General features: G+C 39.7%; 2 protein-coding genes across 2 annotated transcripts in view; both read right to left on the reverse strand.

Annotated features, from left to right (window-relative positions):
• Positions 1-13095: 13095 nt before the first annotated feature.
• COX16 (cytochrome c oxidase assembly factor COX16) lies at positions 13096-45336 on the reverse strand. The gene is given in 5 exon segments (XM_017882753.1): positions 13096-13178; positions 13181-13211; positions 16893-16955; positions 30800-30871; positions 44836-45336. Coding segments are annotated over 5 exon segments (318 nt in total). The 5' UTR covers positions 44905-45336.
• Positions 45337-56479: 11143 nt separating this feature from the next.
• Positions 56480-72089, reverse strand: part of SYNJ2BP (synaptojanin 2 binding protein) — a 46383-nt gene continuing 30773 nt past the window's right edge. Inside the window, exons 3-4 of the mRNA XM_017882751.1 lie at positions 61314-61409; positions 56480-58770 (exon numbers count right to left, since the gene is read on the reverse strand). Coding sequence (XP_017738240.1) covers positions 58630-58770; positions 61314-61409 — 237 coding nt within the window. The 3' untranslated portion in view covers positions 56480-58629. The remainder of the gene's footprint in view (positions 58771-61313; positions 61410-72089) is intronic.

The raw sequence follows: 72089 nt of genomic DNA on the forward strand, positions 1-72089 counted from the left end.
TGGCTAACACAGTGAAACCCCTTCTCTACCAAAAAAAAAATACCAAAAATTAGCTGGGCGTGGTGGCGGGCGCCTGTAGTCCCAGCTACTCGGGAGGCTGAGGCAGGAGAATGGGGTGAACCCAGGAGGCGGAGCTTGCAGTGAGCTGAGATTGTGCCACTGCACTCCAGCCTGGGCGATAGAGCAAGACTCCATTCAACAAAAAGGAAAACTGGAGAGAAAAATTATGTTTCAAAACCTATAGTACACTTAATATGGTTTGGCTGTGTCCCCATCCAAATCTCATTTTGAATTGTAGCTCCCATAATTCCCACATGTTGTGGGCGGGACCTGGTGGGAGATAATTGAATCATGGTGGGGGGGGCAGTTTCCCCCATACTGTTCTCGTGGTAGTGAATAAGTCTCATGAGATCTGATCGTTTTATAAGAGGAAACCCCTTTTGTTTGGTTCTCATTTTCCCTTGTCTGCTGCCATGTAGGACGTGCCTTTTGCCTTCTGCCATGATTGTGAGGCTTCCCCAGCCGTGTGAAACTGTGAGTTCATTAAACCTCTTTTTCTTTATAAATTACCCAGTCTTGGGTATGTTTTTATCAGCAGCATGAAAATTGACGAATACAGCACCTGTTTTAGGTTCTAGTCTTGCCTAATGTTTTTTCAGTTTTATTATTTTCTACAGTTTGGACTGAATTCTAATTTTCTTGGCTATAAGCCTGCAAAATAATGTTTTCAATTTTTTTCCTTCTTTTTTTCTCCCATTTTCCTAATTTGGAACCACCAAAACTAAGTTGTGCTTTTGTAAAGCCCTGTGAACTGAAGCTAGACAACTAAATTTCAGAAGAAAATAACAGCAACCTGTTTACATACCTAAGCCACTTTCATACCTGCCTACTGATATGTGGACTTCATAGTAATGTGGCCTATATTGATTTCTCAGGATTGTCCTTTAGTCTGATGTTGTTTTTCTCCCTTCCTCCCGCTATTTTCTCTTCATAGGATATGAGACTTCACAACCTGCTGAAAATGAGCTTTCCTAATAACTCGGGACCTACGTGTCTAGGAATAAACCATCCTAAACATGAAAGATCAGACAAAATGTGAGACCAGAGACTCATTTTCTTCTAAAATGCTTTCTCCAAAAGATTTTTTTTAAAAAGGGGGAAATGTAAAAGGAAAATAAATATTGGGGCCCCCAAATCACTAAGCTAAAGGGAAAAGTCAAGCTGGGAACTGCTTAGGGCCAACCTGCCTCCCGTTCTATTCAAAGTCACCCCTCTGCTCACTGAGATAAATGTATATCTGGTTGCCTTCTTTAGAGAGGCTAATCAGAAAATCAAAAGAATGCAACCATTTGTCTCTTATCTGCCTATGACCTGGAAGTCCCCTCCCCACTTCGGGTCCTCCTGCCTTTGCTTTGAGTTGTTCCACCTTTCCAGACCGAGCCAGTGTTCATCTTGCATGTGTTGATTGATATCTCATGTCTCCCTAGAATTTATAAAACCAAACTGTGCTCTTTCCACCTTTGACAAATGTCTTCAGGACCTCCTGAGGCTGTGTCATGGGCACGCATCCTCAACCTTGGCAAAATAAACTTCCTAATTAGCTGAGACCTATCTCAGATTTTTGGGGTTCACAAGCATGTTATCCGTTAAGTGATAAGATCATAGAGAACTTAAGTTAACCCATTCTGCATACAAAATTCAGTGCATATTACGGCAGTGTGGGAGTATCTGACCTTGTAGTTCATCTGGTTTTTATTTTTCAAAGGTAAGACTTTAGCACCAGTTAATTCCCATGTCTAGAGAAACACAGTATAATTTGGCTCAGCACCTGAGATGCTTTCCAGCCATGATGGTAGAAATTCCTCATTGTAGGCATTATGGACCCAGGCCAAGCCTGCTCCTTGATACTGAAAGTAGCAGAATCTGCCCAGCAATCCTTAGGGTACCTGTCAAGTGTCTGGAACCTAATACCCAAAAGAGAGGGGCCATTTTATGCTGGCCCTCCTCTTCTAGTCCATTCCCTCTGCCTTTTATCTATCTGATGCAGCAGCGCTGGAGCTTTGCGGCAGATGTATTCCTAAGTGGTGGTGGGTGGTCCAGGGAGGGAAGTATGAAATGCAATTTAAGTAACCAGCTTCTTTGGCAGAGACTGGGGAGACATTTTCTATAGCAGATAAGAGAAGAATAAATTGTTACAGGATTTCAATACTTTGTTACCGGATATGGACTGGTATATGAAATGAAATAAATGGCCAGATAGGTGCTAAAAATTTAAATAGTTCACTTGTTATACCAAGATTGTTTCATAAGATACAAGCAATTCAAAACTGAATCCTGCATCTCCCTTCCAAGTTATCAGTCCAGAGAATGAACTCTTGTGAACAGAGGAAAGGGAGAAATGAAGCTTGGGATTGGGAGTAGATGTGTTAGAGGCTAAGAGGTGGAAATGCTGGCCTTCTATCCACTACGGGGACCTACTACCCAAAGAGCACACCATCGCAAGATAAGATGACTTTCCTATGAAATCCATTCCCTCCTTGAGGCCTGTGGCCTGACATAGATCTGGGACAATCTGGGAGATACACTCTAGTTACTTAATGTTAAGGAAGATTAGGAAATGGAGCCCAAGGAAGTTAAGTCCAATCCTGGGGTCACAGACTGGACTCAGCACACCTGATGCTTTCAGACATCACTTATAAATAGATACTCCCTTCCCTCACTCAGGCTTCATATCCAGTGGAAAAACATACTCCTAATATCTGTATGTCCCTGATTTGTCTGCTTTTGTTGAGTCTTGAGTCATGGGTAATATTAGGCATATATCCACTCCCTTTCTCTGTGTTCCCACAGGTCCATCCATTCATTCAATAAATATTTTCTTAGCATGTACCTGCCACCTGCCAAGCATTGGTAAATTCCAGAGATATTGTACCTCTTCTAGGGCCTCATATTCTCACCCACATTCACAAATAGAGACATGCAGACTTTATTGGAAAAAAATTAACTGGCTTCTACACAATGCTTTAAACTGAGGTGAACAGGACTGTCTTCACCTGGTAATCAGGGTAACTGGATTTCAGCCCAGAATCTTCCACCAACCAGCTGTGTGACCTCAGGCAAGTCACCTCTCTTTTCTGGCCTCATCTTTGCCTTCTGTAAAGTGAGACCCTTGGTCTAGGATGGATGATCTCTAAGTTTCTTTCTCAATTTCCCATTTTGTAATTCTCATTCTTTAATAAAAATAGGCCCTGTATCTGTTGTAGGAAAAGCTGAGATTATTATCTGGGGGAAATTGATAACCTAGATTTTTTTTTCCTAGCGAACTGTAGGGTCTAGTATATTTTCTGAGCCACATCAGGAACTGTGTCCTGAGCTCAAGGAATGGTATAGTACAGGCCTCTTGGACCTTCACATATCCGAACTTCAGAGAAAGCTCCCGTTAAAAGCAATTAATACAGCATAGCAAAGGGAGAGAAGAGAGGTGACAACTGTAGTGGTTTTTGCCTTGCCTTGATGAGATGGGAAGGGGAATCTAGCAGGTAGGGCAGACAAGGCTGCTCTTGGGGGAGTTTGTGCTTCACAGTGTTGTGAAGTCCAACTAAGAGGGTTTTGTCAAGATTCTTTTTTCTGTGTGTTTAAACAGAGTTATATAACAATTGAATTAGTCTGCTCGCCTAGACTCCCTGCCATGAAAATCATCAAACAAGCCTGGAAGAATCTTACTGCAGGGCCTTTGCCAGCAGAGTGCTAGGATTTCTGGAAGCTGGGCATCTTCTCACACACAGTGGACAGCGTTGGCTTTGGAGTTTCTTACCTTGTTTTCCCAGAACCTGAAGAGAACTTTGGCCCCAAAGAGACTGCCCAGGTCTGGGGCAATGCTATTTGACATTGTATCCTCGGTCATGGGAGTAAATATGCCCCTTTCAGGTGTGGCACAGACTTGAGACTTATGCTGAGGTCAGGCCTCACAGCTGCCTCCCAGGGCTGCTGTCCCAGGTGGCCCCTTCCCACGCACCGGCCACTGTGGAGGGATTAGCGCGCACGTGTGTGTGTGCGCGCGCATGTGTGTATATGTTTGTGTCTTTGTATCAGTATTTCTGTGAAGGAGGCAGTCCAAGGGACCAGCAGGAGGATTTGTAGCTGGTGTGTGTGTGTGTTTTGTATCAGTATGTCTGTGAAGCAGGCAGTCCAAGGGACCAGCAGGAGGATTTTATTATTACTGCCTAGAGACATCTGATGCAGGGGAGCCCTGGTTTCTTGTGGTTGATATACCTGGGTAAGGAAAAGGGAGCTGAGAAGGAATCGGAGAAAACTGAGCAAAAAGGATGAAGGCAGGAGGAAATAGCTGAAAGAAGACAGAAGAGCCCAGCTCAGACACAGGTGGTTAGCAGTTCCTCAGGGTTCCTGAGCAGTTCCTTTGGGGTCCAGGGTTTGTGAGGCTCTGCTGGACCACAGGCATCAGACACCGCTGAGGGAGGCAGCTCTGCACAAAGAGGATACAGTAGCTGGAGTAGCCAATTCAGCCAGCCAGGAATCTTCTGGCCTCACAGCATCTAAAGGGAAAATGCAGAGAGAACAAATCAGGATTCTTGATTGTGGGACTCCCTGCGGAGGACAAGGCCCTAGCGAAAGTTGGACATCACCTAAGAGTTCTGGCTTCAAAACTCAGTATTGTGTGGCCTTTGTGCACCCTCTTGTGGAGTGAGCAGTGACTCCTGAAGGCTTGCCCAGACCAGGATCATTTCCGTTGGGAGTATCATAGACCAAAGTCTATCCTCAAAATCTGGTCTCCACTCTCACAAAAGGAATGCATACAAATGTCGTCCACCTGAAAGTCCTATTTCAGAAGCCTTTTGTCCACTCTCCTTCTATTATTCTAGTAATGATTACAGTAGGCTAAACATTGTTTAAGTTTCAAAAGGCAGAAAACCAGAAATTTTTTTTTAAAAACTGTATTATATGAAGCAATGCTTATAGAACAATCTATCATCTATAAGCAGACTATTTTCCTTGTACTGATCAATAACTACTCCTTTAATAACTATCTTTTCTTTCCTGTCTCTTCGTTGAGTTCCATGCATACCTCACTCAGTCACGTAACTGTTGACACAGTCACAAAACTGCAGTTTGCAGATGAGGCAACTGGAACTCAAAGAGGTTAGGTAATTTGTGTAAGATTACACAGTTTGTAAGTGACAAAGTCCAGAGTCCAATTCAGGGCTACCAGTTTGCATGGTTTTCCACTGAACTTCACTGTTGGCAGAAAAGAGATGTATAAAAATATTATTTAGATTGCTCCTTCCACCCACACAGAATTTATTGCTACTAATTGAATAGGCTACTGAGTAATGTTATTAAAATATTATTTTAGGTGTGACATTTTGATAAGAACTTTTTTTTTTTTTTTTTTTTTTTTTGAGACAGAGTCTTGCGCTGTCACCCAGCCTGGAGTGCAGTGGGGCAATCTTGGCTTGCTTACCACAGCCTCCGCCTCCCAGGTTCAAGCGATTCTCCTGCCTCAGCCTCTGTGGTACCCACCACCAAACCTGACTATGGTTTTGTTTTGTTTTGTTTTCTGAGACAAAGTCTCGCTCTTGTCGCCCAAGCTGGAGTGCAGTGGTATCATCTTGGCTTACTGCAACCTCCACCTCCCAGGTTCAAGCGATTCTCCTGCCTTAGCCTCCCAAGTAGCTGGGATTACAGGCACCCGGCTACCACCACGCCCAGTCAATTTTTACACTTTTAGTAGAGACAGGGTTTCACCACGTTAGCCAGGTTGGTCTTGAACTCCTGACCACAGGCGATCTGCCAGCCTCGGCCTCCCAAAGTGTTGGGATTATAGGCATGAGCGCTAATTTGTATTTTTAGTAGAGACAGGATTTCACTGTGTTGGCCAGGCTGGTCTTGAACTCCTGACCTCAAGTCATTCACCTGCTTCAGCCTCCCGAAGTGCTAGATTAGAGGTGTGAGCCACCACATTCAGTCAATAGGGGGATTTCTTGAGTTACTTCTTGTGTGGTACAGTATAAACCATCTCCTCTCTTCCCTATGAAATTATTAGTAAATGTTACATTGATTACTAATACTTTGTGTTGGAGTAAATTTTTTTACGGTGGGCAACTCAAAGACAGTGGTAGAAAACAACCAATTAACTGGATTGTAAATGTAAATGTTCTCATGGACTTTCAAAGCAAAAGAAATCCACATCTTACACTGAAAGGTTAATACATTACCAGAATCTTGGAAAGCCCAATAAAAATACCTTCCACATCAGGCCAGTTCAGCTTTGCTGTTGTGGTAGAGAGAGAGGAGAGGAGGAGAAATGAGGCAGAACATTTCAAAGAAACATTCCCTGCCCTTGTGCTTACAGTCTTACCATATCCTAATGCCACTCCTATAGGTGTTTACTACCCCACCTTCTATTGTACAGTTAAGAGAAAATGAAGTCCAGAAGAAGGCGACAATTTGACTACGTCTATACAAACTCCGTTTCCCAACTGCCCTGCTTTTTAGGCCCCATTGAATCAAATGATATGCCAACACTCAGTTCTACCCTTTATACTCCATGAAACACCCAGTTCTAAGCTGATGCCTCTTATGAAACTGACCAGTAGGGTTGGAGCACTATTTCTCATATCTCTACCTCTTTGCTGCAGTATGATTAGGACAGTCAAGTGGCAAATAAGGAAACTCCCAGTGTACTTTCACACTTATGAATGAGTGTTTTTTTGTTTGTTTGTTTGTTTGTTTGTCTTTTTGAGACGGCGTCTCGCTCTGTCGCCCAGGCTGGCGTGCAGTGGCACGATCTCAGCTCACTGCAACGTCTGCTACCTGGGTTCAAGCGATTTTTCTGCCTCAGCCTCCCGAGTAGCTGGGACTACAGGTGCCCGCCACCATATCCAGCTAATTTTTGTATTTTTGGTAGAGACAGGGTTTCACCATATTGGCCAGGCTGGAGTGACGTTTTTTCTTTTCTTTTTTTTTTTTTTTAAAGCCAAACATCTTTATGAAATTATCAAACTATCCTTTGCAGGCATTAAATTCTTCAGCTTTAGATTCTTCACCTTCCTTTTGCTTTGTCATATAATGACTTCACTTTCTCTTGACTCATATTAGTCTATAGGTATACCTTTCTTATAGCAACCCAGCACCCACATAAAAGCTGCATTTTCAAAATGAGATGAAAAGACAGTTTGCAAAAAGTGTAAGGTTTTCACATCTGCTGGCATAGCTGCAGTGATGACTTCACAAATTTTCTTTTCTTTTTTTCTTTTTCTTTTCTTTCTTTTTTACAAAGGCCCTTATGCTGGAGTCATGTCTGTTGAAATTGTGGGCAACTGCAGCTGCAGACCTCAATCTATGGTACATATCAAGCATTTCAACTTTTTATTATAATGTCATGACTTTTATCTGCTTCTTGGAGCACTTTGAACATCATTAGTGGCACTCTGCATGGGTCCCATGGTGTTATTCAAGGTTTATGGTATTGCAGTAAACATGATGAAAAAATATGTGAGAACTGTACAACATCACTTTTTACTGCAATGTAAATTTACTGGAGAGGAACTGCTCACGTGGAGATGATTAGTGGCGTATGTATTCATATTTGCAACATATCCTAAAGACTCTTCAATATTTGTTGTAATTTTGTCTTTATTTCTTATTTGATAGTTTTAAGAGTAATATATACATATTACTCATATATATGAGTATATATACTCTTAAAGTATATATATATACACTTTAAGTTCTGCAGAACGTGCAGGTTTGTTACATAGGTATACATGTGCCATGGTGGTTTGCTGCACCCATCAACCCGTCATCTACATTAGGTATTTGTCCTAATGCTATCCCTTCCCTAGCCCTCCACCTGCCAACAGGCCCCAGTGTGTGATGTTCCCCTCCCTGTGTCCATGTATTCTCATTGTTCAACTCCCACTTACGAGTGAGAATGTGATGGTTTTCTGTCTCTGTGTTAGTTTGCTGAGAATGATGGTTCCCAGCTTCATCCATGTCCCTGCAAAGGATATGAACTCATCCTTTTTTATGGCTGCATAGTATTCCATGGTGTATATGTGCCACATTTTCTTTATCCAGTCTATCACTGATGGGCATTTGGGTTGGTTCCAAGTCTACTGCTATTGTGAACAGTGCCGCAATAAACATATGTGTGCATATGGCTTCATAGTGGAATGATTTATAATCCTTTGGGTATATACCCAATAATAGGATTTACTGGCGTCAAATTGTATTTCTGGTTCTAGATCCTTGAGGATTCACCACGCTGTCTTCCACAATGGTTGAACTAATTTATACTCCCACCAAGAGTGTAAGTGTTTCCTATTTACTCCACATGCTCTCCACCATCTGTAGTTTCCTGACTTTTTAATGATTGCCATTCTAACTGGTGTGAGGATGGTTTTCATTGTGGTTTGATTTGCATTTCTCTAATGACCAGTGATGATTGAGCTTTTTTTCATGTTTGTCTGGATAAATGTCTTTTGAGAAGTGTCTGTTCATAACCTTCACCCACTTTTTGATGGAGTTGTTTTTTCCTTGTAAATTTACGTTTTTTGTAGATTCTGGATATTAGCCCTTTGTCAGATGGATAGATTGCAAAAATATTCTCCCATTCTGTAGGTTGCCTGTTCACTCTGATGATCGTTTCTTTTGTGGTGCAGAAGCTCTTTAGTTTGATTAGATCCCATTTGTCAATTTTGGCTTTTGTTGCCATTGCTTTTGGTATTTTAGACATGAAATCTTTGCCCATGCCTACACCTGAATGGTATTGCCTAGGTTTTCTTCTAGGGTTTGTATGGTTTTAGGTCTTATATTTAAGTCTTTAATCCATCCTAACTTAATTTTTGTATAAAGTGTAAGAAAGGGGTTTGTTTTCTGCACATGGCTAGCCAGTTTTCCCAGCACTATTTATTAAATAGGGAATCCTTTCCACATTGCTGGTTTTTATCAGGTTTGTTACATAGGTATACACATGCCATGGAGGTTTGCTGCACCTGTCAACCCATCATCTACTTTAGGTATTTCTCCTAATGCTATCCTTCCCCTAGCCCTCCACCCCCCAACAGGCTCTGGTGTGTGATGTTCCCAGCATCTGTAGTTTCCTGACTTTTTAATGATCGCCATTCTAACTGGCATGAGATGGTATCTCATTGTGGTTTTGATTTGCATTTCTGTAATGACCAGTGAGGATGAGCAGGAGGACTGCTTGAGCCAAGGAGTTTGAAACTACAGTGAGCTATGATTGTGGCATTGGACTCCAGCCTAGGTAACAGAGCAAGACCCTATCTCTAATGTATATATTCTTTTTTCTATTAAACACATTCAATTCTATAAACTTCCTTCAAAGCACCTCTTTTGCTGCATCCAACAGATTTGGTAAGGTTTATTTTCTATTTCATTTAGTGCAAAATATCTTTAATTTCTTTACATTTCATTACACATGTGTTATTTAGAAGAGTGTTGTTTAATCTACGAGTACTTTGGAATTTTCTAGCTATCCTTCTGTCATTGATTTCTAGTTTAATTCCGTAACAGTCTGAGGGCATACTTTGTATGATTTTTATTCTTTCAAATCTGTTGAGCTGTGTTATGTGGTTGTCTGTCTTGATGAATGTTTCTGAACTTAAGAAGAATGCCTATTCTGTTGTTGTGGAGTATGCTTTAGATGTCAATTAGATACAGCTGATTGATGGTGCGCTTCAACTATGTCCTCAATGATTTTCTGCCTACTTGATTTGTCAATTGCTGATAAGAGGATTGATTAAGTCTCTTTAAGTCTATTCATATATTTCTCATATATTTGCATCTCTACCAGTTTTTGCTCATGTATTTTGCTGCTTTGTTTGATGTATATACATTAAGAATTTTGTCTTCTTGGAGAGAATGGATCCCCTTTATCATTATGTAATGCCTGTCTTCTTCCATGATTTTCAGTGCTCTGAAGTCTGATTTGTCTGAGATCAATACAACTACTCAAACTTTCTTTTGATTAGTGTTAACATACTATATGTACTTTTCTCCCTCTTTCTTCAGTTCTGTCCACTCTGTTGATGACCTCATCAAAGGCACTGTTCACTTGTTAGGTTTTTAATGCAAGAATTTCCTTTTAATTCTCCACTTCTTTGCTTTTATTGCCCATTTGTTCTTGCACATTGTACACTTTTTCCTTCAGTGCTCTTAGCATATTAATCATATTTTAAATTCCCAGTGTGATCATTGCAATATCCCTGCCATGTCTGAATCTGATTCTTATGCTTGTTTTGTCTCTTCAAACTGTGCTTTTGTCTTTCATTTTGTTGAATGTTGGACATGATGTACTGGGTAAAACGAACTCGAGTGAATAGGCCTTCAGTGATGTGGTGGTAATATATGCGGTAGGGAGCATTCTGTAAGTCCTATGATTAGGCTTCTTAGTAAGCCTAGGTCCCCGGACTGAACATTCACAAGTGTTTTTCAGTCTCCTCACCCCCATTTAGTAAAACAGGAAGGTTGGAGGAGGCTGGAGTGGTTATTCCCCTTCCTCCAGTTGGCTAGGCACTGGTAAAACCCAATGTGATTAGGTTCTAGCAAGAGTTTACTTTGGGGCCAGGCTTACATTAAAGAAAACAGAATTCTCTGGGCATATTTCAGAATAGTTACTTTCACCTACACCTGCTAGGAGCACAAGGTGATTTTTCTCTGATATTCATTATGAAAATCAGGTGGGACTCTTAGAGGTAAAACTCACAAGTGTCCCTTCTCCAATCCACACACGGCTTGGCCTTCTCTTAAGAGATTTTTCTCTCAATTAGTCCACGATCAGCCTCCGGGAAGTATTCAATTACCTTTAGGTATTCCTACCCAATGCTGGCTCCAGTGGTGGTTTCTGGGCAGGTGCTCCTCCAGGTAAACTATGATTTTCTGCACCTGCCTGTGTCTCCAGTTTTCAGGGTGGTGGTTTGTTCTGTGACTTCAACTCAAAGTAAGAGTTTAGTTGTTCAGCTTTTTTCTTTGCTATGATGGGAATTAAATTTTTCAAACTTTTTACATGTCAAACTGGAAACCAGAATTCCCTTATGCTTTTAAAGAAACTGCCAATTTTCTAGACGAGTTGTACCATATTACATGATACCACCAATGTATTAGAGATTTCATTTCTCCACATCCTTGCCAGCATTTCATACTGTCACTAATTTTTTTTTTTAGGTATTCTAATAGATGTGTAGTGATCTCAGTGTAGTCTAAAACTGCATTTCCTTCATAGTGATGTCAAACATTCTTTTCAGAGCTAATTTGCCATCAGTGTATCCTCTGCAGTGAAATGTCTCTATGTTTTTTGCCCATTTTCCAATTGGATTTTTTTTAACTGAGCTTACAGAGTTATTTATTCCAGATATGAGTCTTTTGCCAGATATGTGGTTTACATGTATTTTCTCTCAGTCTCTACATTTTTCATCCTTTTAACAGGGCCTTTGGCAAACAAAAGTTTGTAACATTGATGTGTCAATTTGTCAAGTTTTTCTTTTATGAATATTCTTTGGTAAGAGCTATTCAGTAAGTTGAAGCCTTTCTCCTGTGTTTTTTCCTAAAAGTTTTATACTTATTTTACGTTTACATCAATGATCCTTTTATGAGTGACTTGTTTAATGAGTGAATAATAAGCAGAGACTCTTTTTTCTCCTATGAAATCCAATTGCTCCCCCAGATAACTATCTTATGAATCATGTCTATCACAAATTATTATCACTAGATAATCAACTTAATTTACTTTTTGTTAAAACCAACTTGCTGAAAAGAATACAAATTTTGACTAGGAGGAGAAAGGTGGAGTGGATTTATGATTTTATGGCAATTATAAGGGGAGTGTTTCAACGGAGACTTTAGGCAACTAGAACTCAGCATGAAACCAGAAGGTAGAAGCTGATAAAGACAGGGGTAAAAAGGAGAAAATGAGTTCAAAACAACTTAACTTTCAGCCAGGCGCGGTGGCTTATGCCTGTAATCCCAGCACTTTGGGAGGCCGAGGTGGGCGGATCACGAGGGCAAGAGATGGAGACCATCCTGGCTAACATGGTGAAACCCCATCTCTACTAAAAATACAAAAAATTAGCCGAATGTGACGGCATGTGCCTGTAGTCCCAGCTACTCGGGAGGCTAAGGCAGGAGAATGGCGTGAACCTGGGAGGTGGAGCTTGCAGTGAGCTCATATCGCGCCACCGCACTCTAGCCTGGGTGAACAGAGCGAGACTCTCTGTCTCAAAAAACAAAACAAAACAATCAAAACAAAACAATCAAAACAAAACAAAACAAAAAAACAAAACAAAACAAAACAAAACAATCCTCAATTCTGTCCTTTTGCCTAGGGATCAGATCATTGCAAACGCCAAATTAAAACACAAAACAAAACAACAATGGAGGGCAATTTTGCATGCAAATTATGCTAAGGTATAAAGCATATCTTAGTATTTCTCAAAATGTAGTCATCTGTGGATTTACTGAACAAATTTGTCATATCCGCTTATAATCATACACTACTTAATTATTTTTGACAACCATAAATAATATAATTTCCTTGACATGTTATCATTGTAATTATCAGGTGATGCTTTGGAGGCTGATTATCATACTATGTGAGGTATTACAAAGAAAATCAAGACTCTTAGCAGATTGTGATTTTTCTTTTCCTAATAGATTTGACAGAAAATTACTGCTTGATTTTACTGTCCTCATTAGGAATCAGAAATCACAATGAAATATCAAAATGATGCCCTAGTGGCTATTGCAAAAGGAATACGTGGGTAGTTGGAGAGTGGAATACATGACTCTGTTTTGGAGGCAGATTTACATTTTTTATTTCAAGTTGTAAAATATACGTGGCCCAACACTGTTACTTTCATCCGCAGATGGAATAGCTGGAAGTATAAAAACCTGTACAATGACCTTTATCAAGATTATTTTGTCATCACTTACCCATATCCAAGTTTCCATGGGCCTGGAATTTTCCTTTCCACTTGATAGGGGGTTATATATTCAGGAAGTCCAGTGTGATAACATGTTTTTTTTTTTTTAAAAAAGGGAAAAAAGAATCAAGCAGAGTCAAGTTGTCTTAGTCTGTAAGGCTTCGGATTTTCTTCCTTGTAGGACGTCAGGATCTTCTCCAAGGTGGTCTCGAGATATTTTTTCCAGTCATCAAACTTGGATCTTTTATTTTTCTATAGAACCGAGAAAAATTAAGAGTATAAATATTGAATATAAAGAGCCCTGGGGCTTTGATTAGGACACAACTAACTTCAAATGAATAAGAATGAGTAGAAAGTATCCGATAGGTCCTCAATTACAGTTGTAACAAATAAATGAACTACAATACATAATCATTGATGAAATGTCATCTGAAGATTTAGAACTTTTCCTTGTTTGTTTTGATGTTAATGCCTATCTTACCCACCTTAACCATAAAGACTATTAAAATACAGAAAGAATCTACATGCTTATTTTTGAGGAGGACAATGGAAAAGGCGAAGCTGGGAAAACAAAAGTACAAATCTGAAGGCTGATCCAGCACCACGATAATGATGAAAAGGGTTATCAAGGGATGATGGAGAAATAAGAAGAAAAGAACAGATGGGAGACCTAAAGTCTTCCTATAAAAAAAGAAAAGAGACCAAGATAATTTGTCTTATGTCTGGTTTGAAGGATGAAAAGACTTTTTCCTACAGCACCATAAGCAAAACACTTCGGGCAACTGAAATCACTAGTTAGCACTACATTATGGATCATGCCTAACTTCATTTAGTCTGAAGCTACTCTCAAGCCCAAAAATAAAGGTGGAATAAAAAGGGGGAAATAAAGTTTCTTCCCTTTCTCCTACTGACACATCTGACAATTAACTTTTACAATATCTGCGTTTTGGTTGTCTAGAATTAATCGAGTAAGACAGGAAAAAAAAAAAAAGTGAGAAAACAGCAGGTAGCTTATATCCAGAGACAGGGAAAAGGATAAATATTTACCTTGACACTTGGGATACTAAAGCATTACTCTCTTTACTAACAAAAAAAAAAAAAAACTAACAGCATATATCTTGGAAAGGATTTAAGCCACCTGGGAATTAACTCCTCTGATAAGTAAACAATGAAAAGTTGGACCAAATAGGCTAAATGGTTTCTTCAGCTCTCAGATTCTACAGGTCCTAGAAGAACTAGAAGGAAAATCTATCCGACAAAATCTCCAATAGCATCAACTACTGGTACAGGCACTTGTAGAACTCCAAGTCAGCAAGTTACAGGATTTTTTTTTTAATCAATGGGAAATGTAGTAAAATGAAAATACGGTTCACTTATAGTATTACCTAGGAGTCTGTATTACACATATACACGAAGGAATAAAATATCAACTAATTAGCAATGCAAAAAGAATTAAAGTATTTTTCAAGTATAGTTATGAAATGATCTAAAGTTATTATAAAGATTTAACTAAAGAATAATGGCCTTATCTTCAGGTAACATAAGTACTATACGCTTGCCGGGCACTGTGGCTCAAGCTGTAATCCCACACTGTTGAGTAGGCCCGAGGCGGGCGGATCACGAGGTCAGGAGATCGAGACCATCCTGGCTGACACGGTGGAAACCTCCGTCTCTACTAAAATTACAAAAAACTAGCCGGCGCGAGTTAGCGGGCGCCTGCTAGTACCCCAGCTACTCCGGAGGCTGGGCAGGAAATGGCAGTGAACCCGGGAGGCGGAGCTTGCAGGAGCTGAGATCCAGCCAACTGCACTCCAGCCTGGGCTACAGAGCGAGACTCCGTCTCAAAAAAAAAAAAAAAAAAAAAAAAAAAAAAAAAAAGATATATATACGCTCAACAGAATTGAAGAAAATTGTTAAATAACAAGTTCATGTCAAAGTGGTCTAGTCTTTACAGATCTTTGGTGAAGGAGATTCCTTGTAGAATTCTACAAAACATGCACAGTGGCTGAAGAATGGGCTGTGTAAATGTGCTGAGAAAAACCACCCAAGAAGGCCGGGCGCGGTGGCTCAAGCCTGTAATCCCAGCACTTTGGGAGGCCGAGATGGGTGGATCACGAGGTCAGGAGATCGAGACCATCCTGGCTAACACCGTGAAACCCCGTCTCTACTAAAAAATACAAAAAACTAGCCGGGCGAGGTGGCGGGCGCCTATAGTCCCAGCTACTTGGGAGGCTGAGGCAGGAGAATGGCGTAAACCCGGGAGGCAGAGCTTGCAGTGAGCTGAGATCTGGCCACTGCACTCCAGCCTGGGCGATAGAGCGAGACTCTGTCTCGAAAAAAAAAAAAAAAAAAAAAGAAAACCACCCAAGAAATAACACTTCACAGCCAACTGGCATAGGCTTGAGTGTGGAATAGCATGAAGAAATGCTGAGAAAAAACAGTGTCAAGAATATGGAGTTTTTAGGCCTACCACAGTGGAGAACTTTCTTTTCTTTTCTTTTTTTTTTTTTTTTTTTTTTGAGACAGAGTCTAGCTCTGTCGCCCAGGCTGGAGTACAGTGGCGCGATCTCGGCTCACTGCAAGCTCCACCTCCCGGGTTCACGCCATTCTCCTGCCTCAGCCTCCCGAGTAGCTGGGACTATAGGCGCCCGCCACTGCGCCCGGCTAATTTTTTGTATTTTAGTAAAGACGAGGTTTCACTGTGTTAGCCAGGATGGTCTCGATCTCCTGACCTCGTGATCCGCCCGCCTCGGCCTCCCAAAGTGCTGGGATTACAGGCGTCAGCCACCGCGCCCGGCCCAGTGGAGAACTTTCTTTTAACATTTTGTTGCTACGCTGACATCCACCTAAGACACCAAAAGGGCTGTTCTTCAGGAGTAAAAATTATGCCTGAGAATAAGATTTTCTTGAGATTCACCCCAACAAAGCTTCAAGCCAAGCCTTGACAAGATTCTCTGGGGAGACAGATTGGAGATTAAGTCCCAACAAGGGAGAAGGGTCAAGGAAAGATAGTAGCCCTTCAACAGATACTTCCCTACAAAGCACAAAACGAAGTTCAAGGTGATTAGCCAACAATTAAATTGTCTGCTAAAACAAAAATCAACACTCTTCAGAATTTTCTTCAGTGTAGTATTCACAATGACTACCTTTCGATACAAAATGACCAGAGATACAAAGAAACAGGAAAATATAATCCAGTCAAAAAAATTACAAACTCTAAGACACGAAGAACATCCCACCTCACCACATCCCATAATATAGTGTGCTATTAAACTCCTTGATTTTTGCTAATTAGATGGGTGAAAAGTGATACCTCATTACACTCTGACATTCCTATTATGATAAATTGAGCATCTCTTCATATGTTTAAGAATGATACTTATTTCCTTTTGTCCAAAACTTTTACGTGCTATGCTTTCCCATGTTCTTACTGAACAAATGAATTGTTGAACTTTTCACATTGATTTGGAGATGGTCTTCATATTTAAGTAAATTAATGTGCCATGATAAGATTAAACTATATTTGTAGGATTTCTCATATAACTTGTGACTTCATATACATTTTTTTAGTCTGAACTTTTGAATTTGTATGTATGAACCCATTAATCTTTACTTTTAGAGCTTCTGGGTTTTATATCACATTTAAATAGGCTTTTTTGACTCAAGACAACAAACAAAATTCCCCATTTATATTCTCCTAGTACTTTTAGCATTTTGCTTTTTACTTTTAAATTCTTCATCCATCTGGAATTTATTTATTTGTAGTATATTAAGTATGGATCCATCTTTATTTTCTTTTCAAATGACTATACAGTTTATCGAATACTATATATTCAAGGTAATTTTTTTCTGTACTATTAATACTTTTATTTTAAGGCAGATAAAACCAGTAACTGATTGTTATAAGACAGAGACTATATTAACATACCGTACCTCATATTCCGACTCTAAAGATATTTTATTCTCTTTCAGTTTTTTTTCAAGCTCAGGATCCATCTGTAGAAAAGGAAAAAAGGTAGTAAGTTATCTAAGTCTGTTAGACTCAATTTTCAATTTTAAGTAATAGAGGAGATGGCTGAAATAGCATGGCCAAATACAAACACATGGCAAAATCTCCACCATCTACTCTGATCACATAATGATAACTAATGTACTACTGCCACCATTATTCAACTAACAAGAGTTAATATCTACTGATTACTTGTTATGTGACAGGCATTTTGACATATACTGTCTTGTTTCATCCTCACAAAATCTATGAGATACGTATTAACTTTATCTGTATTATCATATGTAAGGAATATGGGACATGGGGGGTTTGAATAACATGTCAAAGAGGCAGAGCTTGGCTTGAGTAATGGTTCTTTGCCTCCAGAGGTCACACTATTAACCACCAACCTAAATTATATTATGGAGAAATAACATAAAAATACTAATATAATGCTGCACTTGAAAACAAAAAGGAATACCTTCCATGGGCCAGAAGTAGGTACCTACAAAAAAAAAAAAAAAAAAAAAAATCCATAGAGGTAAAAAGGAGCTAATGCTATATTACCTGTATTAAAAGTCTTTCTGTATGTGGCAAAGCCTTCAGGAAAGAAGAGTATGATGGCTGAAATTAATAAACAACAACTACAAAAAAGCAAAGATCAAGTAAGTAAAATGAAAGCATAACCAGAGGATTTCACTGGAATAATGGATGAAGAGATAAAGATGAGATGAATGAAAAAAAGTATTTTACAAAAGCTAGACCTAAAAGTTCTAACACATAGCTAATAGGAGTTCCAGAATTAGAAAATAAAGAAAAGGGAGGGAGAGCAATAATTAAATAAAAATAGCAAAGAATTCCCCACTACATAGCAGTGAGTCCTCAGACTGAAATAACACAGTAAGAAATAAGCACAACAAAACAAAAACATTTTTAATCAACGTGAAATTGATTAAGAGAAAAAAGAGAAATCACAAAGAGTATTTAGATGAAAAGGTCAACAGCACAAATTCTGTAGACAATAAAGAGATAGTATAAAAATATGAGTAATTTTATGCCATTAATTTGAAAACTTAGACAAAATGAACAGATTAATAGAAAAATACAACTTTCCAAAACTGACAAAGGAAGAATAGACAACTTGAATAGTTTTACAATCTATAAAGAATTAAATCTATAATTAATAACCTCACACAAAGAAAACTCCTGGGTCAGATGGCTGTGCCAGTGAATTATCCCAAGGAAGAAATAATGCCAATGTAACAAATATTCTGTATGAGTTATGTGGTAAGCATAACCCTGATATCAAATTTCACAAGAAAATTAAAATAACAGGCCAGTTTCATATATGAACACAAATGCAGAATTCTTAAATAAAATAGTGTAAAAAGAATTCAGCAACATACCAAAAAGATAGCATACCATAATCAAGTTGAATTTATTCCAGAAAGGCAGAGTTAATTTGGAAATCACAATGTAATTTGCAAATAAACTAATGCGACAGAACAGAGAATCCTGAAGCAGACTTAAAAACTTATATGAACGGCTGATTTATGACAAATTAGGCACAGAAGAGCAGTCAGGAAACAATGCTATTGTCAGTATATGATGACTGCGCAATTTCTTATCTATTAATATTAGAGAATATATTCCTCACATCACATACAAAAAAAGAAAAAAATCAATTCCAAATAGAATGTAGACCCAAATATAAAAGGCAACATTCAAAACTCTTAGTAATTCACATAGAAAAATATTTATACTTTGGAGTAAGGAAAATGTTTGTTAAAAGAAAAAAAAATCATAAAGTAAAAGAGGAATAAAATATAGTGTATTAAACTTTTTTTTTTGACATGGGAATCTCACTCCGTCACCAGGATGGAGTGCAGTGGCATGATCTTGGCTCACTGCAACCTCTGCCCCCTGGGTTCAAGCAATTCCTCTGCTTCAGCCTCCTGAGTAGCTAGGACTACAGGCACGTGCCACTACGCCCAGCTAATTTTTTGTATTTTAGTAGAGACAGGGTTTCACCATGTTGGCTAGGATGATCTTGATCTCCTGACCTCATGATCCACCCACCTCGGCCTCCCAAAGTGCTGGGATTACAGGTGTGAGCCACCGTGCCCAGCCAACTGTATTAAACTTAAGAAAATTTGTTCATCAAAAGATACCATTAAGAAAGTGAAGACTAAAAGTTTTATAATCTGGCATGCATAAAAAAACTCCTAAAAAATAGTAGGAAAAACCCCAATAATCCAGTAGAAAAAAATGAGGAAGAGGCCTCAATAGACATATCACAAAAATGAATATACAAAATAGAATATAAAAATGGCCAACAGACATATAAAAAGTGATTAACTTCGGCTGGGCGCGGTGGCTCACGCCTGTAATCCCAGCACTTTGGGAGGCCGAGGCGGGTGGATCACAAGGTGAGGAGATCGAGACCACGGCGAAACCCCATCTCTACTAAAAATACAAAAAATTAGCCGGGCGCGGTGGCGGGCGCCTGTAGTCCCAGCTACTAGGGAGGCTGAGGCAGGAGAATGGCGTGAACCCAGGAGGCGGAGCTTGCAGTGAGCCAAGATCGCGCCACTGCACTCCAGCCTGGTGGACAGAGTGAGACTTCGTCTCAAAAAAAAAAAAAAAAAAAAAAAAAGTGATTAACTTCATCAGTCACCATGGAAAATTTAAATTCACCTCATAATTAGCAATTCATAACACACCCACCAGAATGATTTTAAAAAACAAAACAAAATTAAACTGACAATACAAAGTATTTGCAGCCTTAACGATAAATTGCTGGTAACAGTATAGACGGATGGTCATTCTGAAAAACAGTTTGGAACTATCAAATAAAATTGAAGTATGATACAACACCCTATAATCTAGCAATTCCTTTTTGTACATGTTCAAGAGAAAAGCATACAAGAATGGAATGTTCAGGATGTCACCAAGATGGCAGAATAGAAGGTAACCTGCTCATATCCCCCCACAGCAACAAGAATCCTGCACCTATCCACAGTAAAAAGTCTCTCTGCAGGAGCCTCAGAATTCAGGTAGAAGGTTGTCAAACCCTGATGGAGCCAAAGACCTAGGAAGGTTGTTTTGAATGCATTCACACCTAGGTGGATGATTCACTGAGCTTGCTTCTAAGTTCAAGCCTGGAAAACAGCCCAGTCCTTCAAGGGGCTTAGCTAACAGCCCCATTTGGCCTTCAGTCTACAACCAAAACCAGCTGCCAAGAGGTCCAGAAGGAATCACACATGCTAGTGACTTAGCAGAAAGGCTTGTCTGCCTGCTGATATTGGTCTTGACAGTAAGCCTGAAAGTGGCCCTGTGGCTCTGCTCCAACCTTCAGCTGGAGGTCCCAGCTCAGAGCTGTTTACACAAGGACCCAAAGGGAGACTCAACCATATCTGGCAGCCCAGGAGTATAGGCCTCCCCAGTGGGCTTGCCAACCTCCTGTCACAGCAGATCCTGAGGGGGCCCAGCCTCAGCTGCTGCCCCTCTTGCTGTAGTTGAGAAACGATCCTGTCTGTGCAGGATCCTCCAGGGAGACAAGTGCCCCAGTTGAGCCAACAAGATCCAGCTCTCTAGCCTCCAGGCCACAGCAGATCCCAGGGGGGCCTAGTCTCAGCTCCAGCCTCTTGCCACAGTTGGGGAACTATCCTGTCTATCTAGGGACCTGCTGGGAAATGCACACCCACCTGAGCCAATGTGATAGGCATGCCATCCTCTCTTCTACAGCAGATCCCAAGGCAGCTCAGTCTCAGCTTCAGCCCCTCCTGTAGAAGTTGAGGAACTACCCCACTGATGCAGTGACCTGCCAAGTGACACATGCTCATCTGTGGCAATGAGAGGGGGTCATCAGCTTCCCCACAGCAGATCCAAAAGGGGTCCAGTCTCAACTCCAGTTCCTTTTGCTACAGTCAAGAACCCATCCTGCCTATGCAGAGAGCTGTTGGGAGGCATGCTTGTCTGGGGCACTGAGACAGTCTTCTGGACTCAAGTACCTGGTCAGCATTCCCACACAGCCCCAGTACCTACCTTGGATCTTCCACAGATCCATTTGGGCCAGAAAGCCATGCCAACTTTGGAGCCCTCATGAGACTCATGGCAAGCCTGGGCTTTGAGCACTCTCTAGTGCTCAGGTAGCTCAAGTTGTCACAGGCTCAGAGAAGACAACAGTCAGTGTGCTTAGAATCCCTGGGAAACCCTCTGAAGAAGGACAGGCACAAACAAAACCAGACTGCACAGACTAAGATAAATACAGAGGCTCTCAATGCATACAAATTGTCACATTTCTTCGAGTATCAGAAACCTTTAGGAAAATATGACTTCATCAAATGGACAAAATAAGGCACTGGAGACCAACCCTAAAATGATGGAGATGTGTAATCTTTCAGACAAAGAACTGAAAATGGCTGTTTCAAGGAAGTTAAATAAACTTCACTAAAAGACAGAGAACCATTTAGAAATTTATCGAGAAATTGAACAGAGAAGTTGAAATAATTTTTTAAAAAATCAAACAGAAATCCTGGAGCTGAAAAATACAATGAATGCAACAAAAAATGCACTACAAAGCATCAACAGAAGAATTCAGCAAACAGATGAAAGATCAATGAGCTCAAAGAGGAACTATGTGAAAATACACAGTAAGAAGAGAAAAAAGGAAAAAGAATGAAAGTAATAAATAGCTTGCAGGATCTATGGAACAACTTAAAAACAGCAAATATTCAGGTTATTGGAGTTAAAGTGGGAACTAAGAAAGACGAAGGAGCAGAAAGCTTACTCAAAGAAATAATAACAGAAAACTTGCTAAACCTGGAGAAATATATAAATATCTGGGTAAAGCAAGGTAAAATGTCACCAGTCAGATTTAGCCCAAATAATACCCCAAGACATATTATAATCAAACTCTCAAACACCAAAGTCAAAGATAAGATGCTAAAAGTAACAAGAGAAGTGAAGCAAATGATATGAGTGACATCCATATTCCTGGCAGCAGACTTCTTAGCAGAAACTTTATAGGCCAGAAGAGAGTGGGACAATATATTTAGAGTGCTGAGGAGAACAAACAAACTAAAATACTGTAACAACCAAAAATACTATATCCAGCAAAGTTATCCTTCAGAAATGGAGAGACGACTGCCAAACAAAAGCAGAGGGAATTTATTGCTACTAGACCTGTCCCAAAAGAAATGCTAAAGAGAGTTCTTCAAACTAAAAGATAAGAACACTGCATGATATACTAATACTGCAATCCTAATGTTTAGACTACTTTTATCTTTAGTAAGAAGACAAAACTATTAAAAATAGTAACTGCAACAATTTGCTAAGAGATTGGCAATATAAAAATGTAAATTGTGGCCAGGCACAGTGGCTCACATCTGTAATCCCAGCATCCTGGGAGGCTGAGGTGGGTGGATCACTTGAGGTCAGAGTTCAAGACCAGCCTGGTCAACATGGCAAAACCCCATCTCTACTAAAATTACAAAAATTAGTTGGGTGTGGTGGTGTGCACCTGTAGTCCCAGCTACTTGGTAGTCTGAGGCAGCAGAATCACTTGGAAGGCGGAAGTTGCAGTGAGCCGAGATTGTACCACTGCACTCCAGCCTAGGCAACAAAGCAAGACTCCATCTCAAAAATAAATAAATAAATAAATTGTAACATCAAAAATTCAAATTGTTGGAGGAAAGAGAGTTAATGTGTATAGGTTTTATTTTGGTTTTCCTTTTCTGTAATCACAGTTAAGTTGGTATCCATTTCAAATAAGTTGTTATATCTATAGGATGTTTTCTGTAAGCCTCGTAGTAACGCAAAGCAAAAATCGGTAACAGATACACTCAAAATAAAAAGCAACAAATTAAAATATACTACCAGATAAAAATCACTTAATCACATAAAAAGTAAGGAATGAAAAAAGGAAGCGAGGGGTTATACAGCTAAAAAACGAGCAACAAAATGGCAGTGGTAAGGCCTTACTTATCAATAATAACACTGAATGTAAATGGACTACACTCTCCAGTTAGAAAACATAGAGTGGCTCACTGAATCAAAATATAACACCCAAGTATATGCTGCCTATAAGAAATTCACCTCATCTATAAAGATACACATAAACTGGAAGTGAAGGAATAGAAAAAGATATTCCACAGAAATGAAAACCAAAAAAAGAACAAAAGTAGCTACACTTGTATCAGATAAAACAGACTTTAAGTCAAAAACTAAAAAGAGAATGAAAGAAATTATATAATGATAAAGGAGTCAATTCAGCAATAGAATGTAACAATAGTAAATATATATGTACCCAACACCTGAGCACCCAAATATACAAAGCAAATATTAACAAATCTAAAGGGAGACAGACTGCAATACATAATATTGGGGGATTTCAACACCCTACTTTTGGTGATGGACAGATCATCCAAGTACAAAATCAACAAAGACACAGTAAAGTTAAACTATACCCTAGACCAAATGGACCTAAGACAAATTTACAGAATGTGTCATCCAACTGCTGCAGAATACACATTTTTCTCATCAGCACATAGAATATTCTCCAGGATACACCATATGTTAGGCCACAAAACAAGTCTCAACAAATTCAAAACAGTATCAATCATATCAAGTGTCTATTCTGACCAAAACAGAATAAAAATAGAAATCAATAACAAGAGGAACTCTGGAAGCTGTACAAATACATGGAAATTATACACAATGCTCCTGAACGACCAAAGAGTTAAAAAAAAAAAAATTAAGGACCAAATTTTAAAATTTATTGAAACAAATAAAATGGAAACATATGAACATAGCTATGCTCATTTGTTTACCTTTGTCTATGACTGCCTTTGTACTACAACAGCAAACTTCAGTAAATGCAAAAGTTCAAATTTACTATCTGGCTCTTTACATGAAAAGCTTACTGATCCCTGACTTAGATTTGAAGCACAGATGAACTTCACATATATAATATTGAATAAAAGAAGTCAGCACAAAAGAATATATATAATTCCACTGATACAAAATTCAGAACAAAGAAAATTAATCAAAAGGTTTTGGGATGTATTCTAAGATGGTAAAACCAAGGAAGTGATTACTATAAAAAGCACAGTAGGGCTGGGCGCGGTGGCTCATGCCTGTAATCCCAGCACTTTGGGAGGCTGAGGCAGGCGGATCATGAGGTCAGGAGATCAAGACCATCTCGGCTAACACGGTGAAACCCTGTCTCTGCTAAAAATACAAAAAATTAGCCGGGCGCAGTGGCTTGCACCTGTAGTCCCAGCTACTCGGGAGGCTGAGGCAGGAGAATCGCTTGAACCCAAGAGGTGGAGGTTGCAGTGAGCCAAGATCGCACCACTGCACTCCAGTGACACTCTGGGTGACGGTGCACTCTGGGTGACAGAGTAAGAGTGATCGCACCAGTGCACTCTGGGTGACAGAGTAAGAGTTCATCTGAAAAAACAAACAAACAAACAAACAAAAAAACAAAAACAAAGCACAGTAGTGTTTATCTTAGGGGCAAGAGGAAGGCATGGAGCAGCAGGAGGAGAGATTAGGAAACAGCACACAGAATGGTGTCTGGAGTGCTAACAATTTTTACTTTTTGACACAGATGGCGGTTACTTGGGATTTCAGTTTATGATAATTTATTAAATTGTACATGTATGTTCAATACACTCCCTGGTTTCTGTATTGTGTTTCACAACAAAACAACTTAGATAAATAAAATAATGAATTACTATATTAATAATTGCATGTATGTAAAAGGGATAAAACACAAATCTATAATACAAGTTAACTTCCTCATATGCTTTCAACTAAGAAAACAGCAAATGACCTACTGCTGGTGGGCACGAGGAACTGACTGTATTATTGAGAGATACATCTGTACTTTGTCTGATTTAAAATAAATTTTCAGTGCTAATTTTGATTGTGTGAAATGTCTGCCTTACCAGCATACATTAAAATCAAACCTCTACCTAAGATGCTACTCTATTGTATACTACTTTGATAAACTTTCTTCCTGTGTCTTTATTTTCTGTACAAAATTTATCCAGTAATCTAAAATTTATCCAATAATGTCAAAGTAATTTGCAAAACAAAATAATCAACCAAAAAACGCTATTACCTGCAGCCTCTTGGAGTTTAAGAGATAAAGACCCACTAAAGGAAGGGTTCCAAAAGAGCTTATAGTTGAAAGCCCGTTTTTCCCCTGGAAGCCTTTGACACACCTGGTAAACCCATAGGATAAGAACCAAGGTTTGAAATCAGGTAGATGGCTGCTACTGGGGTTTACAGAAACCACCATACAGGGCTATAATGACAAAAAAATAGAGATCAAAACACACACAACAGTTTTGAAATTCTGGAACTGCGTAAGATAGGAGTATACCACTAGGTTGAAAATTCTCTGAAAAGTAGAGCATAATTTCCTGGAGTATCAATTTAAAGCCATGTAGGTCCATGGACATTATTTATAAACAACTATAGAGGTTCCAGATGATATTGTTTTCCTCCAGGAAGGGTTTATCTTTTTTTTTTTTTTTCAATACAGACAGATTAGGGGCTAGGAATAGGGAAGAAACAGAGAGGACAGCCTAAGTCTTACTTAACTGAAATCAAGCCATGACCTGGCTCACACCTGGATGATATAAAGACCGATCAGCCCTCAATCTATCTGCATCAAGAAAAAAGGATACGCCTTTTATGGAAGAAAACAATACCATCTGGAACCTCTATAATTGTTTATAAATAATGTCCAGCATTTAATTAAAAAATTATGAGGCATGTTTAAAGATAGAATCATATAACTGAAAAAACAAGAGAAAAATTAGATAATAAAAGCAGGTCTACAGTGATCCTTATGTTGGAGACAGGCCTTTAAAGTATATATTCAAGATATCAAAGGAAAAAATAGATTAAAATATGGCATCATAGAAGATTTCTCCAGAGTACTAGAATGTGTAATAAAGAATTAAATGTGCATTTTAAAACTAAAAAATATAGTAACTGAAATCATGAAATCAAGGGATGGCTTTATGTGGACACTGAACACAGCAAAAGAGAAAGTTAGTGACTAGAAGATAAAACAATAGAAAATATACAAAAATAAAGTACAAAAAAAGAATAGGGGAAAACACTGAAAATCATAATAGAAATGTTGGGCATAGTTGAAGAATATAACATATATCTGATTGGCATCCCATAAAGAAAACTGGGCAAAAGCAACAACTGACAAGATATGAACAATTTTTGGTTTTACATTTTCTGTGGTTTCATTAAAATCTTCAAAGAAATCAGAAAATAATTTGGCTTTTCGGGTCATTTGTTTTTTTGAGACAGGGTCTCGCTCTGTCACCCAGGCTGGAGTGCAATGGCATGATCACAGCTCACTGCAGCCTCAAACTCCTGAGCTACATCAATCCTCCCAGATCAGCCTCCAAGCAGCTGGGACTACAGGCACGCACCACCATGCCTGGCTAATTTTTTGCATTTTTTGTAGAGATGAGGTTTCATCATATTGCCCAGGCTGGTCCTGAACTCCTGGTTCAAGTGATCCACCCACCTAGGTCTCCCAAAGTGCTGGGATTAACACATATGAACCACCATGCCTGGCCCCAGAATATAATTTAAAACTCAGTTTTTTCTTAATCAAGTACCTGGACATTTCTTGGTGCCATTTTTCAGTTTAGCATTGATATACTATAGAAAGCACGATCCTTGGCAAAATTTAACAGTATACGTAGGAGGACAACAGACCTGGTACCAATCCCCCTTTTGTTCATGCATAGGATATTTTAACAGTTCTAACCGCTGAATCAGAAAAATGTCACTTTAGTCAATTTCACAGAGCAATCAAGAGAACAATATGATAATGCATGTTCTCATTGGTACGGTATGCACAAGCTAACTCAGCAGCTCTATTTTAGACTGAGTATAGTATTGTATTTTGGGGAGATGAGTAAATTTATGATTGATTTATAAGTACTTGCCTGCCTCATCTTGGACCTGTGAGATTCAGTCTTCATATCTGTTTTCACATCCCTGTCTCCACCATGCCCAATCTCAATTTCTTGTTTGCGTATTGTGCAGTATGCTCTGTTTTGGTTATTTAATTCCTTAATCCAGTTGTATGTGTCCTTCCATATGTCATTAAAATAACAGAGTCATTTAGCTTCCTTTTTCAGTGATGTCTGAATCATACTGGCACTGGTATTATAATTGTTCTCATTTTCATTATCTAATCTTAGAAAACTTGGTCACAATATTTATAATGTTAAAAATTAAACTAACACCATCTGTTATAAAGCACAACAGGCAGGCAAAGTTGAAGACTTACTGCTCGCAAATGTAGCATACTTATATTGCACACTTAAATCACATCACTTGGTCTGATGCAACAATGTATGATCCATTATTGTGGATCCTTGGTTGTTAGTATCAGCACTCATGAGAAAAAAACAGCAACAGCCACTAGGGACAGCAGATAAACTATTCCAAATCGTTTTCTAAAACTTGAAAGCTGTTGCTTCCAGCTCTTACTTTTTTAGGCTTATACTTTCCCCTGAACTTTGCACATCCTTTACTGAGAAGCCAGATGTTTTCTTTCCTGGGATGCCAAACTTTCAATACAAAAATCAGGACTGTCTCAGGCAAACAATGATGGTTGGTCACCCCAAATCCATACTGTCCTTTCTACATCCTTTTCCAAACTTCTCAACTGAACCCATCCTCTTTTGATCCAAGTTTTTCCTTTAGGCCACACCCCCCCTTGACCTCAGCAATTTACCCTCTTGACCACCCTAACCTCAATCTCTCAACCCATGCAACCACTATCAGCCTCAACCAGTCTTATCCTTTCAATCCTCAAGGACAAAACTCAACCTCTTAACTCCTCTCAACATTACCTCATCTTCTCTACCTAACTGGAACTCAACCTCACCCAAACACTGACTCTTGATCACCTGAGTTTGACTTTTCAACATCAACCAACCTCAGCCTCTAAATCTCATAGGCCTTGTCTTCTGATCCTTCTCACCTCAACCATGTCCTCTCATCTTCCTCCTATAGACCTTAACCATCCCCCATTCTTTTAACTTAATTCCCTTGACTTCAACTGACCTTGTCCTCTCAACTTCAATCAACCTCATTCTGTTAACCTTACCTAACCTTGTTCCATTTACTTTGACTCCATTTCCTAAACCTCACCTGGTAGCTCATCCTCCCCTGTTCTCCTTAACTGGGTGATATGGTTTGGCTGTGTCCCCACCCAAATCTCATATTGAATTGTAGTTCCTATATGTCATGGGAGGGACTCAGTGGGAAATAATCGAATCATGGAAGCTGTTTCCCCCATGCTAGTCTCGTGACAGTAAGTTCTCACAAGATCTGATGGTTTTATAAGGGATTTTCCCCTTTGTTAGGCTCTCATTTCTCTCTCCTGCCACCATGTAAAGAAGGTCACGTTTGCTTCCCCTTCTGCCATGACTGTAAGTTTCCTGAGGCCTCCCCAGCCTTGTGAAACTGTAAGTCAATTAAACCTCTTTTCTGTATAAATTACCCAGTCTTGAGTAGGTCTTTATTAGCAGTGTGAAGACAGACTAATACACTGGGTTACTGGCACCACCATTTACCCAGTCCTTAAAACCAAAACCTTGAGTCATCCTAGATTTATTCATATTTTTATATTACATACATTAGTCATCATATACTAATCAATTTGCTGCTAAAATTATTGCTGGAACTCATTAATTTCTCCTTATCATCATTGCAAATATGTTATTTCAGGTTCCATTATTGTTCATCCATGCTACTGCCCCAGAATCCTAACAGGTCTCTTTACTTCCAACCTAAACAATATTTTCTCTTCCATTTTGGTCCCCCAATACCCATCCACCTGTACTCCACTGCCAGAGAGCTATTTCTAAAATGAAACACTGACCATGTGCCCAATATTCTCTCTACCTTATAGAATATAAGTTATTTCTATCATTTAGCTAATTCCTGCTCATTCTTAAAGCCTAATTCAAAGGCTAATGCCTTTAGAAAACCTTCTCTGATTCTCCTTTTCCAAGTTAAAACTATACGCCTCTCCTTGAACTTCTAATAATGGCATTTTACTGGCATTGCTATATTATATGTCTGGGTACATTTTTTTTTATTAGCTGTCTTCCAGCCTCAATTATAAACTTTATAAGTACTAGTTTCTGAATACTTTACTTGCAGTATCTAACAAATATTAACACATGACCACTATTCAATTATTTTCCGAATATATACTTATTTTCTCCCTTCAAATGTCATATACTACCATAATTTTCATCTTAAAGGGAAAAAGAAAAAAATTCCTTGACAAAGTAATTGGGATGCTAACTGAAATCTTCTAACAGTTAAATTGAAAGTTAACTGAAAATTAAGTAAAATTGCTCATTAAATAAAATTGTTCTATTCCTTCACAGAAAGTACACATTTTTAAAAATTTAATATTTACCCTAATACCTACTGTCTTTAAAACTAGCTGATGTTGGTTTCTCTAAAACCATAAAATTAACTGAGGAAACTGAATAGGGCTTTATACTCTACTTTTCTATCGATATTACTGAGGTCTGCTAATAAAATACATATATTACTTGGGAAAAAAAACTACAAATATCAGATATGTGCCACAAACAAAAGCTATGTACTTCTGAATGAAAAAAACAGAGTTCTTATGTAACACCTGAATTTCACAATTGTGTGATTACAGAGGGTGAGAATCCTAGCTCTACCCGTAAGTATCCATGTGACCTTAGCCAACTTAATTAAGCTTTTTTTTATTTGTCTTCCGTTTTTTCAGGTAAAGACCCACTATAGTTAATGTATAGACCCCCTGTTTCCTCACCTGTAAAATAAAGATGATAATATATAGACAGTCCCCAACTTGCAATGTTTCAACTTACAGTTCTTTTACTTTACAATCCACTTAGTCAGGTATTAAATGCATTTTTTACTTATGATATTTTCAATTTACAATGAGTTTAAAGCAAGACATAACCCCATTATAAATCAAGGATGATCTGTGTGTGTGTGTGTGTGTGTGTGTGTGTATGAACTAATATAGTCCTACTACAAAGTAGACACTATAAATGTAGGTGTCTTTATTTATACTGAAAAATAGTTTTCCTTTCTTTTACTAACAATTATTAAAGATACATATCAATATACTTTATACAATTATGGATATTAATATGAAATATAATTAGAGAAAAATAAAGCAAAATTATTGACCTACGTTTTTTAATCCCTTCTAAATCCTAAAAACAGCTACACCAGATCATATTTTGTGGGAGAATGCTAACAGTATTGCAAATTTTCTAATGAAATAAGAAAGATTACTAGACTGGGTGGAAGGCCAAGGCAGGTGGATCATTTGAGGTCAGGAGTTCAAGACCAGCCTGGCCAACATAGTGAAACCCTGTCTCTACTAAAAATACAAAAATTAGCCCAGTGGTAGTGGCACGCACCTGTAATCTCAGCTACTCAGGAGGCTGAGACAAGAGAATCGCTTGAGCCTGGGAGGTGGAGGTTGCAGTGAACCAGGATAGGCCATTGCACTCCAGTCTGAGTGACAGAGTGAGACCCCATGGGAAAAAAAAAAGAAAGAAAGATAGATAGATTACTAAATTAGTTCCATTTCACGATTCACTGCCACGTGATCACTAATGTTATTTTAAAGAAAAAAACAAAGATCACATCTTAGCATTGAAAAGCAAGACAAACTCAGACTGCATAGTACACTGAGTATACAATTTTCCTAAATGAGAACATACATATAGACAGACACATGTCAAACTCTAATTATATTTCTTACTTTAATCTTCACAGCATCATATCGGATTTGAGAAAATTCACGAAGACCAAAAGAACCTCCAACAATCAGCAACTAAAACAAAGAAAGGAAACATTTAAGCAAAACAGAAGAGCAGAATTCAAATTCAGCCTATCTATAGATTGCTTATCTAAACAATTAGAGGCACATTATACAAAAATTCTATAGAGTAAATGCAGTATATACTGGCTAGGAAACCATTATAGCATATCATTACCAAATACCAAAATCGTCACCTTGTACCTGTATTTGACCTTATGATTTAAACGACATCATAACAAGCATTATGTTATTTGACTCTTACAATAGACCTATTTTTGTTTTTTGCTAAGAAAAAACAAAAACAAAAAAAACCATTCAACAAATGAGGAAATAAAAGCACAGCCAACTAAATGACTTGCCCATTGTTAACCTAAATTTTGCCCAAGGCTGTCTCTGTACTTCCATTGCTATGCTATCTTCTTTAGTAAGTAAAGAAACTGAAACCTGATCAACTGATCAGACCATGTCCATATAAGGCAGATGCCTAGCTACAACCAATCAAGCTATTTATTTACTTCACTTTCCTGTTTTGTCTATACTCATTGCCCATATTGAAGAATGGAGCTCTCTCAACTTCTTCTGGTTCTGAGTGCTGCCTGATTTGTGAATTTTCTTTGTTCAAATAAACTCTATAAAATTATTTTTTTGTTGTTTAAGGTTTTTGTTTCTTTTAATACCATGATTACACAGGGTAAACCCAGCAGTAAAACTCACCTTTTTTTTTTCCTTCAAAACCAGAATTCTTTTGATTTTATGATTTTTCAAAAGAAGCCAATTGGAATCCTCATTACCTTACCAAGTGATAAAGAAATCTCATGAAAGATTAATGCAGAATAGTCTCTATATCACATTGTATTCCCAGGTACAATATAGCTATACAGATCACAGGTAAAGAAAGTTTTCAAATTCTTACTATATACTAAAATTCTGAAACATCATCTTACGATATACAGAATCACTTTCATTTTTTTGCTGGCACCTCTTTGAGGCACAATATTTTCAAAAGATTTAAACTTCATAATTAAGAATTGTAACCACCCAATTGGTTCACCTTGCATGCTGCCTAGTCGGAGCCGATTTATCAAGGCAGGGGAATTACAATGGGGAATTGAAGAGCTGGCTGTGCAGAGACCGGAATTTTATTATTACTCAAATCAGTCTCGCCGAGAATTCAGGGATCAGAGTGTTTAAAGATAATTTGGTGGGTAGGGGCTTGGGAAGTGGGGAGTGCTGATTCGTCAGTTTGGAGATGGAATCATAGGGTGCGAAGTGAGCTTTTCTTGCTGTTTTCTGTCACTGGGTGGGATGGCAGAACTGGTTGAGCCCAATTACCCATCCGGGTAATGTCAGTTGATCCATCCAGTGCAGGGTCTGCAAAATATCTCAAGAACTGATGTCAGGTTTTATAATAGGGATGTTATCCCCAGGAGCAATTTGGGGAGGTTCAGACTCTTGGAGCCAGAGGCTGCATGACCCCTAAACCGTAATTTCTAATCTTGTAGCTAATTTGTTAGTCCTGCAAAGGCAGACTGGTCCCCAGGCAAGAAGGGGGTCTTTTTGGGAAAGGGTTATTATCTAATTTTGTTTCAGAGTCAAACCATGAACTGAATTCCTTCCCAAAGTTAGTTCAGCCTATGCCCAGGAATGAACAAGGACAGCTTACAGGTTAGAAGCAAGATGGAGTCAGTCAGGTCTGATCTCTTTCACTGTCAGAATTTCCTCAGTTATAATTTTACAAAGATGGTTTCAGTATTGCTACAAAAGTTCATGACCACAAGGAGAAACTCACTCATCATTACTTACTGTGTGTCGCTCTTATAAAACAAGCTTAGAACGGACTTGGATTTCAGAAGACACCTGCAGATTTCCCTGGCATCTCAAAGCAGGGATGAACAGTGTAAGATTCTCCCTGGGACCTGAAAGCTTAAGGAGATGAATAACTCCTTCCTTCTCAGGCCCAGTCCCAAGGCGCAAGGCTACTTGCGCCAGCAGCGTGCGCCAGCAAGATAGCAGAAGCAGGAAGAGAGCCGGCAAGAAGATGTGTACCCCTGAAGACTGAGAAAGAGGCCATTATATACAACATAGCAATTACGTCAGACTAGGACACTTCCTGTTTACAGGAGACTATAAAACCTTTGTCTAGGCCTCAGCCCACCTGCGCCCAGGCACTCATTAAAACACACCACCTCATGTTGTCTGTTGGTGCGCTCTCAGGGTTTGAACCAATACAAGAACCTTACATCTGGTGCCCAAACCCAGGAGGGGTTCTGATCCACATCCCCCGTGGACCTACCCCTCCACCCCAGAGAGCAAGCCACAGCAGCCAGACAAAGGAAGCTCCTTGGTCTCTAGTTGCTTCTCTGTGCATGCACATTGGTCACTGATCTCACCTACTGGTAAGTTTCCCCAGAATCCTGGTTTAACAGGAAAAATCCGCAGAGCCTCTCTTAGTTTCTCTGGTCCAAAAATCCGACATTGGTCCAAGAAGGCTCCGGCGTGTGCCAGGCACTCGCTGATCATCTGGTCTTAGGGGGATGCCTCTAAGCCATTTGATCCTGTTCCTGGCAGCGGTGACAATTGCTCCTTTTATCATCTCTCTCCAGGACGGTCTCCTTTTTCCCTGTTCTCCCGAGCCTACCCTCTGTTATGGGAAACTCCCGGTTCTGCATTCCAAACAACAGCCCTCTAGGCTGCTTCATAAAAAATCTGCAAACCTTAGGCCTCAGGCAAGATATTCGCCCTAAGCACTTTATCTTTTTTGCAATACAGCCTGGCCACAGTACCAATTAAATAATGGGTCCAAATGGCCCGCAAATAGAACATTCAGCCTTATAATTTTAACTGACTTAAGCAATTATTGCCAATGACTGGAAAAATGGGGAGAAATTCCTTCTGTCCATGCCTTTTTCCACTCAGATCACAACCTGACCTCTGCAATTCTTCTTACCTGTTCAAATCCTTCCCCTCCATTCTTACCGCCCTATCACCTTTCTCCTCCCAACTCTACCTCTTTTTCCTTGTTTGATCCAGTTGACTGCTGTCCACCCCTCCCAGCCCCTACCTTTTCCTCTCAACTGTCTTCTTTAACCCCCTCAAGCCTCCTCGTTGTCTTCTCGGCTGCCATCTTCCCAGTCAGCTGTATCCACTTCTTTTCCTACACCATCCCTTCCTCAGGACAATTCTAGTATTGCCTGTACCCTTCATCTTCCCCCACTGCCCTCTCCTAAGGCTTGTAAATCCATCCTGCCACCATACGCCCCTACCTCAACTCCACTGCCTGTTAACTTAACCTCCCTTCCCCCTTCAAACCCTCAGAACGAACCCCTATCTTAAACTTTCGGTTCATCTCCCAGTCCACCCCGGATATTCGGTGCAAGCTTCAGAAGCTTGACGACGGCCCTCAAACCCCAGGACAAGAACTTCTTAATTTAGCCTTCATAGTCTTTAACAATCATGATGAGGAAAATAAAAGGCAAAAACGGATGGAGTTTCAAATGCTTGCCTCCGCCATCAGGGGCCCTGCAGGCCCACAGGGCCGCAGCTCCACACGGAAGCCTCCTAGCAACCTACCTCCACCTGGTACCTGTTTCAAGTGCGGCAATGAAGTCCACTGGTCCAGACAATGCCCAAATCCAGGTAAGCCCACCAGGCCGTGCCCCCTCTGCGGAGGACCCCAATGGAAGTTGGACTGTGAGCGGCCCCTGCAAGGACCGCCCCCATCCCTTCCAGAGCCGATCAAACCTCCTACTTGGATTTCACTGGCCTTGCTGCTGAGGACTGAGGGTGCCCTGAAACGGATGCCCCGGAAACTACTATCGCTGCATCCAAGCCAAGGGTAACCCTGATGGTGGAAGTAGGCCAGTATGTTTTTTTAAATTAATACCAGGCAAACTACTCTGCTTTACCTAATTTTTCAGGACCCACTCAGTCCTCCCTTTTCTCTGCTGTGGAAATTGACGGACAAGTCTCCAAACCCTGAGCCACCCCTCCACTTTTCTGCTCCCTGCACACCTTTTCCTTCACTCGCTCTTTCTTAGTCCTGCCCTCATGCCCAACTCCGCCCCTAGGCAGAGACATCCTTTCAAAACTCCACACTACTCTCAGCTTCCACATTCCCCATAGTACCCAACGCATCAACCCAGACCCCTCGAGGCACCTAACTTTCTTCTACTCCTCCAACCTCCCACCTTAAAACATGCAACTTTACTTTATCCCCCATCCTAGTTAACCCCGCTGTTTAGGATACTTCCACACCTTCAGTTGCAGAACACTACACCCCCCGTCCGCATTACCCTTAAAGAGCCCACCCAGTTCCTGTCACAGAAGCAGTGTCCCGTCCCTCAAGCAGTTCTCACAGGCCTACAGCCTATCATTTCTCACCTCCTCGCCAGTCACCTACTCCACCCAACAAACTCCCCTTTTAACACACCAGTTCTACCTGTTAAAAAGCCAGACAGAAATTATCACTTAGTCCAGGACCTCAGGCTCATTAACCAAGCTGTACTCCCAGTATGTCCAGTAGTTCCTAACCCATATACTTTCCACAGTTCCCTCCAATACCACCCATTTTCCTGTTCTAAACCTAGAGGATGCTTTTTTTTCACAATTCCTTTACACAGTGATTCCTAAAAACTCTTTGCCTTTACGTGGGAAAACCCCGACACCCACCCTTCATGTCAGCTCACCTGGTGCATACTAACTCAAGGTTTCAGAGACAGCCCCCATCTTTTTGGACAGGCCCTTGCTCATGACCTCTGTACCTTATCCCTAAAACCGTCCACTCTCCTTCAACGTGTTAATCATCTGCTCCTGTGTAGCGCCTCTCAGAGACTGCAATGCCCATGCTCTCTCTCTTTTAAACTTCTTGGCAGAACAGAGGTATCAGGTCTCCCCTAAGAAAGCACAAATGTAAGCTCCCTCAGTCACCTATCTAGACCTAGCTCTTAACCCATGAACCTGAGGACTCACAACCGACCACATATCCTTCCTACAGTCCCTCCCACCTCTGCAAACTAAGCAACACATTCTTTCTTTCCCAGGACTAGCGGGATATTTTAAGCTCTGGGTTCCCTCCTTTGCTCTACTTGCCAAACCATTATACCAAGCCACTAAAGGCCCTCTCCATGAGCCTTCAAACCCTGCACAGCCTATTACCCAGCCTTTCCATCTACTCCAGAAGGCTCTCACCTCAGCCCCCGTCCTCACTCTCCCAGACCTCACCAAACCTTTCTCCCTCGATACCGACCAACGTGTGGAGTTGGACTAGGTGTTCTAACCCAGTCTAAGGGACCCACCCTCCCGGTTGTCGCCTACCTCTCCAGACAGCTTGAAGCTACAGTTCTCGATGGCCTGCCTGCCTCCAAGCACTGGAGGCAGCTGCTGTCTTCATCCTTGAAAGCCTAAAATGATCTCTCCATGCCAACCTAACAGTTTATTCAACCCATAACATCAAAGACATGCTAGCTCACCGCAGTGTACTGTCTCATCTGTGCTGCCCGGCTCCTCCAACTGTATGCTCTATTCATAGAAACCCCCCAAATCACCGTGCTAACCAGCTCCCGTCTAAACCCGGCCACGCTCTTACCTGAAGCTACAACTGCCCAGGACCCTACACACTCCTGTGTGAACACTGTTCAAACCTTTCTTATACCTTTTCCAAACCTAACAGACCAACCCCTTCCAGATGCCTCCTTTACTTGGTTGGTAGATGGCAGCTCCTTCCTACGTCAAGGATGCCAGCATGCTGGCTATAGTATAGTGTCACCCCCCAACACACACATACTACTGAAGCCAATCCGCTCCCCCTAGGCACCCTCTCCCAAAAGCTGAACTCATTGCTCTCACTCGAGATCTCACTCTAGTAGCCGGACAACAAATTAACGTATATTCAGATTCTCGTTCAGTGTTCCATATAGTACTCTCACACTCATCTATCTGGAAAGAATGGGGTTTCCTAACTACAAAAAACACTCCTGTCATCAATGGCTCTCTCATCAGCAAGCTCCTTCAAGCTGCCAGGCTCCCGCAGAAAGTCACCATCATTCACTGCAGGGGCCACCAAACCCCGGACAATCCTGTATCAGCTGGAAATGCTCTAGCAGATCAGGGAGCCAAACAAGCAGCCCTACAACCCATGCAAGGCCAGTTTCTGTCCCTGTCCTTGTTCTCTCCTCTTTACTCCTTAGAAGAAAAGGAGGACTTCTGAGCCCAAAACCTTCAAAAGCAAGGACCATGCCATGTCAAGAAAAGGCACTTCGTTCTTCCTCACTCTCAAAGCCTTCCCACCTCTAAAGCCTCCACGGTGCTTTCCATGTTGGTTATAAATCTCTCTTGCAACTTCTCCACCCTATTCTCACTTGTCCTCACCTTTCCAGCTATGTTCGAGAAATTACCCAGTCCTGTTCTATATTGAAAAATATGGCAATATTTATTTAAGAAGTGAAGATGTCATTTACTTAACCCAGGAATTGATACTTACGTATAGTATATAATACTGCTCTGTACTTTTTTTTTTGAGACCGAGTCTCCCTCTGTTGTCTAGGCTGGAATGCAGTGGAGCGATCTCGGCTTACTGCAACCTCCACTTCCCGGGTTCAAACAATTCTCCTGCCTCAGCCTCCCAAGTAGCTGGGATTACAGGCAACTGCTGCCATACCCAGCTAATTTTTGTATTTTTAGTAGAGTCGGGGTTTCACTATGTTGCCTAGGCTGGTCTTGAACTCCTGGGCTCAAGTGATCCACCTGCCTTGGCCTCCCAAAGTGCTGGGATTACAGGCATGAGCCACCACGCCCAGTGGAGATATTTTTATATTTGTATGTGTGTCATACATAAGATATTTTTATAATTACATATATGTTATATAATTCTATATAGATATATAAACATAATGCATATTACATACATTATTTTATGTGCATTACTTACTCATACATTTTCTCTCTAACACAAATGTATTTCTTTTTCTTTTCTTTTTTTTTTTTTGAGACAGAGTCTCGTTCTGTCGTCCAGGCTGGAGTGCAGTGGCGTGATCTCAGCTCACTGCAACCTCTGTCTCCTGGGTTCAAGAGATCTCCTGCCTCAGCCTCCCAACTACATTTGTTTTTGCACACATATACTGAAGAAACAATATCCAGTAATGGAATTTCTGGGTCAAATAAATGACATCTTCACTCCTTAAGTAAATATTGCCACTTTTTTCAAAAGAAAAAAAGAAGAAATCTCATGAAATTTACCACACTTCTCAGTATGCAGTAACCTTAAAAGATCCCCAAGCTGTCACTGCTACTTTATCATGTCATCCAAAAATCTAATTAGCTTCACGCCTGTAATCCCAGCACTTTTGGAGGCCGAGGCGAGAGAATCACGAAGTCAGGAGTTCAAGACCAGCCTGGCCAATACAGTGAAACCCCATCTCTATTAAAAATATAAAAATTAGCCGGGTGTGGTGGCACGCGCGCGCCTGTAGTCCCAGCTACTCAGGAGGCCGAGGCAGGAGAATCGCTTGAATCCGGTAGGCGGAGGTTGCAGTGAGCCAAGACTGTGCCATTGTACTCCAGCCTGGGCAACAGAGTGAGACCGTCTTAAAAAAAATCTAATTAGCTTTAATCCCTCACTCTGAAGCTGAAAGGTGTAGGCATTTGGAAAAAAGTAAAGTTTGATCCCTACCTTCTTTTTAATTTAATCACATATATAACCTGACCTCGTGATTCTCCCGCCTCGGCCTCCCAAAGTGCTGGGATTACAGGCGTGAAGCTAATTAGATTTTTGGATGACATGATAAAGTAGCAGTGACAGCTTGGGGATCTTTTAAGGTTACTGCATACTGAGAAGCGTGGTAAATTTCATGAGATTTCTTCTTTTTTTCTTTTGAAAAAAGTGGCAATATTTACGTAAGAAGTATATATATACATATATATATATATATGTTTTTTGGTTTTTTTTTGAGATGGAGTCTTGCACTGTCGCCCAGGCTGGAGTGCAGTGGTGTGACCTCAGCTCACTGCAACCTCCGCCTCCCAGGCTCAAGTAACTCTCCCGTCTCAGTCTCCTGAGTAGCTGGAACCACAGGTGCCTGCCACCACACTCGGTTAATTTTTTCCTGTTTTCAGTAGAGACAGAGTTTCACCATATTGGTCAGGCTGGTCTCGAACTCCTGACCTTGTGATCTGCCTGCTCTGGCCTCCCAAAGTGCTGGAATTACAGGTGTGAGCCACTGTGCCTGGCCCCTACCTTCCTTTTTTTAAATAAATATATTTATATTACCAATGAAATAATTAAATATTAAAAGGTATAAAACATAAATCTTTATAATTTTGAAGCTGAGAATACCAACAAAACCTTGAGATTATGAATTTAATTTTTTTTTCCCATCACAAGATTTCATCATCAAAGGCTATAAATTTCAAAACCAAGTATATGTGACCACATAAAAATTTAAAACTTCTGGGTGGGTATGGTAGCTTATCCCTGTAATCCCAACTACGCCAGAGGCTGAGGTGGGAGAATCACTTGAGGCCAGTAGTTTGAGACCAGCCCGGGCAACACAGCAAGACTTCCTCTCTTAAAACAACAACAACAATAATAATAATAAATAAAACTTCAATGCTGACAAATAAATGAAGTAAGAACAACGTAAAATCAAAAGAGAACAAATCAGGAAAAGTATCTGTTATAGATAAGTAGCTAATACCTGCAATGTCAAAATGTAAGAATTATTTGTATAAGCAAAATAACTTTTGTCTCAGTTTCAACGAAAAGATACAGACAGGCCATGCTGAAAAGTCCAACCATGTGACTAGAGGGCTGGGACTTTGAGCTATGTGATATCAACCCAACCTGCAAACCTCAAGGGAGAAGAGGAGAGCTGCAGACAGTTCAGTCACATGGCCAATGGTTCAATCACCCATGCCTATATAATGAAACCCTAGTAAAAATTCTGGACACTGAAACTTGGTTGAACTTCCTGGTTGGTAAACACATCAATGTGCAAGGAGGGTGACATGCCCTGATCCCCCATAGGGAGAGAACACAGAAGCTCTGCATTCAGGACCCTCCTGGACCTCGATATATGAGTCTCTTTTTTTGTCTGTTCCTAATTTGTATCCTTTATAATAACACTGTAATCATAACTATAGTATTCTCCTGAGTTCTGTAAGTAGTTCTAGTAAATTATTGAATCTGAGGGGGTAGCTTAAATACCCACATTTTTAACCAGTTGGTCAGAAGCACATGTGGTCTGAGAATCCTGGGGTTGTACCTGGTGTAGGAAGTTAGGGGAGTTTTGTGCAGGACTATGCATAGTGTGTGTGTGTGTGTGTGTGTGTGCATGTGTGTGTGTAGTGTTTGAATTGCATTGCAACACTTATTGCTTGTTACCATAGAATCCACACTCCTAACTAAATGTCTTCATTTATCTCCAGTCTTCACTTACCTACTGAAAGACACTGATTCATCAATTCTCTCCTTTCCTGTATCATCAAAATCTTGCTCACCACTGCAGGATCGAGCATAAAAATGCTATTATTTCTCCTATCTCATTAACAAACTTTCCTGGACACCACTTTCCCACCAGATACCAACCTCTTTCTTTGTTCCTGTGTGCAGGAAAATTTCTCAAATGAGTTGCCTATACTAGCTGCTCTTCCTACTCTCTCTTAGATCCATTCCAACCATCAATGACATCCACATTACTAAATCTGGTGGTTAACTTATTTTCATCTGATTTCATGAATAAAATTTCATACAGTTGATCACACTCTCCTCCTCTTCCCTTATATCTGGTTTTTCTTTTGCCACAGAGTCACTCTTTCTTAGTCTCCTTGATTGTTTCCTCTTGTATACTTCAACTCTCCAATGTTGTCATACCTCAGGGCACAATGTTTTCTCTTCTTCTCTATTCACTTATTTTGTAATCTTAATCAATCCTATGCCTTTAAAAGCATATGTTGATTACAACATTCCATACAGACATGATCAAGCACGAATTCCAGTACCACCAGGTGAACAAAGCAGACCAGATTAGTACTGCAAAATCTGGAACCTAAGTCGCCAGGAAAGGGAGCCCAAAATATTATAGTAGGCTACTACCTAGAAGTTAAACATGATGACATCCTGCTAAAGTAGAAGACTTAAATAGGATATCATTTCCTAACGTAATATTTAAAATATTCAAGATACAATAAAAATTCCATTGTCATGACAAGAACCAGGAAGACAACTTTAGGACAGTTTGGATACTTGACCCTCCAAACCTCATGTTGAAATCTAGCCCCCAATGTTGGAGGGAAGGCCTAGTGGGAGGTGTCTGGGTCACAGGGACAGATCCCTCATGAATGGCTCGATGAGGTCCTCATGGTAACAAGTGAGTTCTCACTCTATTAGTTCCCTTGAGAGCTGGTTGTCAAAAAGAGCCTGCCACCACCCTCCCCTCTCTCTTGGCATATATCTCTGCACATGCTGGCTCCCTTTTGCCTTCTGCCACAAGTGGAAGCAGCCTGAGGCCCGCACCAGAAGCAGATGATGGTGCCGTGCTTCACGGTATATACAGCCTGCTGAACCATGAGCCAAAAGAAAATTATTTACTTTATAAATTACCCAGTCTCTGGTATTCCTTTATAGCAACAGTGGTCCCCAAACTTTCTGGCATGCGGGACCAGTTTCATGGCAGACCATTTTTCCACAGATGGTGGCGGGGGTGGGGGGACAAGATGGCAGTTTGGGGATGAAACTGTTCCACTTTAGATCATCAGACATTAGATTCTCATAGGGAGCATGCAACCTAGATCCCTCGCATGTGCAGTTCACAATAGGGCTCGTGCTCCTATGAGAACCTAATGCCACCTCTGATCTGACAGGAGGTGGAGCTCAGGCAGTAATGCTCACTCACCTACTCTCACCTCCTACTGTGCAGCCCAGTTCCTAACAGGCCACAAACCAGTACCAGTCCGTGGTCCAGGGGCTGGGGACCCCTGCTTTCTAGCAACACAAATGGACTAAGACAAACTTGAATTTTAAAAAGGCTATGGAGAGATGCTAACACAGAGAAAAACCAGAGATTAGAATTATCTGACAAAGATGACAAAGACCTCAAAGGAAACATCATAAAAATACTTCAAACAACAACAGATTTTCTTGAAACAAATGGAAAATTAGAAAATCTCACCAAAGACATAGAAGACATAAAGAAGAACCAAAGGGTGATATCAATGACATGGTGGAGTATCTCCAAAATTCTTTCCTCCACAAAAACAGTGAGAATGTTTGTAAAAAACTGTCAAATAAACTTTTTTAGAACTCTGAAAATTAAGCAAAAACTTGCAACAACGTGCACAGTATTTACCTAAGAAAAATGCCTGAATCTCAGGAACAACAGTTAGCTTGGTGGCATTTTTAATTTGCCATATTCTCACCCCTCCACCCAAGCTCCGTAACAACCATGAAAATCAACAGCCTGCAAACATGATGTAAAGCCTGGCACCAACTGGAGAGGGTAGAGAGCTTGGAGCTCTTTAAAACACCATTCCGTGAGAATTGTCATCATTCCAGCAGTCTGGTAGTTCCTGGAAGATACTATTCACAAAGCTGTCTTTAGTTTAGCTGACTTGGAGCTCAACTAGTATGAACAGACTTCTAGGAAGCGTTTGTCAAAAAACAAAAAAATTCAGAGGTAATTGTTTAACATTATGACTGTCTGATGTGGTAGATAATAGGAATAAGGTGTCCTTAGAGAACCCTGAAAAGCTCAAATATATTCCTGAGAATTTAGAAAGTCATGTAAATAAGCAGAACTGTGTACATGCCTAGAGCAATGTATATGCCCAAGAAAGACCTAAGAAGGCCCTAAATTCTCAACTTATGACTAATTTTGAAGCTCTGAGCAAGTAAGAAGTGAAAGCTATACATTGAGCTGTAAATTGCATGGCTGAATGTTGAAACCATGCCCAAAAAAGCATGCAGAGCCTCTCAACAAAGACTGGCAGATTTGTTGGTTTCAGATTTTAAAGAAACTTCTGTCCAATAAAAGGAAACATAGTCCAATTTAAAAATGGGCAAAGGATTTGAACAGACATTTCTCCAAAAAGATAGTCAAATGACCAATAAACATTTGAAAAGATGCTCAACACAATAAGTCGTTAGGCAAATGAAAATCAAAACCACAATGAGGTATCACTTCACACCTACTAGAAAGGGTAACAATTAAAAAGATGGACAATAACAAGTGTTGGCAAGGATGTGGAGAAATTGAAAATCATATATTGCTGGTGGGAACGTAAAATGATGCAGCCACTTTGGAAAACATCTGGCACAGACTAAAAAGTTACACAGAGTTACCATATGACTTAGCAATTCCATGTCTAGGTATATTCCCCACCCAAGAGAAATGAAAACATACTTCCACACAAAGTGTGTACATAAATGTTCATAGCAGCATTATTCATAATAGTAAAAAATGGAAACAACCCAAATGTTCATCAATTGATAAAATATATCCAAACAATGGAATTATGTCCATCAAAAGGAATGAAGTATTGATATATGTTACAATGTGAATGAACCTTAAAAACATTCTAAGTGGAAGAATCCAGTCACAAAAAACCCACATGTTGTATTAGTGTGTTCATATGAAATGTGCAGAATAAGCAAATTTACGAGTAGAAGTAGATTAGTGGTTTACCAGGCCAGCATAAGAAGTAGGAAGAAATGGGAAGTGACTACTATTAGTTATGATGCTTTTTTTGGGGTGATGAAAATGTTCTAAAATTGTGGTGATGGGTCCATAACTAAGAATATACTAATATTGAATTTGCTAAAAACAACAAATTGAACTTTTTTTTTTTTTTTTTTTGGAGACACAGGTCTTGCTGGTCTGGAACTCCTGACCTGAAGCGATCCTCCTGTCTTGGCTTCCCCTAACACTGGGATTACAGGTGTGAGCCATCGTGCTTGGCCCAGATACTTTAAATGGTTGAATCTTTTGGAGATTCCTAAAATCCAAATTTGATGAATCTGTATTTTTCAAAAATGTGTAAAATACCCATTACCTTTCTAAGATCACTTATTTCCTTTAGTCTGCTTAAATGGAAAAGTTGGTCATTTCATCTGTGCCAATATTCATACAAAATAAAAATCTTCTCTGTATTTAAAAGAAAGCAGTTTTTGTTCATATGCTTCAATTATTTCATTTACTAACACATCAAGGCTTGCTGAAGCAAAATAAATTGTCCGTGATCAAAAAGCAAATGGAGTCATCTGGATTTCAACTCTGGTTATCTTAAGCCAGCCTCAGCCTGCATTTTCATGACATCCTTAGGGAACTCAGTGTGGAATTGGATGCAGCCATATAAACACGGAAGCTGTTTTCAACGTGCTTAAGAAATTATAACACAGCAACCATTCTGGCTACAATGTGGCGGGCACCGTACTCAACACTTTATTCACAAGGTGTTATCAGTTCATCACAACAACTCTTAAGAATTAAGCTAATTCACAAACTAGAAAGATGAAACAGAAAGATACCAGGAATTGGTACAGTTAAATGGAATACATCTAGTCCCAATGATCCACAGTATCGTCAAAATATAGCTAAGCTGGCGGCGAGGAAGCAAGCTTAGTAATCATCCAAACTTGGCTTAAACTGTGGTTCTGACTGAATTCTCTGAGCTTCAATTCACTTAACTGTGAATCAAGGGTAGTAACAATGACCGCGTTCGACGATGGGAAAGATGCCACGCTCACAAGCAGACAGATCCTAGTACACCTGAGATCCAACTGGGAGTGGAGGACAGCGGCGGGGAAGTGCGGGGTGTGGGTAGGAAAAGACTGGTAGAAGAGCTTTTAGGAAAGCTCTCAGCCCGTCGCTAGCCCCTTCCTAGCCCGAGTGCCCCCCCTTTAACTTCACCAGATTCCCTCCCAGGTCTTGATCCTGCCGAGGAGGAGGGTCCCACCCCTTGCGGAAGATCCTCCTCACTCCACTCACCAACATGGGGACTCCGTAGCGGAGAGTCTTGTTCTTGCGAAAAGCACGCATCACCGCGGGTGCAAACATGACTGAAATCTTCCATCCGCTCAGAACTCCAAGCGGACCCAGCGCAGACTCCCAAATCTCAGCGGCCCACGCTGTCACCAAGAGGAGTACGTCCTTGACTCACTTCCTTTTCCTTGGTTATTTAGTACTTGGTCCTTACTGAATGATTTCCGCTAGGCAAAAGCAATCGAGCCATCGTAACATACTTGTGCGTCCGCCCATAAATGCGGGCGTCAGAGCGTTTTTGGTTCCGTAAATTCGGCGTGCACTTGGGATTCAGAGATTTGAATCAGTTTACGATCACCACCAAATCGATACGGAAACCAATACTTCCCACGTTCTGGGTCCCGACTAACGTCTTCTTAGAACACCCCCATAGGCACCTGGCCACTCGATAAAAACAGCTAAGGAAAAAAGTATTTTGAGGCTGGGCGCGGTGGCCTGGGTGGGCGTCCTGTAATCCCAGCACTTTGGGAGGCTGAGGCGGGTGGATCACCTGAGGTCAGGAGTTCTAGACCAGCCTGGTCAACATGGTAAAACCCCGTCTCTATTTTTTAAAAAATACAAAAATTAGCCGGCCGTGGTGGCAGGCGCCTGTAATCCCAGCTACTGGGGGGCCGAGGCAGGAGAATCGCTTGAACCCGGGAGGCGGGGTTGCAGTGAGCCGAGATCTCGCCATCGCACTCCAGCCTGGGGAACAAGAGCAAGACTTTGGCTAAAAAAGAAAAAAGAAAAAAAAAAGTATTTTGAAGCTGGTACCCCAGTCTCTATGGCTATTTGTGGGATGAGGAATTTACCAGTTTAATGGAGACTTTTAAAAACAAATCGCTAAAAAGATTAGGTTGAAATGTAATCAGTGTAGTGTCTTATCAGTCATTACTGAGCCTTTAATGCTAATGATTTTACTGTGAGATAACCTGTAATCTTTAGTTATTTATGAATGTCTATTTTCCAATGATTCAGCAACCATACAGGCCACCTTTCAGTGTGTCATTGAAAGGGTTCTAGGAACACTGAGATAAAAATGTATGATCCTTACCTTAAAGACACTGGCGATTTCATGGGCACAGAAACAAACAGGTGTGTAAATTACTGGGATAGCTTAGGAAGCCGATCCCCCACGTGTCCCATTTGCCAGAGTGAATCACAGTGCAGGTGATATGGAGTATTATCTTCCATGCTATTCCTAAAATATTTCCATCAGTCCCTGCCTCTCTGTTACCACTGCAGTGTTCCTTTTTAAATTCCTTATCATCTTTTCACCTATTAAAGTAGCCTCCTAAGTGGTCTCCAGAGGAGAAAGTCCAGGTCTACTGCAGGCTACTCCAGTGAAACTTGTCCTTTTGGCTAAGATCAAGTGTAGTATCTGTTCTTATCAGTTTAATATGCCACATTCTCTATCCAAGGAAAATATGTTAAATGAGTTTTTGAAGCAAGGAGATGGAATAGGAGTTTGCTCCAGCCACTCTACACATCAGCCTGTATTTCAATACCTCCAGAAACCCAGGAATGGTGCATCTCTCCCATCTTATTTACTTCCTTTTGATATATCAAAATTCATGCAGACCAGGCATGGTGGCTCACGCCTGTAATACCTGCACTTTGGGAGGCTGAGGCAGGAGGATCGTTTGAGCCCAGGAGTTTGAGACCAGCCTCAGCAACAAAGTAAGACCCCATGTTTACAAATAGTAATAAAAAAAATTAGCTGGGCATGGTGGGGTCTCAGCTACTTGGGAAGCTAAGGTGGGAAGATCACTTGAGCCCAGGAGGTCCAGGCTGCAGTGAGACGTGATCATGCCACTGCACTGCAGCCTGGGTAGCAGAGCTAGACCCTGTTTCAAAAATAAATAAATCTCACGTGGCATCCAGGTTAGTTAAGCGTATCACATCTCCTACTTTCCCTAAGATCCTAGAAGCCAAAGGCACTGCTCTAAAACTCTAGCATTTTCCTACATCTTCACTACACAAAACATCAGCCTACTGGATACTACTCCATCAAAACCCTGCACCTAAGTAGTAGCTAATAATGGGTTAAATCATATACATATATTCAGAATAATGCTGGAGTCGATAATCTGACACTTTTCAGATAAGGCAGCTATCCAATTTAAGGGAGTTTATGTCTTTAGTATCTTGTTTGTTCAATCACTCAAATAGGCATTTATTGAGAACCTTGAGATGGCCCCGAAAGAGTAACTGTGAACAACAGGAATTACAAGTATGCTGGCAGATTGTCAGGGGACCAAATCTGTGACCCTGAGGAATGTAAACACCTATCAAATCATACTGCATAGGTGGTAAATTTCATTGTCTGTGCATAGTGCCCCTCTTGAGCATCACTACTGTATACTTCAGTTTTTCCATCTGTTAAATCATAGTGATATTTGTTATCATTTTACAATTCCCACAAAAAGGGAACACAAAATTTCTTATCAGTATGGAATCTGTTGCCTTCCCAGAAATATGACTCAAATTCCATCTGTTTCCACTGTTAATAAACAGTTAAAATGCTGACTCAGCTATCTTAACTGTCACATTTCCAAGTAAGAAGATACAAAAAAAATGTATATTCAGGAAATGGGGCATCTCCATCTATGCCAGTCCCCGAGGACTGGTATGTACTTGATATCCAGGCAGGTTACATTATCCTCTAGTATCTGCTCTACCAGCATTTAACTCATGCAAGTACATGGGAGCATCGTTATAAAATAAAACAACAAAACAAAACACCAGTCTTCTTGAGAGCTTTAGTCCTAAAGTTTGGTTTTAGAATTATGGCCAGAACTGGCCGGCCACAGGGGCTCACACCTGCAATCCCAGCACTTTGGGAGGCCGAGGCAGGCAGATCACCTGAGGTCAGGAGTTTGAGACCAGCCTGGCCGACGTGGTAAAACCCTGTCTCTACTAAAACTACAAAAATTAGCTGGGCATGAAGGCACATGACTGTAATCCCAGCTACTCGGGAGGCTGAGGCAGGAGAATCACTTGAACCCGGGAGGTGGAGGTTGCAGTGAGCGGAGATGGTGCCACTGCGCTGCAGCCTGGGCAACAGAGCAGGACTCTGTCTCAAAAAAAAAAAAAAAAAAAGAAAGAAAAAAGAAAAAGAAAGAGAGAGAGAAAGAGAGAAAGAATTATGGCCAGAATTCATGGTTATGGTAACGGAAAGATTAGTTACTTCATGAATCTTTGTTTACTTTGATAATGCCATTGAATCTACTATTTTTTTTTTTTAATTCCTTTAATTTTCTTTTTTTTTTTTTTTTTTTTTTTTTTTTTTTTTGAGACAGGGTCTGCTATATTGTTCAGGCCAGTCTTGAACTCCTGGGCTCAAACAATCCTCCTGGCTTGGCCTCCTGAGTAGCTGGGACTACAGGTGTGTGCTACCATGCTAGGCTTACTATCTAATGTGACTCACTCAAAAACCTTATGAAGTTGGGGGCAGAACATGATGCCAGACTCATCTTAACAAACTGAGGCTCAGAAAAGGTAAGAGGCAAACACAAGGTCTCACTTTGGAAGTGGTACAAATATCCCAAACAGAACTAAATTTCCTGTAGAACTGGACAACACTATCTCCTTGAAATTCACTCCTCCTGTGGCTTTTATGGAAGTTTCACTGCCATGGCTCCCTCCAACAGTGAGACTTCTTTTTGTTGTCTTCAAACTTACAAACCTTATACTGGAGTCCTTAGTCCCACTTTTTCCCCCTGTCTCAGTTACTCTCAAACTTCAGTGTGCACCAGAATCCCTGGGAAAGCATTAAAACAGACTGCTGGGCCCCCTCACCAGAGTTTCAGATTTAGTAGATCATGGATGGGGCCTGAAAATCTGCCTTTCTAACAAGCTTCTGGGTGATGCTGCTGGTCTGAGGACCACACTCTGACAACCACTGTTCCATCCTCTTTCCCTAGTTAAACTCCACTTTCATGTTGGCTTCAGATTTTATCACAGCATGGAAGACTTCTGGTACACTTCCAGGTTTTCTAACACCTCAAAGTCAACATGCCACCAAGGTTTATTTTAATCCTTTTCTCCATTCAATCTAATTTCTATGGCTAGAACTAGAGTAGCTAAGAGTTGGTCTAGTTCAGTCCAACTTGAAACCAGTTAAAACTGTCCTTGATATTGTTCAGCTAGAAAATTAACTGTTTCTTCTTTAATACACATTCTCTTATGATAGTGATCATGAGCATTCCAAGTTTAGAATTACTGCTGTATTTGCCTTATTAATTTTTATGGAGTATAAGATATGGGGTAAATGGGATCATGTCTAATACCTTTCTGTTTTCCATGACTTCCTTCATAGTGTAAAACCACAATGCATAATTTTCTGGAAAAACAAATGAAATGACAGGAGCAGCCAGGAGTGGTGGCTCACATCTGTAATCCCAGAACTTTGAGAGGCCAAGGTGGGAGGATCACTTAAGCCCAGGAGTTTGAGACCAGCCTGAGCATCACAGCAAGACCCTGTCTTAAAAAAACAAAACAAAAAACAAAACAACAACAAGGAAATGGCAGGATCTTCCCATATCATGCTATACAGTGAAGGATGAAGAATACATGGCTCACTGTAGCCTCAACTTCCTAGGTTCAAGTGATCCTCCCACCTCAGCCTCCCAAGTAGCTGGGACAACAGGTCCATGTCAGCACACCTGGCTATTTTTGTTTTCATTTTTTGTAGAGACAGGGTCTCACTATGTTGCCCAGGCTGGTCTCAAATTCCTGGGCTCAAGCAGTCCTCCCACCTCAGCCTCCCAAAGTGCTGGGATTTCAGGCATGAGCCACCATGCCCAGCCAGTAATTCTCAAACCAAACAAAAACCTGCTTTGTAACACTTTGGAGAGAATCAAAGGTAACTATTCCATACAAAAGTGCTAGAGGTCTCTTCTGTACAGACAAAAGAAACTGAAATGAATCCAAAGACAACTGCAATGTCCTGAAGTACACTATTACCTGGATTACAAATTTCGTCAGGTAGAGCAAAGCAGGAACTCTAGCCTGCTGGTTGTCACAGGGTTAAGCCCTATCTGAAAGCTTTCTGTCTAAATATTATTAATTAACTAGGGTTTCCTTTTTGGGTAGCTGGATGGGTGCTTTTGTAATAGAAGTCAGTGGTGAAACAGGATTTTATCTATTGAACTTTATGTTTTTAAAAAAACTTTCCAGAAACACTTGTATTAAAATATGACACAGACACCATGTGCTGAACGCAGCACAGCGTGAAGTGCACTGTAAGTCACGATACCATACATCTAGAAAGGAAACCATTAAAAAGGTCCTGTCTGTAGGTGGCTTTTACATGCTTGAATAACATCTATTGTCTACCACTGGTTTTTTAAAAAAAGATTAGTCAAATACCATTGTACACCCAAAGTCTCCTATAAAACAAAACACAATGTACATCTAATAGAATTAGAACTTGATGCCTCAAAAATGAATCTATTTCCTAAAATAATCACTTCCAAATTAAATAACACTTTGAATAACCCCCAAACTGAGGAGGATATCAAAATAGAACTTATGTTATATGGTAGTTAATAAAAAGGAAAAAACTTCATATGAAGTTCTATGATTGCACATGACTGAAAACAAATATCCAACTTATGAAAAGGAAAAGAACAAGAAAAGCCCAAAACCAAAAACACAAACAAAAGAAAGCATAACGAGGGAATTAATCAAAATAAAAGCTAAATTAAAAAATAGGAAACAAGCAAAAATATAAGAATTGATTAGTAAAACCATCCCAGGTGATATCAGCAGAAGAAACAGTTGACAAAATCTTTTAAAAAATTATTAATATGCTTTAAGCCACTTAAGTTTTGTAGTGGTTTGTTACATAATTGGTAACTGACACACCTTTGCCTATCCAGAAAGAACAAGGCCATTCTATACATTCTATAGACTACCAGTTTGACTTCAGGCCTGAACTGCTTAACATGGGTGACAGCAATGATGACCAATGTAAACTGCCTTTTCTCTTCATATCAAGGTCAGTTATATGCAAACTAAGTTAGAATAAAGGTCAACAATATTCAGTTCTGACAAGTCCTTATTCATCCTGTGGCACAAACTCACTTCTGCCTTCTACGTATCTTATAAGGCTTTGGGTGATGACGGGGATACAAGTAAGATAGTATATGGTGGCAACTGCTTTCAAACACTGCGAATAAACACACAATGATACTGCTACTGTTATTATAGAACATTTAACCTAGTGCAGTCAATTTCCTATTACCCATAATGGAAGGATGTGATAGCATGGTTGAATCAAATTGAATATAGTAAACCTTACTTTTCTAGAATAGTAGAAGGGCAGTGGACTCCTCATTGGCTTGAAGTAAGTTCCCAGGTCTGGAACTGACTAGTTATGTATCTTGAACCAGTTATTAACTTCTTTTAAGCATCGAGTTACCTCACCTATAAAAATGGAATATTGATACTGCCTTGCATAGATATGAGAATTTGGCATTAAGTCATACAAAAGGACAGCCTAATGCAGTGCCTGGCACCATGGAAAGTAGAGACAGTAAGGTGTTATAGTTATGAATGCAGGTTTTGAAGCCAAATTGCCTGGGTTTAAATCACAGCTTTGGCACTTAGTAGCTGTATAACTTGGGCAAGTTACTTAACCTCTCTATGCTTTTTATCTATAAAATGAAGATAACAACAGCAGTTATCTTGAGAGTTTTTTTGAGGCTTAAATAAATATTATACATGCAAAGGCCTTAGAACAAAAGCTGGAATATTGATAAGAGCTCAGTAATTGTTAACAGGATATCAATGTCCTGTTCCTTATCTCCTATGTCAAAGCCTCAAACTGATCATTTAGATTTCTTCCTCTTTCCACGATTCTGTCAGAGGTGTTACCCTAAGAACATCTAGTATATAGTAAGCACTTACTAGATATTTGCTGAATGAAAGAAAAAACCCTCATCTGGCAGAAAAAAAAAAAAAAGGAGATATTTAATCAACAGTCTTCAAAATAAGGTGAAAAAAAGATTGTAAAGATTCAATGACAAAGTTTTATTAAATACCAATACTGGCTAGGCACAATTAGACACACTATTATCTCATGTGCTGTATCTGGTATCAAACAGCAAAGCCTGAAAGATTACCATAGATTTTGATGGCCTCATTAACATAATTAATTTGTAGTGACAGTCCCTGGATAATAAATACAGTTTTATGTCTGTGTGTCTTCTGTGTCTTCCAAGCTGCTACAGGGCCCTATTTGATCTGAGAAACTGACTGCTGTTTACATCCAGGTATGCAATGTGACATTAGAATCGAAGCAGAAAGGAAGCAAAACAAAATAAGGTTCATGAGGAAAATAATCTAAGAACTAACGTGGCCTGGAGGTAAAATGCAAATATATCCAGTAATAAGAAGCCAGATTACTGCAGATAAAAGATTAAAATAGGATTCAATTATTCGTCTCTATTTGCTAATCTACAAACTAGGAAGGACTAACCCTTTTTCCTGGGATTAGTAACTAAATTTAATGATTACAGCAAATACAAAGTTCTTTTGTAAATTACTGTTGGTTAATGATTGACTTGCATTGAGAACAAACTTTAGCCCGCGCCCCTTTTGTTCTCCCCCTGCAAGAACAAAGGGAACGTGAACAGTGAGGAAAACCTGGGAACAGGACTGAGTGTTTGCTATCACTTGATTCCTTTGAAGGAGCAACGCTTTCTCAAAATATAGGTTTTATATATGATCAAGTACATCAGTTAAGCAAATCAAGTGCTTTGTGTTTCGTATAAAATAAATTACATAATACAAGAGTCTGTGGCAGTTAAGAATCTGGTTCTGCACTTTGGGAGGCCGAGACGGGTGGATCACGAGGTCAGGAATTCAAGACCAGCCTGGCCAAGATGCTGAAACCCCATTGTCTACTAAAAATACAAAAATTAGCCAGGCGTTCTGGCACGTACCTATAATCCCAACTACTGGGGAGGCTGAGGCAGGAGAATCGCTAGAATCTGGGCGGCAGAGCTTGCAGTGAGCTGAGATGGTGCCACTGCACTCCAGCCTAGGCAACAGAACAAGACTCCGTCTCAAAAATAAAAAAATAAAATAAAAAAAGAATCTGGTTCTGATCAGAATTCCTTAAAATGCTGTCTTCTTTTTGACCACAACTGCCCTTTTGGATGTGAGTGCTGGTCTCAAAAAGATGTGCAGTTAAAAGAGGAACAGCAAAAGAGACTTACACCAAAATAGCAACCAACTCTAAAACTTATAGGTGAGAGGTAGAGAGCTTCATAACTCAATCTTCTACTTCTAGGTGATGTTAGAAAAATACTTTAACATCAAAATCACCTACAAATATTCCTCCACTTTCATATGCTGGGCAATTTCAGCTTAGAGTGACTAAGTCTTATTTATCTCTGTATCTTCAGCACCTAGCACATAGTAGGCACTTATTAGCTATTGCTGAATAAAGGAAAAAACCTTCATCTGACCCAGGATAAATTTCTCTAAAATTGACTATAATAAAATCTTTATGGGGCTCCACATGGAAACTACATGACCTTCACTTCCCCACATACTTGACAGCCTATGTACTTCCTTATGTTTCATTTCTTTAAATATACTTTAAAAACTGCTTATTTACACAATAAAAACAATGTCCACCATTAAAAAAAAAAGTCTCTAGTTTAGAACTATAGGAGTTAGTCTCAGAATAACTCATCTCATTGGATTTGATGAGATCCTTCTCAGATTGTTCTGTGGAATCTCCCAATTCCAGTAATGATACTTGCAATATCCTTTAGCTGTCTATCAGTTCTTCTGGTCTTTATTCAGGCCCAAAGAGAGAAGAAAGAAGTAGACTAAGATAAAATGGGTAGTTTGTGTATTCATGTAGTGAATATATTCAAGACACAAATATGAGACAGAAAGGTCATTTCTGCAACAAACTAAGTCTGATCAGAGTTAAGTTAGCTTCTCTCTCTGAGCCTTGATTTTTCTCATCTCTATGACAGATTCATCCTAGAAGCTCTCTGGTCCTTTTTAGCTTCAGTGTTCTATGATTGGTTCTCATTTAATAGATGCACAAACTGAAACACTCACTACTCATACATTTTGCTGGAGGTTCATCAATCCTTAGCAAATCAGGAAGAAATGAATGTTCCACTTCGTGTAGAAGCTCAGAAAGCTGGGCTCTAAAGACCCAAGTTTGTTGTTGTTTTGCCTGAAACAATGTATGTAATTTAATAATTTAAATAGTGTTTAGTTTAATTAAATAGTATCTGGTTTAAATGCTATATAATATTTTCAACTGAGGCTGCACACCAGAATCACCCAATGAACTTTATTTTACTGCTGCTTGAGTCCCACTCTCAGAGGTTCCTTTTAATTGATCTGTGTGCAGCCTGGGCATGGGGACGTTTACAAGCTCTCCCGATGATTCTAACCTGAGCAAAGGGAATGATGATTGGCATAGAGCAATGAATCTCAAACTTTAGCAGGAATCAGTCACCTGGAAGGATTACTAAAACACAGATTGCCAGATGCCACCCTCAGAGTTTTTGATTCACTAGGTCTGGGACTTTTTTTTTCTTTTCTGGGAAATTGCTTTCTTTTCTTTTCTTTTCTTTTCTTTTTTTTTTTTTGAGACAAGATCTCACTCCATTGCTCAGGCTAGAATGAAGCGGCGCAATCACGGCTCACTGCAGTCTCAATCTCCTGGGCTCAAGCAGTCCTCCCGTGTAGCTGGGCCTACAGGCGTGCACCACTAATTTGACTTTCAGTAAAGACAGGGTTTCACCATGTTGTGCAGGCTGGTCTCAAACTCCTGAGCTCAAGTGACCCACCTAGGCAGGGTGCTGGGGTTACAGGCATGAGCCACTATGCCCAGCCTATGAACTTGCTTTTCTAACAAGTTCCCCAGTAATGCTGATGCTTTTGTCAGGACCCTGCTTTGAGAACCACTTCCAGTGACAGAATATCATTGATGCTGGCATCTGAAGTCCTGAGTTTTAATCCTGATTCTATTATTCCCACCTATGGAATCCTAGTCAAGTAATTTTTTTCTCTCATTTTTAGTCTCTTTCTGACAATACTTAGATCCCAGAGTTGTGAGGCATGAAATAATGTACCAATCAGAGTTTGGTACAGTCCCTGGCATAGAACACAATAACAAATATTAACTTCCTTTTTCCATTATACATGGCTACATGGAGCAATTAAGTTAAATCAAGAACACGTAAGTTGAAACTTCACAGGAAAACTAAGTACAGATAGTCAAAGCAAACAATATCTTATAATTATACATGTAATACAGAATTATAAACATAGAGAAATGTTTTAAGTACTTAAAATACCTTTGTTCAATTTTCAAAACTTTGAACGTAATAATTTAAGTAGTAGGAACATCAGATACAATCTGTAGAAGAAATATTAGACTCAATCTATAAAGAACATGAATTTTTTTACAACCTATAATGGATTCTGATACCTCATCTATAATTTTAGTTTTCTATAGAATCAATAATATAATTAGTGTACCTGCTTAAAACTGTATTACATTGATCTTAAATGCTATTTAATTTCTGAGAAAACCTAAGTTATGAGTACATCAGAATCCCTATTATCAAAGCAAAACTTCTACCAATGACAGGAGAGGACGAATACTTTTTAAACAAATTTACATATACCAACAAGCAAAAAACTAGAGCTTTCATTCCTGCTTGACATTTTTTCCACTTTGTGCATCTCAAGGTTCTCTCAGGAATTAGTGTCCAAACCATGAGGTGAATCCTGGGAGGTAAGCAGGCTTGCTGTAGAAGCCACTGTACATGCCTTCAGAAACAGGAAGGGTACCAGAGGCTGTGCCCTCCTAGTGTGGCTGGTTGGAGTGACAACTGGAATACTGTCTGTGTTTTTCTGGGGAACCTACAATGAGTCCAGTTGTCTAAGTGAGTCTCATAGGTATTGAAAACTTGATGTCAAAAGGCACTTTATGTCAGGACTGTTTAAAGCAAGTTTCTCCCTATACCAATAGTGATCCAGAGGCAAGGTCTTACTGGACCTTTTATTTTTAAAAGCCTTCCCTTTCCAATCTAGCCTGATGCCATTATGTGACATCTTTTCTCACTCGCTTTTCTTTGAGACAGAGCCCTCTGTCATCCAGGCTGGAGTGCAGTGGTGTGATCTCGGCTCACTGCAAGCTCCGCCTCCCGGGTTCACGCCATTCTCCTGCCTCAGCCTCCTGAGTAGCTGGGACTACAGGCACCCGCCACCACACCTGGCTAATTTTTTTTGTATTTTTACTAGAGATGGGGTTTCACCATGTTAACCAGGATGGTCTCCATCTCCTGACTTTGTGATCCACCCGCCTCAGCCTCCCAAAGTGCTGGGATTACAGGCGTGAAAATGTGATGATTATCTGCATATTTTCTTTGTTGCTGCATCATGTTTTGCATGGTACCCCTTTAATATTGTTTTCAACACTTAGCCTGCTGATATACTTTTAACTTCTCACCTGTTTATGAATTCTCTTAACTAAGCTGTGAGCTCCTTAAGGGTCTTTAACTTGTCCCTTTCCTCCACATAACTTTCTCAAATGCCCCAGTTCTCAGTAACTTTTCTCTTTTGCTGTCTGTAATATAAACATGACCCCTACTTACACTGTCCTACCTATGTGGCTAATAAGAGTGTTCTCTTTGCAGTTGGAACCCAAAAGCCCTATGGGATGGAGGATATGCACTGTACTTCTTTGTAAAAGTGTCTTGACAAAGCTGATGTCCAATCAACATTTGTTTAATTACTAGACTGTTCAAGCTAGAAATGAAATACAATTGATTGCCTGAGTCCTGATAATCTTGCTGTCAAAATTATATAAGGCCTATAGTATAGCCAATATATTTGGCTAATGGAAATGATTTTCTTAAAACCAGAAAATACAGCTACCCACAGTGCTTAAAACCAGCCTTAAAAGAACATGAACAGGATGGTTCCCACCTTATTGATATCACTGGCATTCTGTAGTATTCATTCATTCATATCTTCCTCCTAGGCCACATGAAACACCTATCACATTTCCCTACCTCCTAAAGCAAACAAAACTCATTTCCTCCCTCTTGCTGCAAAAGGTTTATTAATTAAAACCGTATGTAGTGTATAAAGCCTTTCAAAATACTAGCAATCCATGCCCCCCCCCCTTTTTTTTTGAGATGGAGTAGCCATCTCAAAAAAATGTACTCCTGTAGCCTAGGCTGGAGTGCAGTGGCATGAACTTAGCTCACTGCAACCTCCGTCTCCCAGGTCCTGGTTCAAGCAGTTCTCCTGCCTCAGCCTCCTGAGTAGCTGGCATTATAGGAATGCGCCACCATGTCCAGGTAATTTTTGTATTTTCAGTAGACATGGGGTTTCACCATGTTGGCCAGGCTGGTCTTGAACTCCTGACCTTGTCATCTGCCTGCCTCAGCATCCCAAAGTGCTGAGATTACAGGTGTGAGCCACTGCACCTGGCCTCATTTTAACTAAATCTGAAGCAGAGTTGATTTGATGCCCATCCTGCCAGGGAGGCAGCTCCTTCCCTCAGGTTTGTTTGGTACTAGAACCAAAAACATAGCCTGAGAGGGTTCAGGTGCCACCTTGGAGGCACTACCCTATCTTCTGTCCTTCTGGAGTTTTCGTGCTGGGGTGTTTGGCCCCAGCACCATAGCCCTTACCACAATCATTCCACTGTTCTTCAGCAGAACTGTGAGGTATCAACAAATTCACTAGGGCAGCCCAGAGATTGGTACGATTTACCTTTACACCTCACAGTTTTTTAGATGTGAGCAGCGCTGGATTATGGCAATCTACCTTATAATAACCCACCATGGTTGTTATAAGAAGAAATATTGTTCTTCTAAGATTTTTAATTAGTTGCTTCAGTTACTACATTTTTTTTCTATTTTTTTAAAAATAGATATGAGGTTTTGCTATGTTGCCCAGGCTGGTCTCAAACTCCTGGACTCAAGCAGTCTCCCACTTCATGCTACCAGAGTGCTGGGATTTACAGGTGTGAGCCACCTCTCCCAGTCTCAGTCATTATTTTAATAAATGAGACTGAACGTCCTCTTCTAAGGCTCACTCTGTTGCTCCTACATTTGCTCTTTAAGTGTCTCTTTAAATTCTTCAATTAAGATTATCCCTTTTATCAGAAACTTAGACACCACAAAGTAGCTTTCTCACCTTTAATTCTCCATTGGTATCACTATTATACTATAATATTTACATATGTATGTGTATATATGTATTTGCTTTTCTAAAAAAGTAAAAATGCTCTTCTCACTCTCCTTTGTCTGATATAGGCACCCAGGTATGTAATTAGAAATTAAATAAAGGCCACAATAATTTCCCAAGGAAGATCATTAAAAAGAAAAATGCTCTCTTCCTCTAATATCACACAGCTGGTCTTTATGGCATGCCAGCTAAGAAAAATGATATTGCCTATGGTGACACGAAGACTCAATCTTTCTCTCTTTGGGTTGTAGCTGAATTTCTATCGAAGTCCTAGTAAAATATATAACTCATTTGTTCTAAGCAAGTCTTTTCTTCAGTTTTCCTTCAAACAATACCTTTACTTTCCCATTAGAATACGAAGAATTGGAGATTCTGAACAGCAAGGTTTGGGGTGGGTATCAGTCACTTCAAATCTGGCTATGCAGAGTGAAAGACATGGCGGAATAGCAGGGATGGAGGGTGAGTGAAATGTATCTTCATTGGGAGTACTGAAAGAGAGCAAGTTTTTCAAAGTTGTTGCCGGTATCTCATGAAAACCCAGGCTGCTACCATGGTGAGGGCAAACACTGGCACCAGCACCATAAATATGGGAATACCACTTGGGTCCCCTTCACCTCGATGTCCTATAGGTCCATTCTGCACCTGTAACTGGAAGGGAAAGACAAATGTTAACTCTGGTGACTAATGTGTGTTTACAACTGAAACTCCCAGGTTGATACATCACCTGGGTTTGTAGACTCTAGACCACCCAAAACTGTAACCCCCAGCAATACCTAGCAGGAGTCCTCTCTTTGTCCTGAGCTGATTCATCAGTGTCACAGGATCTTTGGAAAGAAAATAGGTCTGATGGGGAGGCATTTAACCTTGCTGAGCTAAAGGGACCCGTGAAGGCAAGTCAGGCAATTTCTGTTTCTGTACTGCCTCTACCTTGCTATTTGTATATCGTAACAGGAAAATGAAGACATGAGATAAAACCTATGATCCATAGAGAACTTGGATATTACTTGGTGAGGAAGAAGGGGGATCTTTCTGGAAATGTTTACTTAATCAGTCATCAAAATGTAGTAAGAGCAGATGTGGGCAATGTCAACATAGGTGCAATACCAACATAGGTCCAATGCCATTACTTGAAAAATGGTTTCCAAATCCCAGAAGGCACCCAACTCCCTCCAAAGATGGGGTTTTGCCCTTCATCTGTTCATTTATAATACTAGAGAGAGATGAAGGTGAATCTATATGGAACGGATGTAAAAAAGTAAAAGGAAATTATATCCTGGTGGTTATAATTTTCTATTGGCTAAGTGTTTCCTTTTGAGGCTGGATGGTCTTCATTTTAGTGATGGTTTTCAGGGTAGCTCTTCTTAATATCAACTTTTAGTGGCTAAGTTGCAATAATTATGGCACCATCGTATTTCAGTTAGAGTTAACTTCCTCATTACAACTCATAAAACTGACACTTCAATCTGAAAGGCAAGACTGCACGAAATACCATTATACCCTCTATTCCACCTCTACGTTTTTCATTCATTTGCTGATGAGCTGTCCTGAAAGAACATGCTCAATAGAAAGGCATGGTTTTTAGGTATCGGACAATTCCCTGAACAGAAGGGTCTTTTTTATTAGGAATTATTTATGGATGTTTCCTTAAAAGTGAACACTGGAAATAACTTCTCACATGCCTTCCAAAAGAACTGTAATCATATTGAAGTGTGTGCCTATATTTACTTGTTCTTATCTACTGCACAAATGCTCCCATGCTTTAGAAAGAGAAGAGCCAAGGCAGAAGCAACTGATGACCAATATTATCTCTTATTAACCTGTTTTCTAATCCATTACACCCAGATTCTGCTTGCAACTGGTTGTTTTCTCAGGTATCTCTCATGTTCTGCCTTCTCTACTTTTTTAGGAACTCTTCTAAATCTTCTTAAGCTTCTAAATCCTTAGCCACTGAGTGAGGAAAAGAGTGCACCTATAAGTAGCAAATGGATTTACTTTAAAGGCACATGGAACCTGTTTTGTGAATACACTCAGAAATTCTCAATGCTATAGGAGGAATTATACCTATCCAGGCTTCCCTTTATATCATCATCCAAATTATAAAACACTAGGAAATAAGAAACAGATGCAGGGATAGGTGCTGCCTTGACTGAATTCCGAATTCCATTTCCTTTTTCCTGGAGTTCCCCTATGAACACTAAAGATTTGGTTAAGAGGGTCACCAAGTTGATAAATGAAGGGTTCATGGCAGTGACAGGGAAAAGCATATAGTGGGTACCAGAAAACCCACCATCTTTGTAGTGTTTTATCAAATGGTTTTATAAATAAGTTTTCAAGGGTAGACATATGGTTCCTTCCCTACCAAAAAGTAAAATCAGCTATGTTTTTTTAACCATCTTTATTTATTTATTTATTTATTTTCCATTGGTCCATGTGACTCTTAAAATCTTTTCTTTATTTTTATTATTATTATTCTTATTTTAAGAGGTGAGGTCTATGTTGCCCAGGCTGGTCTTGAACTCCTGGGCTCAAGCAATCATCCCACCTTGGCCTGCCAAAGTGCTGAGAGTACAGATGTGAGTCACTACATCTGGCTTTTCTTTTTTAATTTTAATTTGGTTGTCAAGCTTTATCTTTAAGGCATATTACCTTGAAGCAAGGACCCTGGTTATAAGCCCTACTGTTGTGAATTTCTCCTTTCTTTTCCTTTTCTTTTCTATTTTTTTTTTTTTAGACAGGGTCTCATTCTCTTGCCCAGGCTGGAGTATAGTGGTATGATCTTGGCTCACTGCAACCTCCACCTTCTGGGCTCAAGCAATCCTCCCATCTTAGCCTCCCAAGTAGCTGAGACTACAGGTGTGCACCACTGTGTCTGAATCTTTTGTATTTTTAGTAGAGACAAGGTTTTGCTACGTTGGCCAGGCTGGTCTCGAACTCCTGGCCTGAAGTGATCCGCCCACCTTGGCCTCTGAAAGTGTTGGGATTACAGACGTGAGCCACCGTGCCTGGCCTGAATGTCCTTCAGTGATAAGCAGAAGTACCAATAGATCCCTCCCTTTGCCTGAGAAACTCTTCAGGGGAATGAGTGTAAAATGAACAAACAAAAAGCAACACTGAAGATTACACACATTGGGTTTATTCAAAGTACAGTGCGAGAGCCTGGTGCCAGGTTTCTGGCTCGAGGTGATACCTACCCTGTGCTGCACTCTCAGAGACACAGCATAACCTGCATTACGAAAGAGGTCTACAGCATCCTGGTGCAGCAGGTTCTTTAGGTCTTGGCCATTTACCTGTCAAAACAGCAAAAGAGTAGTAAGAAAGGAAGAAAGCTATTACAAGCCAACAATTTATTTTCAAATGGCCAAACTTTAAATAGTAAACTCATTCAGAGCAAATTGCAAGGACTAGGAGTATGGGCAAAGTTAGAGCTCAGAACTTAGAACTTTTTTCATTTTCAAAATTTTGTTTTCCTAGAACTGAAGTTCCACAGGCTGTCTGAAGAGAACCTAGGTAAAATAAAAAGTGGTTTCTCCTTCCTCTTAGCTTCTATGCCTGTCTCGTTTTGACACTTGAGAATCTGTTACTGTATTAGTATGTCTTCCATGAGCGTTAACCTGCTTCCTTACAGACAGCATGTTCTTCCAGGTTACCACCCTATCCTTTATATTCCTAAGCCCTGGCATTGCCAGCTGCAACTGTAAAAATATAACTCTATGAAACTCTCCACCAATTTATTTTGATGTGGTATAAATCTATACTAGCCCATTCTACTGGGCTTTTCATAGTGAACAACTTCCCGTGATTCCACGGATACTCCTATCCATTACATCCAAATTAGTGAATTCGTCATTTTTTAATCAAAATTTAGTAAAAACCACATTCCTGTGATGATATAAATCCTTAAAAAAATTTCCATGTAGGTCACTGCTACCACTTAGAGGTGAGAGATGTGAAGGAATACTTGTATTAATACTTTTTGCTGTCAGGAGTGACATCGGTCACATGTAATAATCTATCCTACGCTGTATTCAGTGGCACAGCAAGATTACATATCTTTTATACATGTCAATGTCATCGTTAACAGCAGCAGCGACAAGAACATCTGATATATTTATTTTGATAGGTTCTGTACTTTACATACATTATCTCATTTAATTCTCATGCTAACCCTATGAGGTAGACATTTTTTTAATCTTGTTTCCACAGATGAAGAAACTTGAAACTCAGTGAGATTCATGCTGGAGCTAGGGCTAGGATTTGTAAATAATGAAAGAAAGATCAAAGTGCCCTTGCATTTCATTGTTCCTTCTGTACTACTATTCTTCCATCTTGACTCACCAACTATCCTCTGCTCAGCTAATGCTCAAGTCATTCACTTATTGAACTCTCTCATTTTCCTTGTCACAATCTTCCTTCTCCAAGGCATTCATAATCTTCCCTCTACTCTCTCTCTTGCCAATACACTTGGTGAATGAATCTACCAACACTTCTGCCCTATAGACTGTCTATCTTTGTAAACCAATAGTTTTCAACTCCATTTCACTTCAGTCACCAATTGACGTAAACTTAGACTTCAATATTAAGACATGCTTCAGCTCCAATATCTCAAACTCTTAAAAACCTGACAGCAATTTCCACTCTTTTCACACTTTCTATTCATCTACTGAATTTCCTCCTTGTAACCTTTTTAGACTTCACTTGCATCCTTGCCCATCTAGGAATTCCTGTTGTAATTTCAATAAAGTACTTGGTAAATCATTAGAATCCTTTGTCCCCATGATCTTCTGCCATCTTTCCAGTCCTGGGCCATATTCTGCAATACTTTTCTTGCCATCATTGAGTTGAATATTCTGGGAAAAAGATATATTCTCATTCTCCACCATATACCCATGCTAGCTGACTCCAGCTCATCCTTAAAACCCCTTTTACTCATTTACTGAACTCCTTAATAAACACGCAGTGATGGCTGTTCCAGACGTTTTTCCACCACCATCTCCAACCCCAGTTCTACCTCTCTTCCTAGCTAATTCCTTTATCTTTTGTGAGAACACTGAGGACTTCTGATAAGTGCTTTCTACATTTTCTTTCCTTCTCCCTCAAAGTTTCTTTACATCTTCTCACTACTCCTTTCCCCTAGTCTCTGAATCAGATCTATTTCCTTTTCAAGGTGAAACCATCCATTGATGATCTTGATCATACTTCTTGTAGCCTCCTTACAAAACTCACGCAGACACTGTCCTTTTGATTACTTAATTATTATCTTTCTCTGCTCGTTCTCTCAACTAAAATTATACACCTCTATAAAGAAAACAAAACAACTATTTCTTGGAACCCATTATCACTCTCTTCCCATCTTCTTTCCCCTTTGACTGCAAAATTTGTTGTAAGAACAGTTTGCATGCACTACCTCTATTTCTTCAGCATTCATTCTCTATTCCCCTGTAATATCACAATATATGAGGTAGAAGGGAAGAACATGTTTTTCTAAAGGTCACTAATGACTTCCAATCACCAAATCCTATAGTCCTTTTTGTCTTCAGACCACCTCCTCCCTTTTGTAATTTTCTCCTATCTTGGCATGTGAACACTTAGCATTCTTAGTTCTTAAATTATTCCTTTCCGGATTTCCTCTCCCCTTTCTTTCTCCTGAAGGTGAATCAAGGTTGTTCAGTGTCAATCCTCTATCTTCTTTCTTTCTCTCCCACCGTGAGCTTTAACAATTTCAACGATAATCTGTAAGATAACTCCCAAATTTGTATCCCTACTTGTACTTCTGGATTTGCCAGTTACTTGCTGGATGCCTATATCTGTATGCTCTGCTAGACCCTAATTCCACATATCCAAAACCTCTTTATTACTTTCCACAAAAATCAGACTACATACCTGGCTTCTTATTGCCACTATCATTCCTTCAAACTTTTTTTTTTTTGAGACAGAGTCTTGCTCTGTCACTCAGGCTGTCACAGTGGTGTGATCATGGCTGACTGGAGACTTGAACTCCTGGGATCAAGTGATTCTCCTGCCTCAGCCTCCCAAAGTGCTGGGATTATAGGTGTGAGACATTGTACCTAGCCCAGGCTAAAATTTTGGTAACAGTTTTAAATTGTCTCTCTGCTGTCAACCGTCATATACAATAGATGGCCAAACTCCATAGTCTAACACCATGACATCTCTCACAAAGTATTTTCTTGCCTGTTTTAGACTGTTGACACTAAAATAAAATAAAACTTGGGTCCCCAATCCACTACGTCAAAAGAAAAAAAAATTAAGCTGCAAGCTGAGTCATGCAATAAACTGCTTTTCCTTTTGTTCCTAAGCAGATAGCTACAGATAACAGGTTAAATATCTCCACAGGTAATTACTCTACGTTCACCTTATCTTATGTAAAGTCCCAACTTACTAAGCAAAAGAAAATACATAATTGACTATTCCCTTGCTTGCTCCTTTCCTCTGGCAACATGTGGATTACCACACCTTCCCTCTTTGCTCTTCAGCCTACTTTTCCCCTTTAAACATTAAAGCCCTCAAAATCATCTTTGGAGAAAGGTACATACCTGTCTCCTAGGCGTGTCCTTAACCTTGGCAAAAGAAACTTCAATCAATTTAGAAGACTCTTGGTTTAAGATACTCTTGGTTGAACTACTGTGATCACTTCTCTCGATTTACTTTTCTCTAGGTTCGAACCGATTCAAACACTAGGTCTCCAGATTAATCTTCCTAAAGTACAATTCTGTTAGTACCACTTTACTGCTCAAAAAACAAAAACAAACTTGGGGAGCAAGGAAAGAGTACACACCTTGTTTTTTATGCTGATATGGAGAGTCTTCCGGGAAATGGCTCTAACCTACCTTCTCAGGTTAATTTCTATTTCTTTTACTATATCCTATACTCTAGCTAAGTCACATAACTCACTGACTGGGACATAAAACGTAAAGTTTTATCTTTATACCTGTGCTCAAACTGTATCTACCACCTAGATGCCTTTCTCTTTCGAAAAATTCTATTTATCTTCCAAGATTGATCTTTAAAAAGGATCAGTCCTGCTACCTACAGTGTAGAAATGAATACAGTTTTCTAGTTGAGGGTCTTTAATTTCATGTTATGCCTTGGTTTTCTTGGTAGCTATGCTGTAGGGAAAGAACTTTAGGATTTCTATAACTATCACAATGAATTCTCAATGACTCAATTTTCCAGTTATCTCCTGGGAGACAGAATAGGTGTGAGATTGCTGACCGTCATGAGAATGCTCACTTAAGTAATCTAGCCCATGTGATAGCTGTATTTCTCATTATAAAGAAATAAGTATTTTCTTTAGAGGCAGACAAGTAAGTTAATGATGCAGTCATGTCAATGAATGCCAAATGATGTCACAGCTCAATATCAGAGCCAGGGTTTCATAGTAATATAAATGCAAATGAGATAATTGGGTCACCACATTAAATGGTAGAAATACTGGGCTTAAAATAATCTTCGCCATAGTAGTCAGTAATAATTGCAGAGAATTATTGCAGCTCCATGTCTGGAGCTGTCTGTTCATCTTACATGTATTAACTCATTTAGTCTTCACAATGGTTCTGTAAGTTAGGAACCCCTATTTTGTAAGTGATAAAACTGAAGTATAGAGAGGCTATCAATTTATCTATGAGCAAACACAATGAAAGCAGCAAAGCCAAGGATTCAAACTCAAGCAGGCTGGCCCAAAAGCCTTCACTTTAAAACACTAACCTATATTAATTTACATGGCAAGCAAGGATTTTATTTTAGCAACACATTACTGCCTATCACATATATGTTGTAAATTAAATTTTTATTGGTTTTGCCATTTAGTTTGTATTTAATGTTACACATTTTAAAAATGTTAGAGTTTAGGCCGGTATGGTGGCTCACACCTGTAATCCCAACACTTTGGGAGGCCAAGGCGGGCAAATCACGAGGTCAGAAGTTCGAAACCAGCCTGAACAATATGGTGAAACCTCGTCTCTACTAAAAATACAAAAATAAGCCAGGCGTGGTGGCACACACCTGTAGTCCCAGCTACTTGGGAGGCTGAGGCAGAAGAATCACTTGAACCCGGGAGGCGGAGGTTGCAGTGAGCCGAGATTTTGCCACTGTACTCCAGCCTGGGCAACAGAGCAAGACTCTGTCTCAAAAGAAAAAAGTTAGAGTTGAATAAAAACATACTATTCATTTGTATATACTGAAGTAGCATTAAAATTAAAAAAAAAAATTTTAGTTAGGTGCCACTTCATTGACAAAGCCTTTCTAGATAACTTCACTAGATCTGACTGATTTACTTCTTTGAATACTCTAACTCTGAAACCTATGCAACTATACTTTGAATACTATGTAACTCTCTTACAGTCCAAATTGAACTCTGCCTGATACTACTTTGTATTCTATTGTAACTTCAAGATGTATCTCAGCTGATCATTATAACTCTACAACACTTAAGAGAACTTTGTACACTTGAGCATAATAAATAGCACATGCTTTCCTGAAGTTTGGCTGCAGAGTGCACCCTGAAAAAGCCATAAATACACGAAGCCTGACAGACATAATCTCAGTAATACATAAAGCTGCAAGGCCTGGATTCTAATAGTAGCTTTACCTGCCAGTGATTCAGTGTGTAATCCTGCCCCTCATCTGAGTCTCCTTCTGCTAACAGGGAAGAAAGACATTGGTACATCAGGCAAAAGAAGATGTTATAAAGGGCATAGGCCAGTTAAGCCAATTATGCCTTTCAACTCTCCTAGTTAAGCCTAAGGGTATTCTAATTTAAGAGACGTTATTCTAATGACTACTTTAAACCCCCAAATAAGAGACCTTTTAGAAATGCAAAGATAATTCTTTTTTAAAGAACCATTTCTCATCCTTTACCCAAGGTAAACCAGTCCTAAAACATGTCATGACTACGACTTTCTCCCTTGACAATGTCATTTCTATTCCACAATTGAATTTGCTCTCCAATACTGACATCCTCTAAGCATTTTTAGATTCCAGCTGCTCAGTGACTAACCACCAAGTTCTGTAGATTTTACCCTTAAATGTCTGTGGAATCCACTCCTTTTACTACCATCCTTACTAACATAGACCAATGGTTCTCAAAGTGTGGTCCCACGACCAGCAGCCTTAGCATCACCTGGGAACCTGTTAAAAATGCAAATGTTTAGGCCTCTTCCTAGCTGCACTTTAACACGCCTTCAAGGTGATTCTCAAGTCTGAGTTAGTTCTTACCTAATCTGCCTGAAACAGTCTTTTGACTGGTCTCCACTCCCAGACTACTTCCCCTATTTAATACACCCCTTTCTACATATCCCTTGCATCTACAGATTTCATTAGTACTTTTACATTCACTGGAGTAGTAATTTTTCAAATATTGTGAAATCAATCCAGTGGGTCAAGACCAGTTGTTTGGCTGGGCACGGTGGCTCACGCCTGTAATCCCAGCACTTTGGGAGGCCAAGGTGGGCAGATCACGAGGTCAGGAGATCGAGATCATCTTGGATAACACGGTGAAACCCCATCTCTACTAAAAATACAAAAAATTAGCCGGGCGTGGTGGCGGGCACCTGTAGTCCAGCTACTCGGGAGGCTGAGGCAGGAGAATGGCGGGAACCTGGGAGGGGGAGCTTGCAGTGAGCTGAGATTGCACCACTGCATTCTAGCCTGGGCAACAGAGGGAGACTCCGTCTCAAAAACAAAACAAAACAAAACAAAAAAAGTTAATTTTTAAAAAGTGAAATTAGAAGAAAACAAAATATCAAAATTTGTCACATATAGAAAAGTATTGTGTTAAACTTTTGCTTCAAATACACACACACACATACATACACACACACACTTAGTTGATGAATAGGAAATTTATGTTATTCCTGTTATGGGTCATAATTTAAAAGGTTTGAAAAACACTTACCTACAGCAGTGGTTCTCAAACTTTACTGTGCACAGGTTCACCAGGGGATTTCTTAATGCAGAGTTTTATTCTGTAGGTCTGGGAAGGGCCCTGAGATTCTGCATTTCTCACAAGCTCCCAGGTGATGGCCAGACTGCTGGTCCTTGAACCTCTCACTTTTTGTACCAGGAGCTACTCGGCTGAGTAATCCCAGAATTAACTTGCTACTTCAGCTTCCTTAACTCATGACATAGTAAGGTTTATTGAACCTAAGATACGGCAGATTTGCAATGTGCTAGAAAATTTTGCTGACTCCGAAGGTTCAGAGAATGAGCATGGTGTTGTTCTATTTAACTGATGAGGAAACATAAAATTTTTTTACTTTAACTCTGCTTGTTAGCATGTTAAAATGTGTTTCCTGTTTCCTGCCTTATGAAATCAGCTGAGTTAAAATTAGTTTTCTTTGATTAAGAATTTTGAATTGCCTCAGGATAATCTAAAACAAGATCTCTGACTTGTAAATGTAGAGACATACAGAAAGAATGGGCTCAATTTAATAAGCAATAGATGTGAGAATATACTCTGGATATTGTAATTTTTTACTAAGATCCTGTAATTTTTTACTAATATTTTTTGGTCTCTTTTTTCATCAATTTTTGAAGAAACCATAAAAATAGATTATTTAGATCCAATCCAAAAAAATCAGTGTGTTATAATGGAGGGGTTAACTCATGGAACTAACTTATTAGATGCTTACTCTGGGCTAGGTACAGGACTAGGTGCTGGAGATAAAGAGATGATAAGGCAAAGACCCTTCCCCGGAGGCATTTTGTTTAAAGAATGCTGCTGTATATTTCAACATCTCTGCAGCTGATTGGATGGGGGTTTCTGCTGGGTCTTTCTTACTGATTTCTAAGGTAAGGGCAGAGACCAGTGTTTCATTTTCTCTGTAACTTTCCACAGCACTTGGCACAGTGCTCTGAAGGCCATTAAGTATAATAGTTGACAAATGTTGATGACTAACCAACTCTTTCATTCACCAAATTAAAAACTGTACTTACACAGAATATGAAATGAAGCTGGCTAATGGTCAATCTGTGCCATTGTGTTATATAAGGGGTTCGTTCCGTGTTAAAATGGAACATTCAACTGTGTAGTATGACCAGATATGTCACCCTTAGCTTAATAAAAATGTCATGTTCACTGAGGAATGACTATTTTTCGCCTCCCTTCATTTAGGCAGACACACAAGGAATAAGAAACTTAGTTTACTTTTCTAAAAATAAAAATAAAATTATCCCAGGTTCCACACTGGTTTATTATTGCAACCTATGCTAATAATAAACCATTCTCACCAGTATACACACACAAAATGAACTACGGGTGAGGAATTTCCAGCTTTCATCTCAACCTCATGTCTGTTCTTCTATTGGTAATAGCCATTTTTATTTCATGGTTGTCAGATGCAACATGTCCTTAAAAATCATTTACCATCATTATTTAAGAAAATTTATTTTCTTTCTTTAAGTTTAAATCATCTACAGTGATCATAAAAAATGAAATTTCACTTTTGATGAGAAAGAGGAAACTACATGATAAATCATGCAGTTATTTAATTTTAGAACTTGAAAACAAGATAATATGTGGGAATTACTTGGGGAGAATGAAAAGATTAAATTAATAGCTAATAATAACTCCAGGAAATTTACATGTCACATAATATTACTTCTATCGGCTATCTATAATAGATACGTGCTAAGGAAGAGATACATTTTTAGCTTATCTAGCAAACATTACTAGGGGAAAAATGGGGCATATTTTACAACATGGAAAATAACCCACGTGAGAATAGGAAAGTACATAAAAACTAAATGGGAATATAGACTAATACATAATTTAGCATCATTTTTACAGAGAACTTCAAAGCCAATAATAAATGAATACTTAAGTACATTTCACAGTTCTGGCCTCGAAGTTCACTTAAGGACAGAGAGGGAATAGGATGTCACGGGTAAGTGATGCAATAGGCTGTTTCATAGTATTTCTTAAGGAATGGGATCTAGAAAGAAGAATTTTGAAGCAAACTCTTGTAATTCTCACATGTCAAGGGAGGGACCTGGTGGGAGGTGACTGGATCATGCGGGTCGTTTCCTTCATGCTGTTCTGGTGATAATGACTTCTCATTAGATCTGGTTGTTCGATAAGTGTCTGGCACTTTCCCCTTCTCTCTCTCTCTCCTGCCACCTTGTGAAGAAGATACTTGCTTCTCCTTCGCCTTAAAAACATGATTTTAAGTTTCAACTTAAAACTTAAAACCATGATTTTAAGTTTCCTGAGGCCTCCCAGCCAAGTGGAACTGTGAGTCAATTAAACCTCTTTTCTTTATAAATCAGCCAGTCTTACGTAGTATCTTTATAGCAGTGTGAAAACAGATTAATACACCCCCCCATGTCTTCTATCTCTGCCTCTCCTTCCCCTGGCTTTTCCCCTCTCTTCTTTTGCATGCCTTTTCCTTAAATGGCCAGAACATAAACATATCATTCCTTGTAACATATCTTTGTAATATTTAATATCTTATATACATCTTTATATTTCTTATATTTTGGTAAAGCAAAATCCTCTTTGCTATAAATTTAGACATCTACTTTTCTCTTCATTGACATTTATCTCCCATCATTTATCAGCAGCCCCAACACTTTTTTAAAACTTGAGAGGCCTTTCAATAATTTATTTTCTCTGTGAGGCAATGGTCCACATAAGGTTCCTCATTTCAGCTTGTATCTAATAATTTTTTTTACATTGAGGTTTATTTCCTTATTTCTGATTCTACCATTTATAGAAAGATGAATTTCAGTTTTTATCTTATTTTATTTTATTTTATTTATTTTGAGATAGAGTCTCACTCTGTCGCCCAGGTTGGAGTGCACTGGCATGATCTCAACTCACTGCAACCTCCGCCTCCCAGGTTCAAGCGATTCTCTTGCCTCAGCCTCCTGAGTAGCTGGGGGACTACAGGCACATGCACCAAGGCATATGCCACTATGCCCAGCTAATTTTTCGTATATATGTATTTTTTAGTAGAGACGGGGTTTTGCCATGTTGGCCAGGCGGGTCTCGAACTCCTGGCCTCAAGTGATCCACCCCCGTTGGCCTCCCAAAGTGCTGGGATTACAGGCATGAGCCACCGTACCTGGCCTAATTTCAGTTTTTATATAAAACCATACATGCAATCTACTGTTAATTCACCATGTAACTTTGTCTTTAGGATAACTAATCCTAGCTCCTCATTTACCTTTTAGGAGGCAGAATAACATAGTGGTTAAAAACAAAAGCTACAAATTCAGACTCAAACAAAGTTTGAGTCCCTTGCTGCTTACTAGTTGTGTGCCTTTGGGCAAATGGCTTGGGCACAAAAATCATGCCCACCTCATAGGGTTACTATAATATTAAACAAAATAAATTTCAAGTTCTCAGCATGTTACCTGACATTTAGTGCTCAAATACGTCTCACCATTCTCATTTTGCAATAATCTACCTTTAACCAAAGCTTTTAAAATAATATAGCTCGCTTCTTTCTCTTCTGAGCTCCTATTCTTCATCCACAGAGCCCAGATTCCAGTGTTCTGAGGATAATGTAATTTATGTGTCAAAATATTAAGCTGCATAGATTCTAACTACATGCTACACCTTTATTTTAACAACCCACTCTCAGCATTTCCTTACAGTACCACTGCCAAGTTCATTCATATTGGATGAATGTCTTTCCCTGGGAGCTAAAGGAAATAATCTGCTTCTAAACTTTTCACTATCCTTTTGAGAAGACAGTATATTATCACTGTCTCCATCTCACAGATTAATAAATAGGGTCTAGGACAAGCTTAACGGACTGAAGAGAGGCAAAACAGTCAATGAAAAGGACTGAAATACTGTGGTGCTTGATACTATATTTGTATTATGGATCAGCGAGGACACATGCTTAGACATTCTTGAGCTAATTTAGGTGGCTCTAATAGCTACTTGTTCTGATTTTCTTTCTTTTTTGGGGACTAAGTGGAGTCATGGTCTTCCTGAAGAGGCA

This window comes from Rhinopithecus bieti, unplaced genomic scaffold (genome assembly GCF_001698545.2).
Source record: "Rhinopithecus bieti isolate Rb0 unplaced genomic scaffold, ASM169854v2 scaffold_13259, whole genome shotgun sequence".
NCBI lineage: Eukaryota > Metazoa > Chordata > Mammalia > Primates > Cercopithecidae > Rhinopithecus > Rhinopithecus bieti.